Source organism: Euphorbia lathyris, chromosome 6, assembly GCF_963576675.1.
Source record: "Euphorbia lathyris chromosome 6, ddEupLath1.1, whole genome shotgun sequence".
Taxonomy (NCBI): domain Eukaryota; kingdom Viridiplantae; phylum Streptophyta; class Magnoliopsida; order Malpighiales; family Euphorbiaceae; genus Euphorbia; species Euphorbia lathyris.
In genome coordinates, this window is record NC_088915.1 from 14,001,304 (window position 1) to 14,066,569 (window position 65,266).

General features: G+C 35.6%; 2 protein-coding genes across 6 annotated transcripts; one reads left to right on the forward strand and one right to left on the reverse strand.

The window, feature by feature from the left end:
• Positions 1 to 21,324: 21,324 nt before the first annotated feature.
• On the reverse strand, positions 21,325 to 22,868 carry LOC136234084 (putative F-box protein At3g16210). Its single transcript, XM_066023847.1, has one exon. It carries the CDS (start codon positions 22,802 to 22,804, stop codon positions 21,554 to 21,556), a length of 1,251 nt encoding a protein of 416 aa, XP_065879919.1. The 5' UTR covers positions 22,805 to 22,868; the 3' UTR covers positions 21,325 to 21,553.
• A 13,857-nt stretch (positions 22,869 to 36,725) lies between these two features.
• Positions 36,726 to 60,352, forward strand: LOC136232391 (wax ester synthase/diacylglycerol acyltransferase 5-like). 5 transcript variants are annotated; one of them, XR_010690482.1, is made up of 9 exons: positions 36,726 to 36,960; positions 48,403 to 48,984; positions 50,999 to 51,065; positions 51,753 to 51,823; positions 52,069 to 52,287; positions 56,259 to 56,396; positions 56,505 to 56,777; positions 57,764 to 58,680; positions 58,798 to 60,352. XR_010690482.1 is itself a non-coding variant. In XM_066021524.1 (7 exons), exons 1-7 carry the CDS (start codon positions 36,807 to 36,809, stop codon positions 56,667 to 56,669), a joined length of 915 nt encoding a protein of 304 aa, XP_065877596.1. In that variant the 5' UTR covers positions 36,726 to 36,806; the 3' UTR covers positions 56,670 to 57,000. The 5 variants fall into 5 exon arrangements, 3 of the variants coding, with proteins under 3 accessions (XP_065877596.1, XP_065877594.1, XP_065877595.1); XR_010690481.1 differs by having other exon boundaries at positions 57,764 to 60,352; XM_066021524.1 differs by lacking the exons at positions 57,764 to 58,680; positions 58,798 to 60,352 and having other exon boundaries at positions 48,884 to 48,984; positions 56,505 to 57,000.
• The last annotated feature ends 4,914 nt before the right edge of the window (positions 60,353 to 65,266 follow it).

The following is a 65,266-nucleotide window of genomic DNA, read 5'->3' on the forward strand; positions in this document are numbered from 1 at the left end:
AAATTGAAAACATGGAAATTCAATTGATTTTAGAGAGATAAATTAAGAGAGATGATAGAGAAAAGAAAGAAAAAAATAAGAAATTAAAAAGATTGTATATTTGATTTTTATTTTTTATTTTAGGGTTTATTTGTGATAATTAGATAATAAAAAGGTTAATTTATAAAAATCTATAAATATAAGGACTAAATTAACTCTTTTTCCCTTTGACTTTTAACACCGTTAGTCAATTTGGTATGTGTTTGCTAACGGAATGAAGTACATGGTACCACTTTGCAAACTTTTAAACCACATGGGTGTTGTTCGAAAATGAGTATAACCACAAGGTTTATTTTTGTACTTTTCCCAATAAAGATTTTAGGAATGAAAAGAATAAGATAATCTTAATTTTCAAAAAATGATTCTAACAAATATGATAGTAATAAGTTGTCAAATTACAAAATCAGCAATAAAGAATTTTTTTTTTACTAAAAACCAACATTTTAAGATAATTACTAAGAGCTTCTTTAATAAATTCTTTTATTGACCTCTTAGTTGAAGATTGAGAGTTAAAAACCACTCTGACCGTTTCATTGTGGCTCTTCTAATCATTAAGAGTCACTATTCCCTCCACATTATAGAAGGGACTAAATACTCTTATTGATTCCTTAAATTATATTTTATTAATAATTTATTTTTGAACAATCTATCTCTTTCCGTTGTTGGTAAATATAACAATGCATTACTAATTTTAATAATATAAAAAAATAAGGAAAAAGTAAAAAAATAAACTCTGTGGTTTAGACTATTTTCAAATATAAACCATGTGGTTTAAAAGTTGACAGACATGTATCTTGTAATTGATTCCGTCAGTAAACACAGTCCAAACTGACTAACGATATTAAAAAAAAGTTAAATGACAGTCAAAATCAAAGGGCAAAGAGTTATTTTGATCTTTATATTTATTTATTTTATAAATCAACCTCTTATTATCTAATTATCACCAACAAACCTCAAAACAATAATCAAAATTCATACTCACCATTTTCTCCTCCTCTAACATCTATTTTCTCCTCCTCTCACATCTCTTTTCTTTCTCTCATCAACCAAGATTCTGATGTGAGTATTTGCTCTTCTAAGAATTCCCAAATTGGTAGATCTAAGCTAGGAAATTTGCTTTTTTTACTAGGGAAAAGTACAAAAATAAACATTGTGGTTACACCTGTTTTTGAACAACACCCATGTGGTTAAAAGTTTACAAAATGGTACATCGAGGTTCATTTCGTTAGCAAACACATACAAAATTGACTAACGGTGTTAAAAGTCAAAGGAAAAAGAGTTAATTTGGTCCTTATATTTATTTATTTTATAAATTAAACTCTCTTATTATCTAATTATTATAAAAAAACCCAAAATAAAAAATAAAAATCAATCACACCATCTTATACATCTCTTTTTAATTTTTAATTTTTTTTTATTTCTCTCTCCTCTTTATTAATTTTTCCTCTTCTCTTTTTCTCTCTCTTTTCTCTCATCTTTCTTAATTTCTCTCTAAAATCAATTGAATTAAAGATTAGATATAATCTAAACAAAATCCACATCTTGGCCCTTACTATGTTTTCAGATGCGCATTTTTTGCGAATAATTTCAGTGTAGAAGTGATCAGAAAGGGAAATAGGCGAGGATGTCCTAAGGGCAATCCAAGTAACACCATACTTGTTTGCTAACTCACCGGAAAACGTCAAGAAAGCAACACTTATAGTACAAGTGATCTTGATTCCGGTCTCTGTAACAACCGTTTCAACTCTGTTTGTTAGAATTTCAGGAGCAGCATTCAAGAAAAGATCAATTTGTTTAACAGAACTCCCAGTGAAACGGTCGTCTTCCACATTGTAAATGTTGATATTAGTCTTGTTAGGGAATCCGGGGAGCCTTTTTACGATTAGGGAGAAACTTTGAGCCTTGTGAATGGATATAATAATGGGCTTGACACCACACTTAACCCAAAACCCTAAGGTAGTGGGTTAATGGATCCTTCCCAATTATATATCATTCACCAATCTCACAATCTTCCAATGTGAGACTTTTTAACACCAACTAACTCACACTTGCATCTCAACAATTAGATGGTAAATGAAGATCCAGAAGCAAGGAATCACTGCAATTTTTAGTGTTGAAAAAAGAAAAAAGAATATCGGGAGCTGAATTTGACGTTTTTAGCAAAAGATTCATAAGTTTTTTAGGTTGGCTGGCAAGAACTGCAACATGTTTCTTATTGGTTTTAATTGGCATGTTTAAGATCAAATTGCAAGGAGAAATTGACAATGAAGTGTTTGAGTTGATTTTGTTAAGATTGAGATGGATTGAATTTATAGGGAGTAAAGGTGTTGAGTTTGTTGATTAGAAACTTATTTGACAGGGAGGTTGCATGTTTCTTCAACCACCGTTTTATGAGAGTTGGCAAGTAACAGTTAGCATTATGAAATTGATAATGTAGCTTTGCCACAATATCAATTGATTTTTGAGAGAGAAAAATCAAGAGAAAAAGAGATAGAAAAAAAATAAGAAATTAAAAAGATGAGAAAGATGGTATAATTGATTTTTGTTTTTTATTTTGGGATTTGTTTGTGATAATTAGATAATAAGGGGGTTTAATTTATAAAATAAATAAATATAATGACCAAATTAACTCTTTTCCCTTTGACTTTTAACACCGTTAGTCAATTTGGTATGTGTTTGCTAACGGAATGAACCTCGAGGTACCATTTTACAAACTTTTAAACCACATGTGTGTTGTTCGAAAACAAGTGTAACCACAAGGTTTATTTTTATACTTTTCCTTTTTTACTATGCCATTTTTAAATTTGATTTTAATATGAATTTTCAGTTAATAAATGCAGGATAAGATTGGATGCTCCTCAAGTCATATCGGATTTGGGAGAATATGTAACGATGATGGGAATTCCATAGTTTTAGATAGACCATTGAAAAATGCAAGGGGAAATGAACAAGAAGACGAGGAAGAAGATGATGATCATCCAAATAATCATAAAGGTCATGTAGAGTCTAGATCGACGACCATCATTCACTCGTTAAAAAGATTACAGACGCAGTTGATTGCGGATAGGGAAAACACTTGCTAAATGATTTTAGGAATTTGAAGATTGAACAAAAGTCATACTAGCTATTGATCACAATTCAACTAACTCTTGTTTACCCATTTTGTAACTATACATTTACCCATTAGTGTTTCGATCAATTAAATTAATTTTCATTTTGCTAATTCCAGTTTTAGGAAGAGAGATGTGAGAGGAGGGGAAGATATCGAGTTTGAATTTTGGTTCTTATTTTCGGATTTGTTGGTGATAATTAGATAATAAAGAGTTAATTTATAAAATAAATAAATATAAGAACCAAAATAATTCTTTACCCTTTGACTTTTACTATCGTTTGACTTTTTTTAACATAGTTAGTCAGTTTGGATTGTGCTTGCTAACGGAATCAACCACAAGGTATCTATTTGTCAACTTTTCAACCACAAAATTTATGTTTGAAAATGACCTAAATCACATGGTTTATTTTTGTACTTTTCTCAAAAATAAACAAGGAGTGAGTATGATGAGTATTGTTGGAGATGACATGTATTAATCACTCCTCAAACCACTAAGAGTCAATTGTTTAATTATTTTTGTAGAATAGACTAAGAGTCTCTTGAAGATGCTTTAACCAGGCTCTTAAGTTAAAATTTGAGAAGAGAGAGTTAGAGCATCTCCAAAAGCCTTTTAGTTTGACTCTTAAGTTAAAATTTGAGGAGTAAGAGTTTAAAATCAGCTCCAGCAGCCTCTTAGTGCCTCCTCAAATCACTAATAGTCTCTCTATCATCTTTATTAATATAGAGTCTCTCTCCACCTCTTAGTGCCTCCTAGTTCATTTTTCATTAATAATTTATTATTGAATAGTCTCTCTCCTCTCACTGTTGGTAAGTATAACAATAATTAATAGGTTTAATGATAAAATAATAAATAAGAAATCAATATAATGAGTATTATTAGAGATGATATATCTTAGTCACTCTTAAATCACGAAGCGTCAATTATTTATATTATTTTTAGAAAGTGCATTAAGAGTCTCTTGTAGATACTCTTAAAAACCAACTCTAACAACCTCTTAGTGACACCTCAAATAACTAAGAGTCTCCTCATCCTCTTTATTATCGAGGAATCTCTCTCCACTCATAGTCCACTCCTTATTTCAAGAAATTCTTTTATTGACCTCTTAAGTTAAAATTTAAAGACTGAGAGTTAAAAACCAACTCTAACGGTCTCATAGTGGCTCCTCTAATCATTAAGAATCACTCTTCTCTCCACATTATAGAAAGGACTGGATGCTCTTTAAGCAATCCCTTTCCTCCCACTGTTGGTAAATATAATAATGCATTATTAATTGTTAGGGTTAATTTTAAATAACTACACTATGGTTTGGTCAATTGCAAACATTTACCTGTGGTATTTTTTTTTGCAAACACAACCATATGATTGCAAAATTTTACATGTTTTTCTACTTTGCCAAATTTGATCGGTAACAACTTCAAAATGAAAATTTTCAAGAGTTAAATGATATTTTAAGCAACTTTAATTCTTCAACCTTTTATGTTTGCGATCATTTAGGTGTTGTTTTTTATGAGGGAGAAAGATAATGTTTAGAGAGAAAAAACTTCAAAAATGATGATTTTGAAAAATTAAGAATATGGTTCCATAGTAAATATGATATCAAACAAGTTTAATTCTTGAAAATTTTCATTTTGAGGTCGTTATTGCCCAAATTTGGCAAAGTAAAAAAACATGTAAAATTTTGCAACCATAGAGTTGTGTTTGCAAAAAAAAAAATACCACAGGTACCACATCGCAAATCGGTCAAATTACAGGGTAGTTATTTGTAATTAACCCTAATTTTAATGATAAAAAAATAAGGGAAAAGTACAAAAAAAAAAAAAACTTTGTGGTTTAGATAATTTTCAAATATAAACTATGTGGTTTAAAAGTTGACAAACATGTACATTATGATTGATTCCGTTAGCAAACACAGTTCAAACTGGCTAACAGTGTTAGAAAAAGTCAAATGACAGTCAAAGTCTAAAGGCAAAGAGTTATTTTGATCCTTATATTTATTTATTTTGTAAATTAACCTCTTATTATCTAATTATCACCAACAAACCCCAAAATATTAACCAAAATTCAAAGGGAAAAGTACAAAAATAAACCTTGTGGTTACACCTATTTTCGAACACACCCATGTGGTTTAAAAATTTGCAAAATGATACCTTGAGGTTCATTCCGTTAGCAAACACATACCAAATTGACTAACGGTGTTAAAAGTCAAAGGGAAAGAGTTAATTTGGTCCTCATATTTATTTATTTTATAAATTAACCACCCTTATTATCTAATTATTATAAACAAACCCCCAAAATAAAAAATAAAAATCAATTACACCATCTTTTTCATCTTTCTTTAATTTCTTTTTTTTTTCTTCTTCCTTCTCTCTCCTCTTTGTTAATTTCTCTCACTAAAATCAATTAAGTTTCCATCTATTAGGAACCTCACACGCTCGAACGCAAAAGCAGAGCTATTCACAGATTGATCTTCTTCATCCTTCATTGTCTCCCAAAGGCTACACATCAATTATTTCCCATGTTCTACATCACGATTCCTCAAAAACCCATGAATTAACATGCTGTAATTAACATGCTATAAGTGAACGAATTGTGAGCCTCACCATACTCACGCATTTCATCGAACACCTTGTGCGCAGAAGCCACATCACAGACCTGACTGTACCCACTAATCAAAGTGGTAAACGTAACAATATTTGGGTAATGCCCTCTGCTAATCAAATCATACAACAATCTATGGGCAATCAATGGTTGCGAAACCTGGCAAAACTGATAAATTAAACGGTTGTAACTAATTATAGAATACACAAACTCAGGTTTAACATCAAACAATCGACAAATAACACGAAATGTGGAAATTGGGGATTGAGAATGAAGCAAACGAGCAAGGATGACATTACAAGTGCGTTCATCAGGGATGCAATTTGAAGAAATTGAGAGGAAGAAGCGGCGTGGGCTTCATGGAAGCGTTTAGCATCACAAAGAGCGTGAATTATGCTGCTGAGATTGAGGAAATCGGGGCGAAAGCCATGGAGGCGGAGGTGGTCGAGGAGGGCAACTTCTTCGTCGACTTTGTGGTGTTGGGTGCAGAGATTGTGGATTTTTTGAGTCCAGTAAGACCTGTTGGAATCGGCAATGGCGACTTGTTCTTGGTCTCGGTGTTGGGATAGTGGTTCGTAATTTGGTAGATTGTGAGTGGAAAAGGAAGCAAAAATGGGTTTGAGAAGAATTGAATCTCTGATATTGACATTAGACTTGCTTCCTTGAGAATTTTAAGATTTCCATTTCACTATCACAAGACTGTTCGTCATTGCTGTTGGATTAAAGTGAGGAAGATAGTATAATTGATTTTAATTTTTTATTTTGGGATTGTTTGTTATAATTAGATAATAAGGAGAGTTAATTTATAAAATAAATAAATATAAGGAACAAATTAACTCTTTTCCCTTTGACTTTTAACACCGTTAGTCAATTTCGTATGTGTTTGCTAACGAAATGAACCTCATGGTACCATTTTGCAAACTTTTAAACCACATGGGTATTGTTCGAAAATAGGTGTAACCACAAGATTTATTTTTGTACTTTTCCCAAATTCAAACTCACCATCTTTTCCTCCTCTCACATCTCTCTTCTTTCTCTCATCAACCGAGATTCTGATGTGAGTATTTTCTCTTCTAAGAATTCCTAAATTGGTAGATCTAAGATATGAAATTCGTTTTTTACTCTGCAATTTTTCAATTTGATTTTAATGTGAAATTTCAATTAATAAATGCAGGATGAGATTGGATGCTCCTTGAGTCATATCGAAATTGGGATAATAAGTAACGATGATGGGAATTCCATAGCTTTAGATAGATCATTGAAAAAAGTAAGGAGAGGTGAACAAGAAGACGTAGAAGAAGATGACGATCATCCAAATAATCGTGAAGGTCATGCAGAGTCTAGATCGACGACCATCATTCACTCGTTAAAAAGGTTACAGACGCAGTTGGTTATAGATAGAGAAAATGCTTGTCAAACAATTTTAGGAATTTTAGATTGAACACAAGTCATAGCAGTCGTTGTTTACAATTCAACTAACTCTTGTTTACCCATTTCGTAACTATACATTAACATGTTAGTGTTTCAATCATTTAAATTAATTTTCATGTAGCTAATTCCAGTTCTAGGAAGAGAGATGTGAGAGGAGGGGAAGATAGTAAGTTTGAATTTTGGTTCTTGTTTTGGGGTTTGTTGGTGATAAAGGTACATGTTTATCAACTTTTAAACTACATAGTTTATGTTTGAAAATGACCTAAATCATAGGGTTTATTTTTGTACTTTTCTCAAAAAATAAATAAGGAGTGAGTATGATGAGTATTGTTGGGAATGACATGTATTAGTCACTCCTCAAATCACTAAGAGTCAATTGTTTATAGGGACAGTTACAAAACTAGCACCTTTTAAGGTGTTAGTTTTCTTTTCTAACTCCTTTTGAAAAACTAACCAAAACTAACATATTTCATTAAATAAATTACAAGCTTGCCCTCGTCACTAACACTCCGCTCTCTAACACTTCGATCTTCCATCTCTCTAACCTAACACCCCATTATCCCTCTCTCCAACTTTCCGGCGATTCATTGTGCGAATCTGTACATTTCATCCGGCGAATCTCTCTAACTTCGAGTGGACATGGTGAGAACACGAAACTCAGACAATGAATCGAATTCAGAAGGAAGGACGAAAAAGAGGGTAAATAACTTGACTTTACATTTGTGATTCTCTTTTGTATTTACATTTGCTGGGTATCTTTCGTTTCGTTTACTTCTTCTGGTGTTAGGGTTTATCTGGGTTCATCTGGTGTTAGAAAATCGTTCGGTTTGGTTAAAATGCATCGATATGTATGTTCTATCGACAACCTAATTATAGATAATACATAGATATAGACAGTCTAATTGTTGATGGAACATAGATTTCCACACCCTAATTGTCGATAGAACATAGATATCGATGACCTAATTATCGATAGAACATAGATATCGATGACCTAATTATCGATAGAACATAGATATCAACGACCTAATTGTCGATATCTCTCTTATTTTAGCCTATGTTAGCTCATTCTAGGTCAACATTTTCATTAGCTTAATTGTATGTTAGCTGATGATATATCTACCATAAATTTCAGCATGATCGTGGACACAAGAGGAAGAGAGATGAGCATGTATCTTCTTCCAAGAAAGCCAATGAGGGTTCTGAATATAAATACAAAAAAGCATTTGGAACAGAAAGCGTCACCACAACTAGGTGCAACCTAGAAGCAGCAAAACATATAATGTGCAGTTTAACACCAAACCAAGTAAAGCTATTTAGGCAGAGTTGCTTCGGGCAGTATTGTGAGATGACCAATACATTATTTGCAAGAGTCCTCTGTCATACCCTTTTAACAAGGGAGATCAGATGTGAAGACCTCAAACCCAGGGAGCTTTGCTTCAAAGTTAGAGGTGTTGAGTTGAGATTTGGGGATTGGGAGTTTGGACTCCTAAGTGGGTTACGGTTTGGAGAAATGGAACCATTTACCGAAAGGTTTAGTGCGCTAAATAAGCTGGATAGATTTAGAAAGAAGTTTTTTTCACACTACCCTACACCAACCTTTAGAGACGTGGACACAATTATGAAGCAAACTAATTGGAAGAATGAATCTGATCAGGATGCAGTTTCATTTGCCATGTTGTACTTTGTCATTGGCTGTGTATTGGATAACACTGCTACGAAACAAGCACTTCCTTGGGTTTTGGAACTTGCTGAATTTCAAAAGAGGTTATGTGCATTGCCATTTGTATGTCAAAAGAGGTTGCATCAACATTCAACGAAGTGTGAATTCTATCTCTCGAAGTTTGATAATCAGTTGGCGTTGAAAAATGGAGCACCTTTGATTGACCACCAACGTATATCATTGTGTCTATGGGTCAAGATATACACAATTGGAACTATAAGATCGGTCGATATTTATCGATAGAACATAGATATCGACACCTATCGACACATATCGACACATAAGACTAAATCCTATATCGATATCTGTCGATAATACATAGATATCGACAACGATCGTCATATATCGACCAATATCTCTACGATGCACTCTCATAATACCTGTCGATATTGATCATAAATCGACAGATATCGACGGAAGATCAAGAGACATTTTTTTCGAATGATCAGTTATTGAGCATTAAATGCAGTTAATGATCACTTTGACTGACACTCTTTTTCGAATATCACTCTATCAATTAAAGATGAGTCTTGGCTGTTGAGATTCCCCATGAACATTACAGTGCTTTCTCATATAAATATACGATTTGTCTGTTCATAGTTATTCATTCTAGTAAACTTAAACACTCTAGAGCCAAAAATGGAGAGAGGATCAACTTCTGGTACTCAAGCGCCACCTCCACCACCTCCTCTGTCTGAATTCGAAGCACTTATATCTTCATTCAGCAGTTCATTCTGTGACGGGGACACAGACGAAATCACCCGCTTCATGAGAGGCATGGCGAACACCATGTCTTTCGCTGCAGAATCCTTGACTGACCATCTGGAGCCAGTTGAAGAAGAAAACAAGAGGCTGGAGAAGACGGTTAAACGCCTCAAAAGGTAGTTGGAGAAGTCCAAGAGGGACTACGCTGACGCCCTTTTGGGTCCTGAGTATCTCAATGTTTAGTTTATGTATTTTTCGTTTTTAATGTTTATGTACTTTTGTTCGTATGTGTTTTGTGTTTGTGTCTCTAATGTTTATGCACTTTTTTTATTGTGTTTTGTTCATTTTTAATGTTTTATGTACTTTTTTATTATAATATAAAAAATATTGTTCTTGGTGTTTGAATCTTATGATTTAGAATAGAAAACAACATTTAACTGAGGTTGATATATGTCGATATCAAATTCAATTTCGACAAATATCGACACTTCATATCTGTCGATATTCATCAGAAATTGACATATATCGGCATTGTCGGGGAAAAATCTCAAAGTGATATTTCAAACCAAAATGCATCTTCCTACAGCAATGTCACTATTTTTAGGGATTCGCACGACCAGGAATAACATGAAAAAGCAAGAGAAACAATATACGAAGCTTTAAATATTTTCAATGGAACTAAAAACAAATGAAAAACTTACATGATTGTATAAATTTTTTAAGCATAAACTGTGGGTTGGATTGATTGTTGTTCGTAGTCGTTCTGTAAATTGATTTGTTCTTTAGAGAGAGAGAGAGAGAGAGCGAGAAAAAGAGTGAGAATGGGGGAAAGACAACGTTATAATAAGGTTAGAGACGATGGCAAACTTGGAATTTAGTTAATGAAATATATTAGTTTTGGTTAGTTTTTCAAAAGGAATTAGAAAAGAAAACTAACACCTTAAAAGGTGCTAGTTTTGTAATTCTCCCTTGTTTATATTGTTTTTGGAGAGTAGACTAAGAGTCTCTTGAAGATGCTTTAACTAGACTCTTAATTTAAAATTTGAGGAGAAAGAGTTAAGAACTAACTACAACACTCTCGTAGTGACACCTCAAATTACTAAGAGTCTTCTAATCATCTCTATTATCGAGAAATCTCTCTCGACTCATAGTCCCCTCCTTATTTCATTCTTTATTAATAATTTATTATTGAAGAATCGGTTTCCTCTAAATATTGGCAAATATAATAATACTTAATAATTTTAGGGTTGATTTTAAAAAATGATCTCACGTTTTCACAAATTGGTACCTATAGTTTTTTTTTCCAAAACAAACCTTGTGGTTTATGCCATTAGTAGAATCAAGACAAATGATTTGACACCGTTAAACGACTGATCTGGCATGAAGGTATTATTGGAAAAAAAATTGAATTCAAAAGTAAAAAAAAAAACACACTTTCTTCTTTCTTTTTTCATTTTCTAGAATTTTAGAATATAGAATTCTAGAACTCCAGATTATAAACAGAATGAAGTTAAGAATGAAATTATAATAGTTTTGTTCTTCTAAACCCTAGGTCCAACATTTCTTTCTTTTACTTTTGTGGAGAAAATGGCGTCTCGATATATAATGTATGTTGATTATATCAGAAAGTAATACAAAATTCAAAGAAGCAAATAAGTTCACACTTATTTTATTTTTGTTACAATGGAGGGGCTAACCCCGAAGAAACAACAAAAACAAAACCAACCCCTAAAAACAGGTCATTCTAGGAAGCCCAAGCCCACAAAAATCAGAAAAAAGAATATCCTGGATGCCTGCAGGAGGTGCATCACACTCGTGAAGACCTAAACTCAAACTCATTGCATAGTTTGTCATCCAATCAGGTGTCTTGTTCCCTTCCCGTAGGATATGAGCGAGTCGTACCTCCCAATCTCTGTCATATAGATCACGACATGTCATAATAAGCTAAGAAAAATGATGTCGTTGAACCACCTCTTGACTAACAAGCTGAATTACTACCAAATAGTCCATTTCGAATACTACCTCGCGGTAATGCCTAGCTCATGCGTACTTGAGGCCAAAATACAAAACTCACAGTTCTGCCAGTACTGCAGTGCAAAAACCAGGATTCACCGCCACACCTCCTAACCACTGACCATGCTCACCACGTAGGATCCCTCCAGCCGAAGCGAGCTTCAGGTTTCCCTTACTTGCACCATCATTGTTAAATTTAACCCATCCTGCATCCGGGGAAACCCACCTAACCAACACCTCTCTAATAGACTGATCATAGTACCTATGTTCTATACGGAACGCCTTGGTAATTTCTCTTGCCTTGGCTAAAATAAAATCCAGCTTATTGGGGATTATCGGGATGCTAGGCTCAAAGATCAACGAACAGTACTGACGCCAAATCCACCAAACCGTGGTAGCAAAAAGGACTGACCACTCAGTCCCGAGCCAAGTCCCCCTCCTACTCAAACCATCGCGAATCCAATCCACAAACTCCAAGCTATTAAAAACCAACCAATCTACTGCTGGAATTAAATTTCATCAAATATCAGTAGCTTTACTGCAGTCACGAAGAATATGGATAACAGATTTCGAGTAGCCACAAACTGCACAAGAGACATTGTCGCTCAAGTGACGCACCACCCTTTTAACATTAGACAAGATACCATCATGGAATAACAACCAGATAAAGTACCGAATACGTTCAGTAATATGTCAGGTCCAACCTGTCACACCCGACACTAAACGACCTCAATCGGCATCGGGCATGAAATAGAAAGATCACAATCAACACCTAAAAGTTTCCAAAATATCCAAATATCATAAATATCACTTTTCTAGGTATTCATCTTAAAGGTATATTCTAAACAAATCCATATTCCTATTACATTAAAACCTCAACATATTTACCAACTTCATCATATTACATTTCTAACAATAAGTAACAACTTTCGATCCTCGCCTAATCGGTCGGTAATCTTCTCTATATCCTGTACTTTCACCTAAAAACATTAAAACATTTAAAACGGTGAGACAAAAATCTCAGTAAGCAATTATCAACTACATAAAGTACTTATACTCAAAATAACTATATATATATATTAATTTTCAAAATGGATCATATAAAATTCATATCCTTAAAAATAACACTTTATGGATTAAACCATAATAAAATACTCAAAGTTGTACTTTTAACCAAATATGCATTTTCAAATATCATAAGCTTGCTATCATTTCTCAAAATACCACACATAGTCAAAACGTAAATCACTGTATTAAAACACTTAATATAAAACTCATATCCAAAATAGCTATATATATTTTGTTTGTTTAAAATCTCAACTATACAAAATAAATAGGTTCGTAATTAACCATTTACTCAAATCAACCGTAAATCAATAAATACTTCATAAATCGTATTTTGATAAATATTTCATAAACTGTATATCGATAAATACTTCATAAACTGTATCTTAATAAAAGCTTCATCAACTGTATCTCAATAGATACCTCACAAATCTTATGTCAATAATTACTTCACAATTCGTATATCAATAAATATTTCGCAAATCGTATCCATCCGAGAGATAATCCCCGTATGTATCAATCCCCACAATATAATAGAATCGAGATATCTCATAATTTGTCTAGCCCGCATGGTCTTACTCAACACTTCTTTGTCATACCCGATAGGTCTTTCGACTGTGTACACCGGCCGTATTTCTCACTAAATACGGACTTTAATTAAAGCCACCTATCCGGATTACTCTTGATGGATACTAAAAATATTATAATTTCATAATATAATTTAAAAACAGAAATATATATATATCAAAATATATATATAACTCATAAACAAACATCATAAAGTTTTATCAACACCTTTACTCAATCAATTTCCAAAATATTCCATCATAAATCATTATTGTACTAAAATCATCAATAAATAATTTAAAAATATATTTTATTTCAATAAATCATAAATTCATCAAAATTGCAACTTTAACAATCTTTAATTAAAACTAAAATATACTTTAAGATATAAATTTTATATAAAATCACTTAATATATACATATACCTTTGATCATAAACCAATTATCAATAAAGTTTCTCAATATACTTTCTTTTGAATTCTACTCTTTAAAATATCAAATCTTACACAACTAGTAATCAAATATATTAAAGTTTATCAAAACAAAATCCAAATCATGTATATATAATTATATATTATAGGTTAAAATTAACATGCAATTACATATATAATTACTTTGAACTAACTTTAAATTCATGTTAAAAACTAATTCATAGAAACTCCAATTAATCAAATGCATGTCAAAAATCACCATAAAAATTCAATTTTCTGGAAAATATAGAGTTATATATACATATATATACATAAAAACTCAAAAGGGTAGTTGATAATTACTTACTTTAGCACTAATTGAGAGAAAAACACATTAAAACCTCAAATCTTCCCCTCTAATCTGCTTAGGACGAATCCATGCTAGAAATCTCCAAATCAAAATCACACCACCACATTGTGTATTAGGATGTCTAGAAGCTACTGTAAAATAATCAGCTCGATCCAACGGTTCAATTTCTAGATATCAAGGTATGATCAAAGTTTGGTGTTTTGGATTAATGGAGAGGAAGATGGAGGAAATGAAGAAATCATAATTTTGATTTTTGATTTTCTTTTTTTTCTCAACTACATTGTTATCCGAAATATATGTTTGGGAATGTGAATTTGATGTTCCCAATAAGGGAAATCTCCCTTTCGGTTCCTATAAACTTTAACTTCTTTTAAAACTTACCCTAAACTTTTAATTTTACACTTAAGGTATAAAATTAACCTCCAAACCATATCCATAATACTCAATTAATTCACTAATCAATAAATAACTATAATATAACCTAATGTTTGGGTATAATAACTAAAATAAGGGACACAGATGTGACACAACCCGCCTTCCAAACCGCAGGAGGAAGAGTGCTAGTCGCTTTAGACTTATTTGGTAGGAGTTTTGTTCATGTGAAGATATTAAACTAGAAGGTTTGGCTAGAGTTTGAATTTGTTCATCATTTCCCAAGAAACCACAGAGTTGATTCATTATTTCCTAAAAATACCCCTATGTTTTAATGGTGTCAAGTCATTTACATTGATTTTGCTGACGACATAAACCATACGGTTTATTTTGAGGCAAAAAAAAACACAGTTATCTATGTGCGAAAATGTGAAACCACATGGTTTTTTTTAACTAACCTATAATTTTAATTAAAATAATAAATAAAAAGCTAATATGAAAAGTATTGTTGAAGATGATATGCATTAAACTGCTAAACACTTCTGAAAAAGTTGGGGGAGCTAGGTAACCCCTACCTTTTAATGCAGGACTTTGCCAAAGCAATTGAGGAGTGCGGTTTGTGTGAGCTGGAGTTGAATGGTAACTCGTTTACATGTGAAAGAGGTAGAGGCTTTGCGATGTGGGTGAGAGAAAAGCTAGATAGGGGTTTCGCTTCAGCAGAGTGGCTGAACCGGTTTTGAAAATTATCACCTCAAATCTTATATGACATGTTATTCAGATCATCTTCCACTTTCACTCCATCTGGAGAGGGAGAGAAGTAGAGGTAGAGGAAACAGATTGTTCTTTGAGGAATCTTGGCTTAAAGAGCATGAGTTTCAGAATTTGGTAATAAGTCACTAGAGAGGGCAGGGGGGTAAACCAGTGGAAGAGAAATTGGAGGGTTGTGTGCAGAAAATGGCAATATGGGGGAAGGGTTTCAATACGAGATTTAAAAGCCAGATCAGAAAATGGAGAACCAAAATGGAAAGATTACATGGTAGCAGTGATAGGGACTCCATTGCCTCCTATTTTCTTGCCAAAAGGAAACTTAACGACACTCTGGAAGCTGAAGAGACTCATTGGAGACAGAGGGCTAAAGTGTTTTGGTTGACTGAAGGGGACAGAAATACACACTTCTTCCATGCTCATGTCAAAGCAAGAGGACAACAGAACCATATTGCCTCACTAATAGATGAGGATGGAGGTGTGATCGAAAACTAGGCTGATTTAAGGGACCATGCGCAGAGGTATTTCCAGGAGGTCTTCTCTGCTTCGAATTTGTCAAGAGTGGATACGGTCCAGGTAATTGATACACTTATTGATTCCCCTACAAATGACTTACTTGTTGCTCCTTTCGAACTGGAGGAATTTAAACAAGCACTATTCTCAATGCGTCCTAACAAATCACATGGCCCTGATGGGCTAAACCCTGGTTTTTTCCAAGCTTTTTGGGACACATTAGGGGTAGAAGTGGGGGCAGCCTGTGAAAAATGGCTTCAAGAAGGAGAATTCCCTAAAAGGGTAAACGACACCACAATCGTCCTTATACCTAAGATTGACAATCCTCGAATGCTTAGGGATTTTCGTCCTATCTCTTTGTGCAATGTCATCTATAAGATTATTGCCAAGGCCTTAGCTAATCGATTGAAAAAGATTCTACCTCAAATTATTGGCGAAACTCAATCTGCTTTTGTTCCAGGCAGGTCTATAATTGATAATGTTCAGATGGCTTTTGAGAGTATACACTTCATGAAGAGATTGAATAGAGGGAGGAATGGTCAGGCTGCCTTAAAAATTGACATAAGTAAGGCCTACGATAGAGTTGACTAGGAGTTTCTGAAAGCAGTTATGGTTCAGATGGGATTTCACAAGACCTGGATTGGATGGATGATGTTATGTATCACAACAGTGAAATACAAGGTGGCAGTGAATGGGGATTGATCTGATCAGGTTGTCCCAGGAAGAGGTCTGAGGCAGGGAGACCCTCTATCACCCTATCTCTTTATCCTGTGTGCCGAAGTCTTATCTAAACTAATAAGGAAAGCTGAAGATGAAGGGCTTATCTCAGGATGCAGGATTTGCAGTAGGGCGCCAGCTGTAACACATCTCTTTTTTGCTGATGACAACTTCTTATTCTTTGGAGCTACTGCAGATGAAGCTAAAAAGGTAATGGAAATCTTGACTGATTATGAAGTGGCATCAGGACAGGCAGTAAATTTGAATAAATCAAGGATCTTCTTCAGTTTAAATACGTCGGAGGAAGTGAGAAATGAGATTAAAACAATTTTGGGTGTGTCAATTCCGCTAGATACTAGTCGGTACCTAGGGTTACCTTCGCTCATCGGTCGCTCGAAGCGTCGAATTTTCACCTTCCTGGTTGATAGACTGCGCAAGAAGTTTGGTGCGTGGGGTCTTAAATTCCTTTCACGGGCGGAGAAAGAAGTGCTACTCAAATCTATGGCCCACGCCTTGCCAACCTTCTGTATGAGTACGTTCCTTTTACCCTTATCTATCTGTGATGAGCTGCAAAAATTAATGAATTCCTTTTGGTGGGGCATGAAACCTGAAGGAAGGAAAAACATACATTGGTTTGATTGGGGTAAATTGTGTAGGCCAAAAGATTCAGGAGGGATGGGTTTTAAAGAGTTGCATATGTTTAACCTGGCAATGTTAGGTAAACAGGGATGGAAATTGCTAAAATTCCCAAATACTTTAGTAAGCAGAATGTTCAAAGCTAAATATTTTCCTAGGGATGACTTATTTTTCTCTAAATTAGGCAATAATCCTAGTATGGTTTGGAGAAGTATATGGGAGGGTCTTAGCATATTGAGAAAAGGAACTAGATGGAGAGTGGAAAAGGCAGGTCTATTAGAGTTTGGGAGGATGCATGGGTACCCAATTTAGAGGGTTTTTGTATAAATTCCTTCATGGTCCCTGGAATGGAGAATTTGACTGTGGCTGATCTATTACTTAAGAATGGGAGAGGGTGGGACATGCAAAGACTAGAGGGATGCTTTAGTGAAACCGAGGTGCATGCTATTAGCAATATTATTTTGCCATATCATGCAGGAGAAGATATGAGAATCTGGCATTGGTCAAGGGATGGCCATTATAATGTGCATTCTGGCTACTTGACCGGGATGGGTGAGGTTGAAGGTAGTAAAGCTCAGGAAGGCTGGAGAAGGTTGTGGAAATTGATGATTCCTCCTAAACTGAAAAAATTTATTTGGCGCCTTTGCTCGAGATGTTTACCCACTAGAGCTCGGCTGGCTCAAAGAAGAGTTTCCATTTCCACCGAATGTCCAGTATGTGTGGAGCAGGAGGAGACAGATAACCATTTATTTATTGATTGCTGTTTTGCAGGTGACATTTGGCGTATAGCAGGGATCCCTTCCCCGCCTGTTGATAATGTGATTTTTGCTGATTGGCTCTGACAAGCCTTATGTGGCGCAAATCAAGATATGATTGTCAGATTATGCTGTGCACTAAAAGCAATTTGGGACCACAGAAACTGAGTCCTTTGGCACATGAGATGGTGGCCGGCGGATACTAGTTGGCGTAGCAGTCTGGAAACGACTCAGGACTGGAGAGCCTATCAAAAGAAGGCGTCACCCCTAGGCATCAGAAGGATGGAGTCGAGCGATCTTCAATCAGCAGCGGTAGTGGCTGCAGCCACCAGGGCGCCATCCGCACACAGCGCGGCGGGACAGCAGCATCGCTGCACTGCGCAAAACATCCCCGAGAATGCGCATAATTTTGGCTTGAGACAGCATGCGACGATTCAGAAATGGAGCACACCTAGCCCAGGCTTTGTCAAATGCAACATCGACGGGGCAATCTTTAAAGAATTAAGAAGTAGTGGTATGGGAGCAGTTATCAGAGATGAAAGATGAGCCTTTTTACTATGCAGCAGCAGTTTTATTCCAGGTATCAAAGAACCAAGTGTTATTGAAGCTCTTGCTATTCGCACGAGTTTGTTATGGCTATCTAATATGTGATTTACAGCTGTCGAATTTGAATCTGATGCTAAACTAGTGGTAGATGCTATTCACTCTAGAAAACAAGATATCTCTGAATTCGGAATGATATTAGAGGACTGTCGAGTAGTTCTAAGATCCAATCCTACTTTTAAATTAGTTTTTATTCCTCGCTTAGCGAACAGTGCATCTCATTTGGTAGCGAGGCTTGCCTGTTCCAATGCTAGCGATTTCTTTTCAACTGTGGTGCCAGAATGGCTTGTGAACACTATTGTTATGGATGCAAATCCATCATTTATTTGATCTTCACTTTCTGGTTCAAAAAAAAAAATAATTCCTCAAATAACTAAAAGTTAATTATTTATATTATTTTTAAAGAATGTACTAAACCTTTTGGAGATTGTCAAAGGCGAGGAAGCCGGTCCGAGCCTGTCCGATTATTTCAAAGGTGAAATAACCGGAGAGACTCGGGATTGGATCGGGACCCGACGGTTGGCCCGGGAACCGGTGTGATCCCGGGTCTATCTAATATCTCTAGGATCATTGTCTAGCTCTACAGATGAGAAATTCAAAAAAATAAGTACTTGCAATTGATCTACTCATATCCATTTGATTGCCGCCATCAATAAAAAAGTTTTAGACACAACTAAATGGCGTCGCCTTAACTTCTTCAAAACCACGATAATTGAACGCAACTCAAGCGGATAGGAGCAGATCTTATCAAATTGGAGTAGTTTGGTTTATAATTCTAAAACAGTTTGGTTTAGATCAAAGTTTTCAATGAGATTTTGTGAATAGAGAACTTAAGTTAGAAAAGGGATGTAGCAAAAGAAGGATCGATTTATGTACCATAAATGAGATTTTGGAAACTTCTTTTATTAAATCTTTTATGTTATGAATGCATCGACAACCTTGAACTATTCAACCCTTGAACTTAGCTCAAAAAATTGTTTAGATAGATGTTTCATTATCTTCTAAATTGGTTTAAAAATGACATAACTAACGCTTTAAGTTCACGTAACAGCACATGAAATAATTTGGACAAATTGAAATATATACCACTTTAAACAAATTTAAACGGCCAATAATTCATTGCAAGCAAGTTTAGAAGGCCAATAGACCGCTTAAAAAAAATTCAAGTAAAAAATAAATCACTTTAAACAAATTTATGAGACTAATGAGACACATGACTTTTTACATGAAAATCATAATTAGTTATAAAATTATAATTAAATTATACTACCAAAATTAATTCTTAATATCTCAATATTTTCTATATATTACAAAAAAAAAATATGTTTTTATACCCTAATTTAAAAATTATATATCCTACTTTATAAATCCTAAACCCTAATAAATGGGTAAATTACACCTATAGCAATTGAACTTTAAAATGTGACATAAAAATCACTAAGCTTTACACTTTGTTATACCCGTTACTATTAAAATTTACACTTTATTACACTTGTGGATATTAAACTTCAATCAACGCCTGAAAATTACCATTAACGGTCTTAAAAAAAAATTCCAACAATTAATGATGTTCTAAGAAACTTTAATTCTTGAAATTTTCGTTTTGAGGCCATTTAGATGTTTGGTTAGAAAAGAGAAAATGGATCTTAAAGAGAGCTCCAAAAATTATGGTTTTGAAAAATAAAAAATTATAGTTTCATAGTAAATTTCTTTCTGAACAAATTTAATTCTTGAATATTTTTATTTTGAAGTCGTTAAGAGTCATTTGAGGAGTTAGTTAAAGTTTAGTGGCCACATATATGATAAAATATAAAATTCAATGGCTTTTATGTTACATTTTGAAGTTCAGTGACCATAGTGTGAAAATTGGTAAAATTCAGTAGCCATGGGTGTAATTTACCCCCTAAAATATACCCTATATCTCTAATTTATAAATCTCACTCTTTAAAATATATTAAAAATAATGATTTACTTAGTTTAACATAATTCAAATTATCATTTGAAATAATTGTAAATAAATTTTTAAAACTGAATTTCTATCTAAATTCCCCTAAAAAGATATTGCTATTGATTGTAATTAGAGAATACTCATTAGTTAAAAGGCTCAAATCCAGTCAAATTAGGTGTGTGTCTGAAAAAAGTAATGATTTGGGCTTGGGCTTGGGCTTGGGCTTGGGCTTGGGCTTGGGCTTGGGAAGGTGTTCCTAGTATGTACGGGTAGATACCTGGACAAGTCTGACCAAACTTAGAAAAAGTTAAGACTTTTATACGACCTTTTTCTACAGAAAAATAAAATAAATAAATAAAAATCAACAATGGTATTTTATATGAGCAGAATTGGTAGCTACTAGCTAAGGGATGTTCAAAAATATCCTATTGATTTTCCAAAAAAGAGGGACTCAAGTTTCCTATAATTAAACTAAGTTAGACTTTCACACATTGTGCATGAAATCCTATAGACAGACAGGGGTGTCATCTTATCCACATATAAATGATACAAAAATAACAATCGTGTCAAACGGGTCGCTAATCGTGTCAAACGGGTCGGGAGGGGAGCGTCAAGTGGGTTGGTTGTCTCTCTAAATCAGAGGGTATAAAAGTATCCCTATAAATACAGAGTATGAAATACTTTGACAGCAAAGAGTCAAAAGGAAAGAGGTCCTGAAAATGACAATTAATAATATAATGGTAGGCTAAGCACATGGCTTTGAAAAAGAAAGCACAACCACAAATCAAAACCCATAAACTATAGGCAAGACTTAAGACTCAAGAGTCAAAACGTTTCTAGTTAAACAATACATAAACATATTAGTAAATCACACTTGTCAACATATTTAAACATAATTTGAACTTTCATATCATTCTTCAATCAAGGCTAACTAATTGCCTTTGATTAGGTAGCTAAAGCAAATACTAATTAGAAGGGCAATAAGCAAAAAACCAGACTTCCTTCCTTCCTTCCAAGTAATTAACACTATAAACATAAGTAAGCAAATGGACTTAAATTGGTTAAATTCAGTGACTAAGACTATAAACATGTAAAATAGTAGTAGTAAGATAGCTTCAACTAGTGCCTAAGCAGCCTAACAAAATAGAAATTGGAAGTATCTGAATTTCTAACATCACTAACCAAAAGTATGAGCCCAAAATCTTCAGTCTTACTCCATAGCTTCTGCCTCTGCCTCTTCTTCTTCATCTTCTTCTAAAAGTTCATCTCCTGCACTTATTACTGGCACCAAACTGTCTACATAGCTGTAAAACTCACAAGAAAACTCAGAATTGCACATTGGGACGTTTTTGTAGCTTTCATTATAAGGATCATAGAAAGTCAGAGTGACACATTGTGAATCGACCCGCTTTATAAGCAATTCAGTATCATTATAAACTCCAATTGGGATTCCTGGAAAATCCAGATCAATTGTATGGAGTTTATCCCAGTACATGCTACTCCCATTATCATTACATTTTTCCTCAAATACCCATAATTCGATTCGGTTCAAAGGTCTTCCAGATCCTGCATAAACTGCTAAACCAAGTGATTCTTTGAATTTGATAATTTTACAGCAAACTCCAGCTGAAAAATCTGGTACTGGTATCTGTCTAAATTCTTCAGTAGCAAGATCAAAAGAAACAATACATCTCCTATTCCCAAAATCACCAAACTTATTAGCAATCCAACAGAAAGAATCATTCATAGTTTTAGCATATTGTCCTTCATGAGTCACCCAAGAAGCAAGTTTTGCATCAGTCTTTTTTACATCAATCAGTCTCCATGTACCTGTAATCCAAGAGAAAACCTCCGCCCTAACAATATGCGATTCATCTAATTTAGATTGGAAATTCACAATCCTTACCAATTTGTAATCGTTCGTATCAGGATTATGCCCAAATCCAGTAGCCACCATCCAATACGCCCTCCTTGAATCATTAATTCTAGGTCTAGGTAAGAGCCTAAATTGCCGAGTGGAGATATTCCACAGCACAAAACTCCTAGCATAACACGGAGAGATATCGAGACAGAGAATCCCGTTGCAAGAACCGACAATCTTGGGAAACCTAATCACAGAATTGAGAAAAGGAACTCTTACATCACGAAGAATCGCGTTTAGACTATCGATCAAGGAGATGGTGAAATAGGAACCGGTAGGGTTATGAAAACGGTGAATCAACAGAGTAGGGCGGCGGGAAGTGCGGCGGAGATGAGCGGAGATGAAATCATCGGAGTTAATGAGAGAGTACCAGAGTTTGGAGACTGATTCGAAGCGTTTAATGTATTTGATAGGTAATCTGGAAAGGATATCCTTGATAAGATCATTGTGGTGGAAAGGAGAAGGAGTAGAATCTTCAGCCATGGATTCCATTGGGGAAGGAGATGTTTCCGGTGATGTTGATCGCCGTTTACTCTTCATAGCATTAGGATAATCTGCGCGCTTTCTTTCCCTCCGGAAAAAGAACAATTTTTTTTTTTTTTTTAACAATGAAGAGGTTTTTGTTAGGGTTCTTGGTAAATCCATATTTATTATAATTTTTTGGGAAAATTACAAAATTGGGTAAAATGTGAGACCCATTTACATATTTAGACCATTTTTCCAATCCATTACCTATCTAGACTATATTTTGTAACTTTCCTAAAATACCCCAATCTTTCATTTTCCCCTTCCCCTTCATCTTCCAAATCCACGATTTCTCTTCCCCTACCAGACCCGTTAACGATTCAATCTCGGTTTTGCCAGTATCGGCTCGATACCCATTTCGCTCCTATACGCAGCAGGTTGCACATCAGTATCAGCAAAAACAGCAGATAATTTTTCAGGCGGGATTAGTGGATCCGAAACAGAGAAAAGGAACAATACCAGGAACAACATACATCCTTGGAGTCTATTCCGTAAGGCTCGAACTTGTAGAAAGCTTCTAGTTTGAAAATGAAAGAAAGTAGAAAGCGGAGCAGTTGCAGTAATGCTTTCACCATTGTTATGATCTGAATGTTACATCTCACTTCGCATATTGTGCAATATGCGAAGCATATTGCGAATTTGCGAAGTAAAATCATTCGCATATTGTGCAATATGCGAAGCATATTGCGAATTTGCGAAGTAAAATCATTCGCATATTGTGCAATATGCGAAGCATATTGCGAATTTGCGAAGTAAAATTATTCTTCTAATTAGCATATTGCGAATTTGCGAAGTAAAATCGATTTTGCTAATTAGCATATTGCGAATTCGCGAAGTAAAAGTCATATATGCGAAGTCAGACGGAATGGAAAATGAAAAAGACTAAAAATTTTCTAAGTGTCATATATACATGAAGGGTATTTTTGGAAAGTTACAAAATATAGTCTAGATAGGTAATGGATTGAAAAAATGGTCTAAATATGTAAATGGATCTCCCATTTTACCCAATTTTGTAATTTTCCCTAATTTTTTTTTTGAAATACACATTTATTATAATTAATTATTAATTACGCCACAAATTTAATGACTCAATTAATGTAAATGTACTTTTTTTTTCTAATTAGGTAACAAAAATAAAAGTGAAAGATTTTTTGTTAGAGTTCTTTTAAAGCATAATAAAGGAAAAAATTGCAAAAATATCATGCTTTTAAGAACAATTTTCTTAAATGGGAGTATAATTTTATTCTTAATATTGATATTGTCAATAAAGTATTGACAAGTTGAGTCAAATTTAAACAGTATAATAATTCTCAGTCATAAATCTTATTACCTTTTAGATTTAAAAGTCAATTTTCGAACTCAACCATGTAAATCCACCTAAAAAAAATATACATAATTTGTAATTATAAAAAATAAAACTCATATTTTTAATTTAATATATAAATTCATTAATTAATATTAATAGGGCGAATTGAGCTGGACCGGTTATCTTTTATCAGTCCTAAGACCGCTCAAAAAATAAACAAATTTTAGCATGTCTGGCCGGCCTGGTCCTAAGATCAATCTTCATTACCTAAGTCCAGACATGCCGAGTGGATATTTGGCCACGTGGACATTTCTACTCGTGAGTAATAGTTTACAAATATAAATATACACGTGGGGAAAAAATAGAAATTGTATTTTCTTTTGTGTGCGTTGAACAAAACTTAAACATCCAAATACATCTTCAAATTTAAAAATATTTCATATTCAAATTTATACTGAAATTACGAAAAACACAAAAGTCTTTTTTATTAGAACCACTAATATGAAATTGATGCATAATACATATGGGTTTTAGAAATATGTATGTTATTTGGGGTTATTAGTACCGGTGGTAACAAAAGTTTAGACAATGTTCCCAAAAGGTTATAAAAGGTTAATTTGTCTTACGTTTGTTTTTTATCCCAGTAAAGTCATTTTGGATGTTTTTCGATCATATTTCGTTGGAGTTGATTACGTGGCATCAAATCACACGTCTCAACGCTATGTGACATAATAAAAAAAAATTAACCATAAATTAACTCAAGTAAATAAGAATTGTCAATTAAAATTTTAACCATAAATTAACCTACATGGTATATCGATTATCAATTAAAATATCCAATTATATTTTTTAATATGTTAGGTGGCGTTGATGTGATGTTGAAATGCCCCATGAACAATTTTGACGAAACAGATGAATGAAAAACGTTAAAAGTAACTTTATTGGAATAAAAACAAACTTAAATGATTTTATTGAGACAAATTAAACTTGTATGACCTTTTGTGGACATTATCCAAACTTTTATGACCATCGATGCTAATTACCCATATTATTTGTTTTATTTGCAAACACATAATATGGTTTAAAAATTTGTAAAAAAAATTTAAAGTATATTTTGTTTGCAAATATTAATTTTTAAAATAACAATGTTAATTTATGATAATTTTTATTGATTTTTATATATTTATTCTTTTATTAAAATAAATATGCTCTTAATTACACGTCATTATAAATTAATAGTGTTATTTGAACATTGTTATTTATTAACGAGACATACTTTATATATTTATTTGTAAAAGTTTAACTATATGGTTATATTTGCAAATAAGACAAACTACAATTATTTTTTATATTTCACTCTAAAAAATATTATTAACTTTTTTATGATAAAAAAAATATATATTTGGATTTTATAAATTAGGTGTCCATTTAGTTAATTTTATTTGTTTTTTTTATCATTTCAAACTGTAAATAGAAAAGTGTTTGTTTGAAATTAGGAAATAATTGTTAATAACTATTTTAGTAACAAAATCAACTAACATGACAAATAATTAATAATGACAAATAAAAAGTGATATTCATGTGATGAATGAATGATTAAAGCTGGATCTGGAGAAAGCTTATGACCGTTTAAACTGGAGTTTTCTTCTGGATAGTTTGAAGAAAGCTGGTATCCCGGAGAGCTGGAGGAAATTGATTGAGGATTGCATTTCCTCTCCTGTTTTCCAGGTTATGATCAATGGAGATATGTCTGATGAGTTCTCTCCCTCCAGGGGAATCCGTCAAGGAGATCCCATGAGCCTCTTCCTTTTTGTTATTGCTATGGAAAGATTGTCGCACTTGATCCAAGAGGCTGTGAGCGAGGGGATTCTCCATCCTATGTCCATCAACAAATTTTTCCCTCCTATTACCCATCTATTCTTCGCTGATGATGTGATGCTCTTCGTGGAAGGGAATGAGGAGCAAATTAGTGTGGTAATGGATATCCTTAATTGTTTCTGTGCTGCTTCTGGCCAGAAGATTAATATCCAAAAGTCTCGGATGCTTTGCTCTAAAAACATGGACAGAGGCATTTGTAGAAGGCTGAGTGATCTTTCCGGCATTCCCCTTACTCACTCTTTTGGTAAGTATCTTGGGGTCCCTCTCCATAGCGACAGAGTCTCCAAAACCTCCTTTAAAGAAACTTTGGACAAAACCAATGGTTTGTGTGCTAGTTGGAAAGCTAATTCTCTTTCCCTAGCAGGCCGTCTAACTTTAATCCAATCTGTGAATTGCGCGGCTCCTAATCATATCATGCAAGCCTGTAGACTGTCTGAGCCGGTCCTCAACGAGCTTGACAAAATCAACCGGCGTTTCCTTTGGAGAGAGTCTGGAGAAGGGAAAAAGATTCACCTTGTCCCTTGGAAGGAGGTCTGCCAACCGAAAAGCAGGAGGGGTCTTGGTATAAGACAAGCTAAGGACAATAATAAAGTCCTTTTAATGAAGCTTCTCTGGAGAATGTGGCAATGCCCATCCTCTCTTTGGGTTCGTCTTCTCTGTGGCAAGTATCGGAAAGACAAAATCTTTGGTGGCCCTAAGGAGAGAGTTGTCAGTTGTTCCTTCCTCTAGAAAGGGCTTAGCGCTGTGTTTGCAGAGTTCTGCTCGGGGGTTGGTCTGGAGGTGGGTAATGGTAAGTCCATCAGCTTCTGGTATGATACATGGATTGGTGACAAACCGCTTGTTGAGGTGTGTAGATCCCCCCCGCCTAGTAACATCCGTAACTGGAGAATTGCCGATGTGGTGGACTCTGAGGGAGACTGGATCTGGTCAAAGTTTGATACATTCTTTAGCCTGGAGACTCTCCTTAGAATTAGAGGAGTTAAGATTAGTAATCATGAGGAAGATAAGGATAGGCATTGCTGGGCCCTGACTACCAATGGTGCTTATTCTTGCAAGTCAGCCTTTGAAGCTTTTACCCCTAACAGGGCCGATCCTCTTTCGGATACGTGGAAATCCATTTGGGCACTTAAAATCCCTTACCGTATTAGGAGTTTCCTATGGCTGGGAGTCAGGAACAGGTTGCTTACTAATTCGGATCGACACAGACGGCACTTGGCGGATTCAGGAGCTTGCAGTAGATGCAGAGGCCATGATGAAACTTTGTGTCATGCTCTGAGGGATTGCTCTAAGAGTAAAGAGGTGTGGAAGAAAATTATCCCTCACCACATTCTTCCTTCCTTCATGGCCCACTCTGAGTATAACTGGTTCTCTGATGGTGTTAGTGGGAATTTATTGGCTAACATGGAGCATGGTGACATTTTCTTTGCTATCATCTGTCACCAAATTTGGAAGTGGAGGAACGAGGAGATTTTTGCTGATAAAACTGTCTTTATTCCTGACTTACTTGATTTCTTCTCGAAAAAACTCCCTATTATTACTGAGAGCTTCAAAGGGGATCCCCTTGCCAGGTCTACCCAGAAAAGAGAGGTCCACCTCGTTGGATGGAGCAGGCCAGGAGAAGGGGTGGTGAAGCTGAATACGGATGGCTCCTGCCTTAGCAATGACAAGATTGCTGCCGGAGGAGTTCTTCGTGATGCGGGTGGCGCCTGGCTGTCTGGGTTTACCCAGAACCTGGGGATGGGTTCTTCCTTTTCGGCGGAACTGTGGGGTATTCTTTCGGGTATCAAGCTTGCCATTAGCCTGGGTGTAAAGAGGTTATCTGTGGAGTCTGATAACATAGAGGCAATCAACAGGATTTCAGATGACCAGGCCATTTGTCTTAACAGCCAAAATCTTATCAAAGCTATTTTAAGGCTTCGCCCTTCCTTTGAGTTCTTAAAGTTCAGCCACATTTACAGGGAACAGAACCGGGTTGCGGATCGCTTGGCGGCAGCTGGGCATGAGGGGATGTTAGGTGTCTCTACCCTTTCTGATCCTCCCATCTTTCTTTCGTCTCTTCTTTTAGAGGATAGAATTGGGGTTAGCCTTCTTAGACTGATCCCGGGTTAGTTTTCTTTGTTTGTTCGTTTTCTTTTCCTGTTCCTACCAAAAAAAAAGATTAGATTAAATCAAAGATTTATTAAATTTAAATTTTAAAATTATTTGGAACTTGTGTTATAACTATAAATTGTCTTTTTAGTTTTTTTTTTCTTTTCTTATATTAAAATAAATATGCTTTTGATTAGACATCATTATAAATTAATGGTGTTATTTGAAAATTGTTATTTTATTAACAGGACATATTTCATATGTTTATTTGTAAATTTTTAAACTACACAAATTACAATTATTTTTTATATTTCACACTAAAAAATATTATTAATTTTTTTATACTAAAAAAGATATATATTTGGATTTTATAAATTAGGTGTCTATTTAGTTAGTTTTATTGTTTTTTTTCATTTCAAACTATAAATAAAAAAGTGTTTGTTTGGAATTAGGAAACCATTATTCATAACTGTTTTAGTATCAAAATCAACTAACAAGACAATGACTAATAATAGCAAATAAAAAGTGGTATTCACGTGATGAGTGAATGATTAAATAACTTTGATCAGATTAAATCGAGACTTATTAATTTTAAACTTTAAAATTATTTAGAACTTATGTTATAACTATAAACTGTATTTTCTTATCCCGTTGACAAGTTTTTATCTTTTCTTGTCCTTCTGACAAGTGTGTCTTTTCTTATCTTGTCGACAAGTTTTTCCTTTTTTTTTTGTTCCTTTAAGGTTGTCTCTTTTCAATCAAATCTATTCTCCAAAATGATTTGAAAACCTACGTTCTGTTTTGTGATGACGTCCTCAAGTGAATCGAATATGGAATTATCATATGCGAATATGAGTTTGGAAGATGAGGTAGGAGGAGGAATAATGGTGATGGAGGATGATCTGAGATCTAATCAGATGAATTTCAAGTGGTGCTTGGTGCGGCGTTTTCTTGGTGGAAAATCAGTTGAATTTCAAGCCATAAGAGATCTTTTGGCTGCAATATGGAGGCATGGGAAGAGGGTTTATATAAAATCTATCAATTCAAACTTATTTTTGTTTTAATTCGTTCACGAAGTCAACGTAAGAAGGATTTATGAGTGTGGCCCTTGGTCTTTCGACAACAAAATTCTTTTATTTAAGAGATTGGCCCAAAATGATATCCCAACTAAAGTTCCTCTGTTTCATATTGAGCTTTATGTACAAGTTTACAATCCGCCAAACGGGTTTATGTTTGAAAGAGTAGCGGTTGCAGTTGGGAATTATATGGGTACTTTTATTAGTTTTGATCGCAACAATTTTCAAGGACTCTGGAGGAAATATACGTGCTTGAGAGTTTCAATGGATGTCTGCAAACCATTGAAGAGAAGGATGATGTTGAAGAAAGTCTCAAAGGACTGGTTTTAAGTTGTTTTTAAATAGAACGCATCAAAAGTTTTTGCTTCATTTGTGGTTTCCTTGATCATACTGAAATTTCATGTCCAACAGTTTATGATGCTAATGATGGCGTAGTGGTAATACCTTATGGTACTTTTATGTTGGTTCAATATGGGGGAAAGCTCCAACTAGAGGAGCAAAGTGGCTGGTGACGGAGGCCAACCTTAATACCGGTGGTGGCCTAATTTTAGTAGGGATAGAGCAAGAAGTTATGACGGGGCAAGTGCAAAAGGAAAGTGGCGGGTCTAATGACAATGAAGATAAAAACCAGGGAAGGAATGGAGGAAGTAATGACATGGTAATTGACAAAATACTGAGAAATGTGAGAGTGAAAAGGCGGGTTCACAAATTCAAAATGAGGTGGTTGAAGTCACTGATCCAAAGAGGAGAAGAAGAAGAGATGGGTAAGGAGATGATGAGCTCATTAACGTTACCACAAACTCAGGCTAAAAAAACAGGCCTTCTACGAGACCCATTGGATAAGCCCATCAATTATTATAAGTCTCTTACATGTAACTATCGTGGGCTAAGCAACCCACGGATAGTTAATGTGTCACTAAACCTAACTTAATCTTTATTAGTGAAACTAAAATTACTAGAACTGGCATATACACTTGAAAATATTTACGGAATTAAATGGATGTGCAAATTAAATATTATCTTTAAAACATTTTTTAGCAAATATAATAAAAATGGTCATAATTAAATATTTGCATGTAGGATATAAATACAATAATTAAAAGAGTAAGGGTAGTGAAGTTCAGCTACACAATTTATACAAGCTCAGCAACTACGGCCTACATCCTGTTCCCAAGGGAGCCTCTCAAGATTTTACCGGACAAGAATCAAGCATGCAGAGCTTTTGCAACCTAAAAGTTATCCAAGTAAATATCTCCCCGATATTCATTTCTATCAAACTTCTCAAGTGTTTGAGAAACTATCTCTCAATTTTTCTACAAGTTATATTGAGAAACTTACAACCTTAAGTTTTCAGATGCTTAACAACCTATACATTTAAGAAACTAGTGAAAACCTAAGACTCAAGCTACTAGAGGTGTGCATCGGTTCAAAACTGAACCGAAAAAACCGAATACCAAAATTTTCAAAATAATCGTCACCGAAACGAATAACATGTAAAACTGAAATATTCGGTTCGGTTCAGTTTTAAATCGAAAAACTGAATTTAGTTAAAAGAAATAAAAATCACCATATTTCCTCGTTAAATTTACCTCGACAACAAAAAAATTTGAAATACTTTCAAAATATTTTTATATTAACCTATTATCTCAACAACAATATAAAAAAATTAAACTTGCACAATCAAATATACGTGTATATGTATAATATGTCGAACCGAGGTATCAAAAAAACCAAACCGAAAAACCAAATTTGATCGGTTCGATTCAGTATGCGGTTTAAACCGAACCAATGCACACCCCTCCAAGTTACACATTTGATCTTTCTTACAAAAAAATAGAATTGGTGTTCATACGCCTCACCACAGGTGATAACGTGATGTTCATGCGTCCGATGTCGCGATTCCGAATTTTTCAAATCAACAAATTCAGTCGAAAATACGTATAAAAAGCATCCAAATGAGTCGAAATTACGTACCATTAATCCATTTCCTTTGCCGCCCCTCCCTCAATCCATAGTTTTTGTCCGGATTTGAGTTTAGAGTTTGAGAGGATTTAAGATTTTGAGTCAAGGGTATTTCCATCTTTGTTAGAGGCTAAAGGTAGAAAATTAGGGCTATGAATAGTAATCCACTTATGATAACTTGCCGGATCCGATTTGATATTCTCTGCCAGAGTTACCTGCAAAACAGAACCGGAGACAGGATCTCCGGAAAAACTCTCCGACGATCAAGTCAGTTTTTGTAAGAAGGTTGGTAATTTGACAATAGTATTGCGGGGAAAATTATGAACGTACCTTTTTCCTTCGTTCTTAAGGCCTTTTATAGGTGTTTTTTAGGTAACCGCCGAGGGCGGTTACTCCTTAGTGGGCCACGTTCTGAGGGCGGTTCCCCCTTTTTAGGCCATGTCCCTTTCGTGGCTTTCATGGCAACGAACGTGGTTCTGAGTGGGAGTCTTGATGCTCCGTTTAGGAATTCGGGGCGGTTACTCGCTTCACCCGTTTCCGCTTATTCGGGTCCCATTCGGGGCGGTTACTCGCTGCGCCCGCTTCCTTTATTCGGGTCTCATCCGATCTTAGACCATAGGTCTAAGTATGGGCTGGGCCTGCGAAATGAGTATGACCCGGTTTAGCCTCGCGGGTCATCACATGCCTCCCCTTTAGTTTGATACAAGAGCCCTTTAGGGTCTGTTCATAGGGGACGCTTCGTTTTCGCTTGCAAGGACATTGTCTCTTCTATATGCAATATCCTCGGGCGGCTTCCCTCTGCTTCCCGTGTACGCGAACAAGTACCACTCCCTACCGCTGTGGAGGGGATCGAGAAGCATTCTGTAGAGGTATATTGTTGCTTGTCATTCTCTTTCAAGGATCTTGTGTCCATTGTAACCTCCTATTTCTATTCGCCCTTTTTTATTCGTGAGCCGTCTTATATGTAGATTATCAATTTTGCTGAGGGCATTCTCCGAAGGGATGCCGAGCGAGCCAAGGAGTTGGAAGGTCTTGGTACTGAATTGGCGACTCAGAAGTCGCTTTATGATGATGTCCAAGGGAAGGTGAAGGTCCTAGAAGGCGCCCTTTAGAAGGCTGTGAGCGAGAAGGAGGAGGCTCTTAAATCTCTTCAGGCTAAGTCCGATGAGCTGCGAAAGGCCCTCGATGATCTAGCTGATTCCAAGGAGACACAAAAGAAGAGGGCTGAGGAAATTCTGGCTGAAGACGGTGCCCGCATCTACTGGTATGGGGAGCGGATTCATGCCGCTTATGAACATGGACATCAGGGTCTCGTACTTAACCGCCCCAAGGTTCCCATCCCTGAAAAGGATTTAACTGAGAAGTGGGACAAGCTGGAAGCCGAGGATGCTGATATGGATGAGGTACTCCTCTTAGATTGGAAGAGTTTTCAGGAATCTCCAATTATCGGCGAGATCCCTACCCAGAATGCGGAAGAAGGGGCACCGCAGGACATCTCTCAGCCTGAGCAAGAGGTACCGCCCTCTGAAGCAGTTATTGATTCGAGGGTTGAGGATTCGCTTGAAGTAGATCCGCCCACTGGAGGAGATGAGGGAGTCGCTAGAGGCGAGGAAAGCAATATGGGTGAAGGAGAGGAAGCCGTAGCATAGTTTAATTTATATTTGGACTTTTTGTATGTAACAAACTGCCCGTATATATTAATTTTCTTTCACTTGCCGCTTTGCCCTGCCAATACGTGCGATTATTGTCACTTTATTTTCATGTATGATCCTTGCCTTTTGCCGACTTCATACTTGTAATTCTTCATAGTAATTTTTGCTTTCGCTAGGGTGGCCAAACCCTTTTTGCAATTTTTGAGTACTCGTTTATTCGCTTAATTTTATGCCTTACTCTATTATTTTTCTTTCGAAAATAATATAATCATAAGGTTAATCATAAGGTTTTGCGAGTGATGCGTAATCATGCATCCGCCTTTCTTTAATAGGCAACACATTTATGTGTTTTTTGAGTTTAACCCTAAGGGTTTTGCGAGTGATGCGTAATCATGCATCCGCCTTTCTTTAATAGGCAACACATTTATGTGTTTTTTGAGTTTAACCCTAAGGGTTTTGCGAGTGATGCGTAATCATGCATCCGCCTTTCTTTAATAGGCAACACATTTATGTGTTTTTTGAGTACACCAACTGTGTGGGATCAAAGCCTCATTAAAACCTTTTATCAGAAAACCCAATGGGAAAAACTCATAAAAGGAAAAAGAGTACTCGTCATTTCCTCGAACTACTCGGCCTTTTTATATAGGCGTAGATTCTCTAGATTCCAGGTGCGCGGGAGCTTCTTTCCGCTCATTTCTTCTATTTCAAAAGTGGCTGGTCCCAGCTTCTTGGATACTTTGTATGGTCCGATCCAGTTGACGCCCAGCTTGCCTTTGCCATCTCTGGATTGTATTTTATCCGCTTTTTTCAAGACCAGGTCGTTCTCGTTGATTATTACTTTTCGCATTCTTCTGTCATGATATTTTTTGATTCTATTGCGGTATACTGCCATTCGCATGTAAGCTTTTTCTCTTCGTTCCTCCACAGAATCCAAAGCATCTCTAATGTTGATAGGATTTTGTGTGTCGCAATAATAAATATCCGATCTGTGGGCGACTTGATTTCAACAGGTAGGACTGCTTCGGCTCCATAAACTAGCGAGAAAGGTGTTTCGCCTGTTGCTGCCTTTACAGAGGTTCTGTATGCCCACAACATATGGGGTATCTCATCCGCCCAACCTGTTTTTTTGTCTCCTAGCCGCTTCTTGATGCCTTGAATCATGGCCCTGTTGGTAACCTCCGTCATACCATTCGATTGGGGATGGTTTACGGAAGAAAAATGATTTTTGATCCCCATGCTTTCGCAGTATGCTTTGAACTTAGCGCAGTTGAACTGGGTGCCATTGTCGGTTATAAGCTTTTGCGGGATTCCAAATCGCATGATAATGTTCTCTCGTAAGAACTCGATCATTCGCTCAGGTGTTTGTGCGGTTACTGCCTCCGCTTCTACCCATTTGCTGAAGTGGTCAACTGCGACTATCAAGTACTTCCGTTTCTGCGAATGGACCCACTATATCGATTTCCCATGTTGCGAATGGCCACGCCGTCATTATAGCGATTTGTTCGGCTCCGGGAACATGCTTTTCATTCGCATGTATTTGACAATTGTGACATTTCGCAACCATCTTCTGGGAATCTTCCACCACCTTGGGCCAGTAGTATCCCATCAGTTTGATCTTTCTTGCCAACGCCGCCGAAGCTTCGTGCGCGCCACAAATTCCTTCATGTAATTCTCGCAGCACGTAGTCTCCTTCGTTGCGACTAATGCATTTCAACCATGGACATGTGTACGATTTCCGATACAAAGTTCCATCATGCTTCGTAATTGATCTTCTAAGTCAATATCGGGTATTCGCCGGACTTCTTCCATCCGCTGCTGGTGAATTCTGGGTGGCATCCATCCGCCCATCGGTGTTGAGACGTGTGCCTGTTGGGGGACTAACCGCTGTCCCGTTATAGGATCAAAGTTCCATGTGTGCTCTCGCCCAGGAGTCATCAACTCCGAATGTCTGTGAGGGAAAGGTTCCACTTGCTGTAGCGGAAGAGTGCCTTGCACTCCTGGCAACGGTTGGGATGGCTGCCAGGTCGGATGTATCATCGTAATGAGATCTGGGTGCGAGTAGTTGCTCGGGTGGTTGTGTGGGTTTGTGCGACTACTCTGGCCCACTTGATTTGGCGCCTGAGATGGCTGCGGAAGGACAGGTATGACAGGAATAGTCGGTGATTGTGTTGAGATAACCACAGGTTCCTGAGGGGCAGGCGCCATGGCGGTATCGCGTTTGGCGAGGGCGGTTAATAAATTAATCATTCGATCGCCAGCCGCCTGGCTCATATTCGAAGCCAAGACCTGTCCTGCCATCTGCACGAAATCGCTATTGGACATCTCCATTTCATTTTGCACCTGCACTTCTAATAAGGGACCCAATTGTCCCGAGGGGCTTGACGAGCTAGGCACCACAGGCTGAGTACCTGCAGGCTGCGAATTTGCAATCCGTGAACCTCGTGAGTTTATGCTAGTGGATCTGGTCGTAACACCGGTCGTTCGTGATGGTTCTGACATGTTCTTCGTGTACCTTTAACCAAGTGTTGGTAAAAAAGGTCCACGCTCACCGCACCAATGATAACTTGCCGGATCCGATTTGATATTCTCTGTCAGAGTTACCTGCAAAACAGAACCGGAGACAGGATCTCCGGGAAAACTCTCCGACGATCAAGTCAGTTTTTGTAAGAAGGTTGGTAATTTGACAATAGTATTGCGGGGAAAATTATGAACGTACCTTTTTCCTTCGTTCTTAAGGCCTTTTATAGGTGTTTTTTAGGTAACCGCCGAGGGCGGTTACTCCTTAGTGGGCCACGTTCTGAGGGCGGTTCCCCCTTTTTAGGCCATGTCCCTTTCGTGGCTTTCATGGCAACGAACGTGGTTCTGAGTGGGAGTCTTGATGCTCCGTTTAGGAATTCGAGGCGGTTACTCGCTTCACCCGTTTCCGCTTATTCGGGTCCCATTCGGGGCGGTTACTCGCTGCGCCCGCTTCCTTTATTCGGGTCTCATCCGATCTTAGACCATAGGTCTAAGTATGGGCTGGGCCTGCGAAATGAGTATGACCCGGTTTAGCCTCGCGGGTCATCAACTTAATTTAAGTGAATAGCAGCAAAATTCAATTAACATAAATTAAGAGAATATCAGCAAGGATCAATTACAGAAAAAAAAACGTATTCAACCTTCTTCTTCGTTCGATTCTTGAATATCAAAATATAAAGGAAAGAGAAGAGCAGGAACGGAATGAACGGAGGAGGACGGCCGAACGATGGACGAGAAAGAGAAGGAAAAGAGAAGAGCAGCCGGAGAAGAGGATATTAGGGTGAGATTTGATGGAATTGGGGATTTTGGGGAGAGATACAGGAGATCGATTGATGAAATTGGGGATTTTAGGATTGAGATGCAGAATTACTACAAGAAGAAGAGGACTAAAATGTCCTTTTCTTTATCTTTCAATTAGACAAACGGTGGAACGACATCGTTTTGTCTTATGGAACGACAAAAAAAAAAGGACATTTGAGTCCTCTTCTTCCTCCTCTCGAAAAAGAGGAATTTTAGCTAGTATCAATGGCAGATGTGAGGAAGCAAAATTCCAGGTTTCAAAATCAAATTACCTGATATTTTTTTTTTCCTAGATCTCAATGAGGGCAAATGCCTCCATTGTAGACCTGTTTCTGCTGACGTGGCGCGTTGACTTCACGTTAATCGGTCATAATTACCGGTTATACACTTTAGTGGGAAGTCATCAAAATATTGTACAGTTTTTATATGTAAAATTCTAGGTTGTATAAAAAAAAAAGAGTGAAAAATGACAAATGTTGTACACCACGTGAAATTTACTTATATTAATCGGAGTAAAGTTGAGTGGCCATATATGTAATTTAACTAAAAACAAGTAAGACGAAAATTGAAAGGGTATAAGTGTAATTTACTCCGTAGCGTAACACAACCACTAAAATTGGAAAAAAGAATAAAAGTTGAAGAGAAGCCATGGATTAATCAAGCAAGCATATTAAGAAAGAAAAAAAAGTCAAAAGAAAGAAGGAAGGGATGGAAGAAAGCTCAAACAGTGGAGGAGAATGGCTAAGTCCGGCAGCTCGTTTATTTCACGCGCCGAGCTTCAACTGTCATATAATAGCGATTATCGGCTGCCGGACAACCATGGATCCAAACTCTATAAAGCTCGGATTAAACCAGTCTTTGATTCATCATCCTCGTTTCTCTTCCAAATTGGTATGTTTTTCTTTTTTACTTTTAATAGATCCAATCCAATTAATTACTCGGTTATACTAGATTAGATCAGAATAAATACTTTTTTGGGTGATTTCTTTGCTAATTATGGTTTTGCTAATTAAGTTTTTCTGCATAGAATATTAATTGAACTCCAAATTTAGCTTTGAGGAGCAAGACTCTTACGGAGTGTTTGTTAGGGAGATAGAAGAGTAAGATGGATGAGGGATAAGCTTTTTATCCCTCAAATCCTATATCCAGGAGGGCTGGGATAAGCTCCTGTGATTTTAATAAGATGGAAAAGTCCATCTTATCCCTCAAATTAATGTTATGTAGTTTAAATAGGGTTAAAATAGTAAAATGTATTATTTTATCTCTATCCCTATCCCACGTACCAAACATTGAATAATAATTATCGACTATCATATTTTTATCCCTATCCCAACCATTTATCCTTATCCCTATCCCAACCTTTATCCCTATCCATATCCCAATAGAATACCAAACGATCCGTTACTACTTGATTGAGACTATCTTACTTGATTTTTATTGGCTAACTCATCATAATCGAGTCCTTAAGCTTTTAAGGATTGAGCTTATGATTTTATTTTTTTTCGGATTAATATGCGTTTGTTTCAGCTGGTTTTATTTGCTATTACATATAGATAATAGTTGTTTTTATTTTTTAGCAAATAGTTTTCAGTTTCATGTCAATTCGGCTATTCATGTAATTGCTTAATGAAGCAAGGCTTTAAGGTTTTTCTTATTAAAAATGGTAAATTTATTACTGTAAAAAAATGGTAAATTTTTTTTTTTTTTGTTGTTGAAAGGAATCAATCAATTAATCAGAATGAGAATCAAAACAAATAGTGTTCTGCAGTTAAAGCGGAGTAGAAAAAGCGACAAATTCGTTAGCATTGGAAAGGACATGACGTGCAACGTCATGAGCACCCCTATTCGCTAGACGCGGAACAAAAGACACTTTAAAATCGTGCTTTGTACATAAAAGAGTTTTACAATCTAGAATAACTGAACCAAATACCGAACGGTCGACCTTAACCGAATGAATATTATTCACTACCGAGAGAGAGTCACTTTCAAATAGGACGTTTACACAAATGAGGGGGAGTTAATAAGATCTTAAACTGATTTTAGACAAAATAAGTATACATTGAACAATGCTAAATTTAATAATTAAGCTACATTTAATTGGTTATTTTAGATTTTCTAGTTTTTTTTTTTTTTTAACTTAGATTTTCTAGTTGTTCTCCCCAAGTTTCATTTATAATTCAATTAAAATCAATTAATTTATTTTTCTAATTTTAATATTTTATTTGTGATATATATTTACATATTTTTTTTAAACTAAAGATGTAAAAAAAGTCCAATTTTTATTTATGGCGTGCGGCCCTCTACTTTTATTAGGTGTTATCTGTTTCAATAATGCATTGATTACAAAAAAAAAAAAAGTCCATAGTGTTACTAATACAATTAGGCTCTGTTCTTTATCGCTGAAAAAAACTGAACTGAATTGAACTGAACTGAATTGAATTGAACTGAACTGAATACTGCTGAATACTGTTGAATACTGAACTGAATTTAACTGAATACTACTGAATACTGAACTTAACTGAATGCTACCGAACTTAACAATAATGATGATATTAGACTTTAAAATAATTTTCATGATAATATTGGACATTAATGAACTTATAATAATAATAATGGTTCTAATAAATTTAATAATATCAATAATAAATAAATATATTATTAAAGATAAAACTAAATTGAATATCAAATAAAAGTCCGGGATGATAAAATCTTGGCTCGATAAAAGCCTATGAAATTAAATAAAAATAAGTCTAATTTAAATTAAAAATACAAATTACATACAAACACAAATTTATATATAATTTAAAGCCTATGAAATTAAATACAAATCTTCATATGAATACAAACTCTTAACTTTTTATTTTAATTAAGGGTTAAAGTGCAAAAATAACGTTTTGGGTCAGAAGTAATTTTACCTCTAACGTCTAAAATGGTGGAATTTTATCCCTAACATTGATAAATTGGATAAATTTGAGAAATAATTCATAATATGGATGCAATTCCTAATTTTTAAATATGGATGCATACTTTAGTTTTATTTTTTTATTAAACCATATATACTTTAATAAACTATCATTTCTTGACTTTTATCTAATTTATAGATAATGATAAACTATAAATAATAATAATAATAAATAATAATAATTAATGATAAATTATAGATAAATAATAATAATTATTATAATAAATTATATATAAATAATGATAAATTACTGAATACTGAAACTGAATGCTGAAATTGGATGCTGAAACTGAATGCTGAAACTGAATGCTGAACTGAATGCTGAACTGAACTGAACTGAACTGAATTGAACTGAACTGAACTGAACTGATTGTTACTGAAATTAAGTGATAAAGAACAGCGACTTTTCAAAAATATACCAACTTGTTTCAATTTATCGTCCCAAATACACGTCCGGCTCATATCCGTTAGACTGGGCTTGTATAATGAAAATTGATCATAGGTACAGGTTCGCTAAAGCTCGTCTATTTTTTGGACAGGCTTAGGATTGATAAAAATAGCACGGACCGGTTCAATCCGGTCCGCCTATTAATATTAATTACTAAAGTATATATTTATATATTTAATTTTAAGTATAAATTTTATTTTTTATAATTAAAAATTAAGTATATATTTTTAGGTGAGTGTATATGGGTTGGGTTTGGGATTTGCCCAGCCCGATTCGAGCCTGCCTATATTAATGGTTGGGTTGGACTGGTCTTGGACTGAACATTTTACATGAAAAGTCGGGCCCGACCCATGGACAGATCTAGTTTATCGATAAATTTATTTAGAAAGTTATACAGTAAAACCTCTATAAATTAATAATGTTGGGACCATGAAATTTTATTAATTTTTATAGAGATATTAATTAATGAATAAATTATTAATTATTAATTTATAGAGTGATTTTAAATTTTTTTAAAAATAAATTTGAAATTACTAATTTAAATAAAGTTTTTTTCCAAAATTAATGAACAAATAATTTTTTTTATCTAAAATCAATGAACTATATTCATCATATTTTTACGTAATAAAATTAAATGTACATTATATAAGTTAATTGAACTCGAAAGTTCATTGTACTTATGTTAAAAATATTCAATGTATCATAATTAATGGATTACTATATAAAGTTCTATAGAGTCATATTTTGATAAATTATCCTAACTATATATCTATATATACTTGGCATATGTATTTGAGAAATTATTAATTTATAAAGATAATAAAATAATATATTTGTAAAGGGTTGTTCTAAAAAATTATTATCTTATTAATTTATTAAAATTAATCATTTTTTTAAATTAACCCAAGTCGGGATCAACAGAAATTATTATTTTAAAAAGATTATTAATTTATTGAATATTAATTTATGAATATTTTACTGTATATGAAAATCATAAAATAGTTAAATCAGTTCATTCAATTTTTTCACTTGGTAGGAGTAACATTGAATTGGAAACTTCAGTGTAAACCAAACCTACACTTTCCTAAAAAGGATATGGGAAAATTTGGTGCTACCTTTTTTTACAGCCGCTCTAATAATGGTTAATATTAATACTTCATATCGTGTTATTTCTATATTACAAAGTAATTAAATTAGTTTGAGATGTATGCTTAAATATAAGAGTCATGAGTTTTTTTTTTTTTTTTGGTAGAAAAGGAAAAGAAAAACGAACAACAAAAAACTACCCAGGAATTAGCCTAGGAAAGCTAACCCCAATCCTATCTTCTAAGAGAAGATGAGAGATGAAACTAGGGGAAACAGGAAGGATAGTAACGCCTAACGTCCCTTCATGGCCCGCCGCCGCCAAGCGATCAGCAACACGATTCTGCTCTCTAAAAATGTGTCTGAACTCTACGAACTCAAAGGAGGAGCAAAGCCTTATAATAGCTTTGATGAGGTTGCGACTGTTAAGACCCATAGAATGATTCTCAGAAATCATTTTGATTGCTTCCAAATTATCAGACTCCACAGAGAGCCTCTTAACACCCAGCCTTTTAGCAAGATTGATTCCAGTAAGAATAGCCCAGAGCTCCGCAGAAAAGGAAGAACCCAACCCTAAATTCTGGGAGAACCCAGAAAGCCAGACGCCCCCTACATCTCTAAGCACACCTCCAGCCGCAATCTTACCGTTACTGAGGCAGGAACCATCAGTATTCAGCTTCACAACCCCCTCTCTTGGCATGCTCCATCCCACGAGATGGACATCACAACACTGAGAGGCTCTGGCAAGGGACTCTCCTTTGAAACTATCGATAATAGAGAAAAGATTTTTCGAGAAGAAATCAGCTAAGTTTGTCATAAAAACAGTTTTATCTCCAAAAATCTCCTCGTTTCTCCATTTCCAAACTTGGTGACAGATAATAGCAAAGAAAATGTCACCATGCTCCATGTATGGAAGCAACTTTCCTCTAACACCATCAGAGAACCAGTCGACCTCAGAATGTGCCATGAAGGAAGAGAAAATATGGTGTGGGAGAATTTTCCTCCAAACCTCTTTACTATTAGAGCAATCTCTAAGAGCATGGCACAAAGTCTCAACATGGCCTCTGCATCTACTGCAAGCTCCAGAATCAGCCAAGTGCCTTCTGTGCCTATCCGAATTAGTAAGAAGCCTGTCCTTAACGCCCAGCCACAGGAAACTCCTAATACGGAAAGGAACTTTAAGGGTCCAAATCGACTTCCACACATCCGAGGGAGGATCAGATCTAAAGAGAGAGAAAGCTTCAAAGGCCGATTTGCAAGAATAAACTCCATTGTTAGTCAGCGCCCAACAGTGCCTATCCAAGTCTTCCTCTTGATTACTCACCTTCACTCCCCGCATTCTAAGGAGAGTCTCAAGGCTAAAGAAAGTATCAAACTTTGACCAGATCCAGTCCCCTTCCGAGTCAACCACATCGGCAATCCTCCAGTTGCGTATATCACTAGGCGGGGGGGAAGAACACACCTCAATTAACGGTTTATCCCCAATCCAGTTATCAAACCAGAAACTAATGGACTTACCATTCCCCACCTCCAGGCCAACTCCCGAGCAGAACTCATCAAACACAGCACTAAGTCCTTTCCAGAGGAAGGAACAATTAGCAACTCTCTCTTTCGGGCCCCCGAAGATTTTGTCTTTCCGATACTTACCACAAAGGAGGCGAACCCAAAGAGAGGAGGGGTTTTGCCACATACGCCAAAGGAGTTTCATTAATAAAACTTTATTATTGTCATTTGCTTTCCTAATACCCAGACCCCCAGAATCTTTAGGCTGGCAAACCTCACTCCAAGGCACAAGATGGATCTTCCTGCCCTCCGCAGCTTCCCCCCACAGGAACCTACGGTTAATCTTGTCAAGATCATTAAGCACAGGATCCGGAAGCTTACAAGCCTGCATGATGTGATTGGGAGCAGCACAATTAACAGATTGAATTAACGTGAGGCGGCCAGCGAGAGACAGAGTCTTGGCTTTCCAAGTGGCACACTTCGAATTAGCTTTATCCAAAGTCTCTTTGAAGGAGCCTTTAGACACACGCTCACTATGGAGGGGAACGCCCAGATACTTCCCAAGAGAATCAGTAAGAGGAATACCTGAGAGATCACTTAATCTCTTACAGACTCTCTGATTCATATTCTTAGAGCACATCATCCTAGATTTCTGGATATTAAGCTTCTGCCCAGAGGCCGAACAAAAACAATCCAGAATATCCATAATGACTCTCAACTGCTCCTCATTACCCTCAAGAAAGATAAGGACATCATCTGCAAAGAATAAGTGAGTCACCTGGGGACAGAAGCTGTTGATCGCCACAGGGTGGAAACTCCCATTATCAATCGCATCCTGAATCAGGTGAGAGAGCCTCTCCATAGCAATAACAAAAAGGAAAGGGCTCATAGGATCCCCCTGACGGATTCCTCTGCCCGGGGAAAATTCCTCCGACATATCCCCATTGACCATAACTTGAAACACAGGAGAAGAAATACATACCTTAATTAAACTTCTCCAGCTGTCCGGGATTCTAGCTCTCTCAAGGCTCTCCATCAAGAAATCCCAATTAATTCGATCATAGGCCTTCTCTAAATCCAGCTTCAGAGCCACAATGCCTTTCCTCCCCTTCCTAATCTTCATCGTGTGGACCATCTCTTGGGCGATCACCACATTATCCATCATTTGTCTACCAGGCACAAAGCTACCCTGATTCTGACAAATGATCGCAGGAAGAATGCCACGGATTCTATTAGCCACAATCTTTGTAACAGTTTTGTAAAGAACATTACAAAGACTGATAGGTCTCATATGCAAAAAGGAAGAAGGCTTATCAATCTTAGGAATCAGAACCAGGAGGGTTCTATTAACCAGCTCAATATCCTTCGAACCACTGAACACCCCCAAGACAAAATTATAGATGCCTTCCTTCACTACATCCCAATGCTTATGGTAAAAGCCCGCCGGAAGACCATCAATCCCAGGAGCTTTAGAAGCCCCAATGCTGAAGATAGCTTGGTCAATCTCTTTTCGGGAAATAGGTTGAAAGGCCTCTTGACTACAATCCTCACTGATTAAAGGAAATGTAGCAATAGAGTGAGCCCTCTCCAAAAGAACAGGTTCCTCTTTGAACAGCTCTCTGTAGAAATCCAGGGCTAAGTTCCGAATAACCTCATCTTCATAAACCCAATCACCATTAGAATCCTTAATGGCCTCAATTCTATTTCTCTGCCTTCTGATCAGGGTAGAGAGATGGAAGTATTTGGTATTACGATCCCCATCTCTAATCCAGGACTTCCGAGACTTCTGGAACCAAAGGAACTCCTCCTGCCTAAGCACAGCCTCCAGCTCCGTCTGAAGGGTTCTGAGGAGGCCCTCAAGGCTATGATCAAACCTCCCCTCCAACCTGCGTTGAATGCCCTCCATCCTCTTTAATAACTTGTTCTTCCTTCTGATAATATGCCCAAACACATTCCTATTCCACCCCTGCACCTTATTCCTGAACCCTTCAGCAGCTTGCAGTACATACGAATGAGGTCTCCAACTCTCATGAACGAACTCTTTAAACTTAGGATGGGACTCCCAAGCCAACTGATACCGGAACGGTCTCTTACCCCTAGGATGCTTACCTCTCAAAAGTCTAAACAAAATAGGACAATGATCCGAATGACGGAACGGGAGGTTCAACACAGAGCACTCGGGGAAGGAAGTTAGAGCTAAAACATTAGCGTAGACTTTGTCCAATCGAACAAAAGTATTATTACGCTTCCAAGTGAATTTATGACCAGAAGCCCCCAGATCGGAAAGCCCACATAAATCCATACTATTCTTGTGATGCAGACAGCGATTAACATAATGATTGGATCCCCCTCTCTGATCACTCATAAAGGCGATATCATTGAAGTCACCCGCCACAAACCAGGGCTCCGAAATGATGACACTCATAGAATAGAGAACCTCCCAGAGCCGTTTTCGATTAGACAAGATAGGGTCAGCATACACAAGGGTAATAAAAAAGGGAGTATTGCCGGAAATACTCACTTTACAATGAATGAACTGCTTATCCATGCTAAGAATATCAAAATGAATCCGATCTGGCCTCCAAAAAAGCCAAATCCCCCCAGCCCGGCCAGTTGCCTCCGATCTAACACAGTGCCAGTTCTTAAACTTCTTAACCACCTCATCTGCTTTCTCACCACTAATCTTAGTTTCCAAAAGAGCAAAACAAGATGGATTAAACTGCTTAATAAGATCATTAATATGGATACGGGTAGCCTTGCTAGCCGCACCCCTAACATTCCAAAATAACAAATCCATAGAAAGGAGGACAACTGACCACACCCCTACCCTAAGCTAGGTATTTACTAGGGGCTCCTGAGAGCCTTACCGAGGTACCCCCGGGCCCCCTCTTATCTGGAAACGCCAAAGTGTTAAGGCCACTTTTTTGTTTTCCTTTAAGCTTTTTCATATTAGTTTTGTTAACTCCCATAGATTTCCCAATCCCAGGATCAATACCAGGAACAGGAATACTAACCTCATTTGAATTCTTCATCCTTCTAGCTGCAAGGGTCAGGGTCCCCCCCTGGGCTTCATCCTTAGAGACAAAAAGCGGGTTCACAGATTCAACCACCTTCTCGACTGGATCTACAGACTCTAATCCTGGAATACTCTCATCCATATGATTCTCATCTTGGTCTGACTCTTGAACTTCCTCAATCATCAGGGCCCCAAATCTGGACCCAGGCAAGGCTACTGAAGAAACCCCAGCCTCCTTTCTAGCTTTGAGGACAGGCTTCTCCTTGACATTTGGAATAACAGTAGCTTTAGGAGAAAGGGACTTAGAATTTGTGTTGATATCAGGAGGACGGTTGTGAACCACTGCAGGTTGATTCCTACGTCTAACGGGCCTCTTTGCCACCATCCAGGGACCAAAGTTCCCTTCATACCCCTGGTTCCCTCCAGTAATCCGCACACTACTCTCAACCCTCTCTATAACAACCCTCTCCCTTTTAGGGCAACCCTCCTGAGAATGACCATACATGCCACAATCATAACAGATGTTATGTAAACCTTCATACTCAATAAAGAACACTTTATCCTGAACACAGAACTTAGAAAGTAAAGGTTTAGCCAGATCAACATCTATACATACCCTAGCAAACTTACCCCTAATGGCCCCAATTGTAGTCTTGTCCACATGGTGGACCTTACCAACCAAACCTCCTATTTTACTCAGAAAGTTTTCACTGTAGTACTCAATGGGAAGGCCCGGGAATCTTACCCAAGTCAAGATCCTGTTAACCGAACAGTCGTGAGGATTAAAATTAGGAACCCAAGGCCTTAAGGCCAAAACATGATTGGAAATGATATATGGGCCTCCCTTGATAACCGAATTATAATCCTCAACCCTAGTAAATTTAATGACATAGTAGTCATTTTCCAGGTCAGTAATACTGACTTTACCTTTCCTTGCCCACTGCGCTTGTATTCTTTGGGCAAAATAGTTAAAACTAATTCGCTTACCCAGGACAGTAACAATCAAAGACACCTTCCACTTCTCTCTAAGCTCACGCTTCTCTGCAGCGGAAAGTCTAATGACCGGACAGAGAGGATCCTCCTGGCCATTATCTTCCTCATCAGAATCCGAGAACATATCATCAGAATCTCCCACCATTAAAACTTCCTCTAAAACCGGCTCTTCCTCAGCCACCCCCATGACCGTGTCCTTCCAAGAGTTTTTACCAATCTCGCTCATCTGAACCCTAGGTCTGGGGGAGACCGTCTTCCCATGAGCTACTCCTACAACACCCACCCTTCCCGAATTATTAGAAACATCCAGACCCGAGGCAGCCTGCCTCCCCGTCGTAGCCCCTGCCTGCCCCTCACAGCCCGGAGGAGAGGATCCCGCGCAAGGCACTGCGCCGACAGCCCCAGCCCACTGCCCGACCGAGGAGCCGGCAGCGCCTGGGCAGTGCCCGGCACTATCGGCGCATAGCCCTGCGCCAGGCACCCCCCTCCCCACTTCTCCCCTCGAGATTGGGGGAGCCTTACCCCCGGCATCAGAAAACCCAGCCGCCCGTATCTCCCATTGATCCGCACCCAGCCGCGACAACCTTGTCGAATCTGCCGCCTGTGGATCACAAAGATCCGTCCCCAGTTGCACGGGCGGCACCCGCGAGAACCCTGCTGACGCACCATCCATGCCCACGAGATCCCTACCGACGCCCCTGGATTCCCCTGCCTCCACCCCGCCAAGCGCCCCGCCCCGATCTACACTAGGTGCACGCTCGCCGCCAACAAAACTTGCCTCACCCTTCTCGCCCCAAACCACCAGGCCACCGCCCCCTTCCTTGCCGCAAATCCCCTCCAGATCCGACCCCCCCTCGCCGGCCACAGCCCCCCTCTCCCTAGATCTATCCCTAACACGCTTTACCATGAACCCTAGCCGAGAGAGAGAGAGGAGATAGATCTAACATCTTTTTTTTTTTTTTTTTTTTTTCCAGAACATCTTTGGAAAATTATTCTCCAACTATAGAGTTAAACTTCGCCTCCTCAAGTATGGATTTCTGGCTCCGCCAATAACCACCTGTATACCATATCATAGAACCATTTGAACCAATAGTTTAAACTGATAACTAAAAATGTGCAAGAATAATTTTGATTATTATTTCCGACACTATTATTTATATGGGAAAATTACAAATATAACTCACGTGGTTTCATCGATTTGAGATTCGTGTCTGTGGGTTCTTTTTTTGTTGCTAAAAGACGGATGAGGTCCTTACTGTTAGCAAAACCAATAACTTTTAGGTTGAAACTGTCAATTTGAGTATTGATGACTTAAAAATAAAAAACTTCAAGAATTAAATTTGTTTGATACCACAATCACCATGGAACCACTTTTTCTATTTTCCAAAATCATTGTTTTCGAAGCTTTCTCTTTCTAAGTACTCATTTTCTCTCTCCTAACCAAACAATAAAAGGGCGGCCCGGTCGCATTATTGGGTCCGGGGAGGGGTCCCACCACAAGGGTGTATTGGGGGCAAGCCTTCCCTTGCCAATTTAATTGGCAAGAGGCCGCTCCTAAGACTCGAACCCGTGACCTCTGGTCACACGGCAACAACGTTTTACCGTTGCGCCAAGGCTCGCCCTCCTCCTAACCAAACAATACTTAAATAATTTTAAAACTAAAAAGTTGAAGAACTAAAGCTGCTTACAGTATCATCCAATGTGCTACTATGGAATGAATCTGAACTATATAAGAGGCAGTGTCAATCTTAAAAGTTACTATTAGCCTTTGTTTGGGAGTTTGGAGGTTAATGGAGGGGAGAGTTAAAGGAGGTAATGGAAAGGGAAGGGAAGTGATGGAATGGAAAGTTAACAATTAACCTTGTTTGGGAGTTTATAGGATGTAAATGAGGTTAAATGTTTAACCTTGTTTGGGAGTTTAAATATGGAGGGGAAGGAAGGTTAAATTTACTCTGCAGAGACAAGAAATTTTAAAAAAGTTTACGTTACTCTCATTAACCCCCAATTTGGAGGTTAGAGGAAGTAAACATTTAACCCCATTAACCTCCATTTACTCTCAAAAAATAACTCCCAAACAAGGTTAACTCAATACTTAACCTTCCGTTACTTCCATTTACTCCCATTAACCTCCTCCCAAACAAGGGCTTAGTTTTGCTAAGAGCTAGAACATGTCCTCTCTTTTTGAGACAAATCCACAAACACTGTGTATAAATTGAAAAAACTAAATAAATTTCCCCTATTTACATTAGACCATTTTTTTTTTTTGATAAAATTTACATTAGATTTTAATACCAATATGTTTGTGTTTTTTTTTTTTTCTCCCAATAGGTGGAAAATGGGAGGAAAATGAAATGGATTCCAACTCCAGTAAATCTAGAAAATCACATAATAACCCCAAATCTAGACCAACAAATGGAATCCCCAACCCAATTCATAGAAAATTACATATCTCATCTCACAACAATACCAATGGACATGTCAAAACCACTATGGGAACTCCACATCCTAAATCTGAAAACAACAGAATCAGAATCAATTGGAATCTTCAAGATTCACCATTCAATGGGAGATGGAGCATCTTTGATGTCTCTTCTTTTGGCTTGTACTAGAAAAACATGTGATCCTCAATCACTTCCTACTGTCCCTGTCCAAAAAAGAGCAAGTGATTCTGGTTTTTCTGGTGGTGGATTTTGGTGGGTGTTTTTGGTGATTTGGAGAATGTTGAGATTGGTTTTGAATACTTTGGTGGATTTGGTTTTGTTTGTTTCAACTATTGTTTTTTTGAGGGATTCTGAGACTTGTTTGAAAGGTGGATATGGTAAAAAAGTTGAGATGAAGAAGGGTAAGAGATTTGTTTATTGCTCTGTTTCTTTGGATGATGTCAAGCTTATCAAGACTCATATGGATATTGTAAGTCCCTTTCTCTCTTTATTTTGATAGTTTTCTTTTGGTAAAAAACATCATTAGACCCCTGATCTTTCATTTTTTGGTTCATTAAGCTTTTAATCTTTTATTTGGATACATTAAGCCCCTGATCATTTATTTTTGGTCTTATTAAGCCATTGATGACAAAAAATGGTAAAATTGACTATAAAATTCGGTTAACAGACTGTTATTCATTGCATCTGGATTCAAAATTTGCATTTTTTCAGTGTTTGAAAGCAGTTTTGGATGTGTAAAGTGACTATAGGAAAACTGTAAAAACCTTAATTCAAACTGTACAAAATATATTTTTTAATAATTTCAAATACAGATGAAGTTAATAACGTCATTTTAATAGAATTACATGTTCAGAACTTACTAATTTGGTCATCAAGGACTTAATGAGACCAAAAATAAATGATCAGAGACTTAATATATTCAAATAAAAGATCAATGGCTTAATGAACCAAAAAAATAAAAGATTAGGGGCCTAATGATGCTTTTTGCCTTTTCTTTTAATTATATCACATTTTAAGTAAGTTTATCGGTCCAATAGCTCACTGTAAGCAAGCTCAGTGAGGCAATAGATCAATTTAAATAAATTAAGGTGATCAATAGGTCATTTTATATAAGTTTAGGAGACTAACGATACATTTAATAAATTTAGGGAGCCAATCAGTCTTTTGGGTCAAATTCGGGGGCTCATGATGTATTAAGTCTTAAATTTAGGATTAAAGCGCTATTTGGTCCATGATCTATCCAAAATGTTGATTTTTGGCCTTGGTCTATTATTTGGTAACATTTGACTTCTGATCTATCCAAAATGTTAGTCTTTACCTCCTAACTTATTATTTGAGGTTTCAACAATTTTGGATAGATCAGGGGTAAATGTAACCAAATAATAGATAAAGAAACAAAAATAAACATTTTGGATAGATCAGGACCAAATGTTATCAAATAATAGATTAGGAGTCAAAAACTAAAATTTTGGATAGGTCGGGAGCCACATAGTGTTTTAAGCCTGAAATTTATCATTAACTTCAAAGAGTATGATGGTATCTACCATGCATGTAGATATTCTCCATTTTATTCCAATCTATTCTTTGTCCCTCGTGCATTTAAAAATACATCTACAATATATTTGAAATAGACCTTACTAATATAGTTCAGTGATTTCTTGTTCCGATGTGGATTAGTTCATTACTCTAATGTAAATGAGTTTGCTGGGATCCTTCTGGTGTTTGATGTAAGACAGAAAAATGATGAAGGAGGGGTTGGAACCAGTACTCCGATGTTTAAGTCAGCAAAGCTAAAAGAGAAAGAGAATGAAAAGTATGTAGTTTAAATGAGCAGGAAGAACGATACCTTTAGTGTATAGTGTACCTTTTTATTTATCAGAGGATTAGACTGTACGTCCTAAATGAGTTGGAGCTCACATGACATCCGTTTAATGGTGAAAGTTTGTTGTCAACCTAGAACGATTGTACCAGTTATAATTGTGGCTCCCCAAATCAAAGCGCAAAACTTGTGTAGAATGTGCATGACTTGGCTGTTTAAGTGGCATCAGAAGTTACTCTTTAGGAAGGGATTATCTCGTTAGGCCACGTATAACACGATTACTTGTGTTTGATATCACCTCCTTTAGAATTGTTCTTTGCTCAGATCTTCCATCTCGGGACCACCCTCTCTTAGAATCATGTTGTTATGTTGCAATTTCAACGGTTTCTGGACATGATATCATATTTGATCTAGTGGTCGAATTTCAAATTTTAGAAATTCCATTTGTGAGTGAAATTCCAACACATGTTAAGATGAGTTCATATTATACATATTCCAAACTTAATTAAGGAGTTTACGTTGCGATGATTTGTCAGAAATAATAATAAAATTAGTTTTTATCAACTTGAATTGACATCATAATCAACTTTAAAGGACTAGATTTCTTATTATTCCTTTTTACTATTCACTTATGCTCTATTTGAATGTGATTAATTTATAGTAGACAATAAACGACGTCATTCTGGGAGTAACACAAGCTGGTCTTTCGCGATACCTCAATCGAGAATCTGGTAACTTCATTTTTCTTTTGCCTTTCATTATTTATTTATTTATCACCTATGTATAATGAAATTTAACGAGCATTAAAAGTTTTTTTCATAGGAAATAAATCAGCATAAAATACTCCATCCGTTTTATATTACATGTCTTTTTAAAGATTTGTATAGAAATTAAGGATATTATAAAAAAAGACATTATTGCCCTTATTTCTTGATTCCAATATTTATTTATTCTATAATAAGTTCATTGTTCTAATTAATTTCCGTAAACTTGCGTTTTATAGCAGTAAAAAAGATGACTTAACATGTACTGATCATATAAAATGACATGTAATATGAAACAAAAAAGAATCTCTAGAAAGATATGTAATATGAAACGGAGGTAGTACTGAAAATTAAGTGGTAGGACTGACTACATATGGAATTTTTTTAAATAAAATAATTAACATGTATTTTATCTATTTAATATATATCTTGTACTGTAAGCAATGATACAATCAATCAAAAAGAATTATAAGATTCAAGAATGCTTGTATTGTGTAATCTTTATTTTGTTTTTTCAGGAAAATTCTTTACTTTGTTGAAAATAAACATTAAGCAATGAGAAATTATTTAATATACCAAAATATGTTCATATCCAGATTAATTGAATTATATTATATATATATATATATATATATATATATATATATATTACAGGTGAAAATAATAAGAAAAAGAGAGTAAGGGCAACTGTTCTTGTTAATCTACGACCAGCTCCAGGGATTCAGGTCAGACTAAATGTATTATTTATTTATTTATTTTCATTTAAATCTGATTAATTAGTTCGAAGTTGTTTAAACCATTTTAAGTGATTGTTTTTGGTAGTTAAATCAGACCATCTTAAGTGACTTTTTTTGTAATTAAATATTTTTTTTTTGTATAAATTAATATTCGAACTTGAAATTTCTAATTTAATTAGAATCTAATTAAATAAATATTTAATTTTAATTAATTAATTAATTTATGTGTGCAGAAATTAGCAGAATTGATGGATAAGAAGGAGAAGAAGGGGAAATGGGGATGGGGAAATAGGATAGCATATGTAGTTGTGCCTTTTAATGTTGAATTACAAAAAGACCCCTTAGACTATATTCGGAAGGCGAAAGTTAGCATTGACAGAAAGAAGCTATCCTTGGAACCCTTTTGCACTTTTGCTCTTGCAGAATTCCTCATTTTCACTTTTGGTGTCAAGGTACGTTATAGCGTTCACATGGACTTCGAATGATTTGATTATTAACCGTTAGATTTATCTAATTATAAATCTAACGGTTAATGATTAAATTCATTTGGTCATTCAGAGTTTCATGTGAACATTACTTACATTATTTATTAGGTCTCATACACAAATAACCCTCTGAACTTGTCCAAATGTTGCAACTGCCCCCTCCAACTTTCAATTGTAACAACTTACCCCTTAAACTTGTCCAATTGTAAAACATAATCCCAAATTGGGAATTTCTTTACCCCGTACTTGAAGCAACCATAGAAACGTTTCCCCGGATTCGTATTACGCCAAAGATCTGATTATCACACTCCACGGGCGTTGCAGATTTTGTATTTCACGTATTTCTTCAATTGCAGTCCATGTCAGCAATATGAGGTTATGTTTTACAATTGGATAAGTTTGAGGGGTTATGTTTTACAATTGGACAAGTTTGAGGGGTAAGTTCTTACAATTGAAAGTTCGGGAGGGGGGGAGGGCAGTTGTAACATTTGAACAAGTTCAGAGGTTATTTGTGTATTAGGCCTATTTATTATTGTTTTCCAGAATTACAAATATATCTATTAGATATATAATTATCTTATTTAGGAAATATATTATTTGATTGATTTGTAATTATCACATTAGCATAATTATAGGGCTTGTTTTTTTTTTTGTAAACTCTTGGGTATTTATACTCTCATTGATTAATAGAAATCCTCAAGGGTTCTACTTCTGTTATGGTATCAGAGCTTAAACCCTCACTGCTGCACTCACCTTCTCTTTCTCTTATGCTACTCTTTTTCATCCAAAACCAACCATGACCAAAAAAAACAAGCCCCATAATTATGCTAATGTGATAATTACAAATCAATCAAATAATATATTTTCTAAACAAGATAATTACATATCTAACAATATCAACATAAACGGTAAAATTTTATTTTTCATTTTTCAAAATTGAAGCAATCTTGAATGTGAATAACGGTACATATAGCAACTTTGGGTTTAAATAACAAAATTCACAAAATGAGACTTTTATCCGAACTTAGAAACAGAGGTAGAAGGGTATGAGAGTGGTTCCGCCTCTATCCACTCCCTTCATTTGTGGAGTACAATGAAGGGATATGCTTTGTTTGCCCTAGATAAAATGACGGGGTTTTGGCCAAGGTAGGGAAAAAATAAAAGAAGGTCAATTTGACTCTTATCATATTTGAAGAGAAGTGCAGATTTACTCATAAAACATGTGAAATGGGTGCATAAGGATGTTGTGCTCAGCCTGGAATACAATCATAAAGTTGAAAGTACCAGTTGAAAATGTATGGATTCTAATCTTTTTCCTTTGTTTACTCTTTCTTATACTTAGCATGGATGAATCCACTCGGCAACGCCGGCCGACCCCTTTTCGCCTTGCTTTCTGCTTTCTTAGCCCGACTTTAGGCCTTCTTTCATTTACCGGTGCTTCTGTAAATGACTTCTCAGCCTGCCTATTATGCTTTTGATCTGGCTAATCTGCTTTTGCTAATCGGCTTTTAGCACCCGGCTCCCGATCCCTAAAGTTCTCCCAAATACCAAAAATTTGTGGTTAGAATTCATTTTTTGTTTAGAAAAACAAAAACTATCTAAAACTATCTATAAAAATAATTAGATAGAATAGCTTCGACTCTGTCAATTGATAATGAAAAAACGAAATCCGGATAAATACCTCGTAGCCCACCTAAAAAGGAATATTTATTATTTGATCCATATCCTGACATAAGAAGTCCAATGGGAGCAATACTTGAAATGGCAATCCATAAAAAAACACCAATATTTAGATCAGTTAAAACAAAGTGATAACCAAAAGGAATTACTGAATAGCTTAATAGAGTTGATATGACTGCTATAGATGGTCCAATACTGAATAAATGAGTATCCCCCTAGATGGAAAAAGATTCTCTTTGAAAAGTAGTTTTGTACCATCCGCTAGAGCTTGAAGAACTCCTAATTGTATTTTGATTGATGACTAAGTTATTAATATGTTATTGATATAAAAATTGATCAAAAAGAAAGTAAGGTAGACCAAAGAATCCTTCTTTATTTTTATTCAAATTCAATTTTTATTAAATTTATTGTTATTAAACTCACCCAATAAAAAATCCTTCAATTCTCAATTCTCAAATCAAAAAAAAAATAGAGGAAATCATATTTTTATACAATATCTTAATTGAATTTTATATTATGATCAATAAATTCAGTTTAATTCTATATCTACACACATGAAAATCCGAACAAGACGATAATATATTTCCTAGAAAGTCACATAACATAGAAGGGAATGACGAAATAGAAGATGAAAGAAAATAAACACAAAGAAATGAAAGAGGATCGGATTCTATTTATACTCTATCTAAGATGAATCTTGGAGTGTTGTCTTTTTATCCCGACGGGGGCATAGCTAGCTTCTTTTTGGTTAGCGGAGGGATGGCTATTCAAGGATTCGAAGCTTTATCCGGTTTCTACCCGCAGGCTGCGGAGGAACCCTTAGGTTTTCGGGGCATTGGATTCTCACCAATGTTTGCGTTACTCAAGCCGAGAGGCAATCAAGAAGGCCGCATAAGTGAAGATATAACCTACGGAAAAGTGGGCTAATCCAACCAATCTTGCTTGCACGATGGAAAGAGCTACTGGTTCTGCTCGACCACAAATGGTTTCACTCTCACTCTTTCAGGAAATTTGCTCATGGAAACTCATGTAGCTAGCACACGATCATACGGGGTGAACAAGAATTGGGGATCGGATGCGGGCGAAATTCCCGCCAATGGCTGAGATGTTCAGTCGACTCCCTCCCCCTTTGTGGGGGTCCCGAACCCCTACGAGTGAGCAGAAAAGGGAGGAGGAAAGAGTCCCTGGCGAACCGTCATAATTAGTGAACAAGTGTAAGCTTCGTATAATTTTTTTATAATTTTACTTTTAACGTTTTCAAACAATATCAATTTTACTCATACTTAGTAAAAAAGTTAAACAGATCGGTTTATTATTATTTGAATCGTTACTTAATTATCACATTAGATATTTCAAATATTAATTATGTCTGAAATATTTGTTATATTATTAACATAGTTACAATCTGTCAAAATATCAATATTTAAGTGTGTTAGATATAGGTTAATCACCAAAAAAAATTGCTTGAAATTTTTACTATGTTATTAAAACAGTTGTTGATAAAGTTGTTTGGAAAGATTATAGCAGTCGAATAATTGTCAAATTAGTCCATTTTAATTTTCTATTAAATAAGGATAAACTTGGTATTGTTTGGTAACTTTAGTAGTAAAATTGCACTATTTCATATATTAAAGTAAACTTGCACTTTCTAACAAACGCTTGAGACAAATTTGGACATTATCCAAAAAAAATCAAACTCAGTCCATATTGGCATGAGTTTATTTTTTATGCTCCAAGTAGTCAAAGATCTATTTCACCACTATGTGGGTCCAAATTGTTAACCCTCCGAATATTGGAGATAAAATTTTATCATTTTTTATATAAAGGTTAAGGGGATGTTTGGTTGCTCATTTTCATATTTTTGTTTGTCTTTTCACTTCAAAATGAAGAATTTTAGGTATTTGGTTAGTGACATTCGGTTTGTCTTTTACATCTGAAAATTATGCTTTTATAAAAACAGGAAATTCTTGCTTTTTAGAGAAGTACATTTTTCCAACAACAAATAGCAAACAACAACAAACAGTAGGTAAAACAAACGGGCCCTAAGTATCTGTTTGGTTCACATGTTTGTTGTTTGTTGTTTACTGTTGCTGATAGGCAGCAGATATTAGTTTATTTTTCTACCAAGAGCACCTGTTTCAAATTTTTACACCATATTTTTTTTCTTGTTTAGAATTAAAAGATAAAACACAGTTCCGAAAAATGGAAATAAACGGATACTAAATATATATAATTAATTAAATGGTTATTTTATGCAGGTAGCTTCTATTATAGCAAACAGATTTCTTTCAAATACAACATTAGCATTTTCAAATGTGGTTGGTCCTATTGAAAAAATTAGCTTTTATGGTCATCCCATTTCCTTCCTTGCTCCCAGTGTTTATGGTCACCCACATGTATGTAATTTTTATATTTTTATTTTCCTAAAAATTAATTTTATTTTTAAAAATTAATATGTTAATATCTTTATTAATTAGTTTTTATATTTATTTTTATATTTTCAGGCACTGACAATTCATTTCCAGAGCTATGCAAAGAAGATGACAATTGTTGTAGCTGTGGATCCAGATATAATTCTCCATCCTCACAAGCTTTTAGAAGATTTTGAAGAATCTCTTTTACTTATTAGAGATTCTATTAAATATAAAGAACCACTTGATGCTGCCTAATCCATCCTTATTTATTTATCTAAGGCTGTCTGTGACGATTCGGTACAGAGTAGGTGGTGCTGGAATAGAAAGACTGTGCAAGAAGCAGTCCTAAAAAATGGTGATGAGGTATGAATAAATTGAATTTCATTTTGGAATTGAAAAGGATGTGATCAGTGGAGAATATAGGATTGTGGGGCATTTCACACGTACACGTGTAAAGAAAATTGTTAAATCGAACTTGTACAATTTTTTTTTGTATGTGTATATATACATGTTATCATTTTAATGTTATGTAGCAGTGTAAAACTTATCAAAATTAAGCTAGATTAGAACTGCAAAAGTAAGATTTGGTCATTTTAAACAAACTTCTCAAAAAATTTACGTACCACTTTAAAATCAAGTTGGATTTTGTAATTAAATATAAATTCAATGATTTAATTAACCATCCTAAACTTTAATTTGTCAAAAACAGGGGGTTGAAATCGTACATATTATAGTAGGGGTGGTTTCAATGACCGAGGGTAGTTCCAAAGACTGGAGGGTCGAAACCATCTATGGTAGGGGTGGTTCCCACGGCTAGGAGGCCTGACCCCTCCAGGTCCCTCTCTGTCTCCGCCCTTGGGAGTGATTATGGTATATTTATAAGGTGTGTTCCAAATACATGTAGACGGAGTTTGAAGTAGTGAGAAATCCCAGAGTTGGATTTGGATGAAAGTGGATAAAATCTACATGTTATTGGATCAAACTGTTACACAAGCTAGATAGGTAAATGAGAAATTATCAAAGAAAGGGATTTGAAGTATTAAATTAGAAGGAAGTGCGGTGAATTGTAAACTTTTTTCTCTTTAATAATGTTCGTTATATTATATGCGATTAATCCAAAAATAAAATCGGATACAGAAATATGCAATAGTATTAAAACTAGACTGATGGAAATTAAGTGGATGTACGTGAAATAAAGTGAAAGTATACAAAAGTGTATGAAACTTATAAACCGTTCGGAAGAACAGGTGTAGAGAAAATCTGAAGCTGGTATTAACAGCCTCATGATATAGAATATGTTAACGTATTTCAAGTAATTCTAAACTCTTTTTATTTATTTTTTTTGGTAGGAAAAGGAAAGAAAGAAAAACAAAGCAACAAAAGCTAACCCGAGATTAGCCTGGGAAAGCTAACCCCAGTACGATCATCAGGAAGCATAGAAAAGAGGAAGTCCGGGGGCGATGAGAAATTGGAGACACCTAACATCCTCGCATGGCCTTCAGCAGCAAGGCGGTCAGTAACCCTGTTCTGCTCCCTAAAGACAGGACCAAAGTTGATGGTGTCGAAGGAAGGACATAATCTTTTGATCTCTTTTACTAAATTTTGGCTGCTCAAACAATGAGCTTTATTATCAGAGATAACCTTGACTGCTTCAAGGTTATCAGTTTCCACGAGAAGAATCTTAACACCCAGACTCTTGGCGAGTTTAAGCCCAGAGAAGATTCCCCAGAGCTCAGCGGTAAAGGCGGAACCAATACCTAGGTTTTGAGCAAAGCCAGACACCCAAGCACCACCAACGTCTCTCAAGACCCCACCAGCCGCAATCCTCCCATCCGATAAACAGGACCCATCAGTGTTTAGCTTTACAGTCCCTTAACCAGGTCTATTCCAACCAACTAAATGGACCTCCTTCCTCGATGGAGAAGATTCTAAACTCTTTTTATCCGTTGTATATTAAAGCTTGATAACCCGCGAAGCCCAAAACGGGTTATATTCATTTCGCAAGCCCAGCCCATATTAAAGCCCCATGGACTAAGATTGGACGGGACCCGAATGAAGGAAGCGGGCGCAGCGAGTAAACCACCCCGAATTCCTAAACGGAGCGTCAAGACTCCCACTCAGAACCACGTTCGTTGCCATGAAAGCCACGAAAGGGACATGGCCTAAAAAGGGGTAACCGCCCTCAGAACGTGGCCCACTAAGGAGTAACCGCCCTCGTCGGTTACCCAAAAAACACCTATAAAAGGCCTGAAGAATAAGAGGGGAGGTACGTTCACATTTTTTCCCACAAAGCTATTGCTAAATTATAGACTCATTTTTACAAAAACTGACTTGATCGTCGGAGAGATTTCCCGGAGATCCTGTCTCCGTTTTTGTTTTGCAGGTAACTCCGGCAAAGAATATCAAAGCGGATCCAGCAAGTTATCATTGGTGCGGTGAAGGTGGACCTTTTTTTACCAACACTTGGTTAAAGGTACACGAAGAACATGTGATGCGCGTTTTACGTATACGTGCATGTGAAGGCAAGTGTACCTTAGTCGTGTATCAAGTAATAAAGTGAAAGTAGAGTATCGTTCCCACGAGGATGGTGATTATAAGTACTAATCTCTTTGCTTACTATCTATTATTTAAACAACCGAAATGTAGAGTTTGTTGGACAACCAAGCTAAGACTTAAGCAAGAAATGAAATAAAAATTACACAAATTAAGTGGGAGATTACTTATAATAAAAGAAACTAAGGCTTCTAGCTTCACTTAACCTCTTTGCTTGGTAATAACACGTAACCTCTTTTAAGTTGTTTTATCCTTTTTAAGATGGCGATTTTTCTTATTAACTAATAGTTCTCGAGATCGGTTCTAAACTCTCGACTAATTACTTTCCCTTGGTCCGGCTCAAATAATTAATCAAGAGAAGCATTAAGTTTTCTTATTTCCAAACCTTCGATTTATTACTTTCCCTTGGTCCGGCTTAAGTAATAAATCTAAGATTTGTAACAAGATTAAATCTAAACCTTTTTAACCTACTTTACCTTGGTCCGGCTAAAGTGATTACTTAAGATTCAAGAAAAACCGCTCAAGTAATTAGTTCTAAACTTTCGATTAATTACTTTTCCTTGGTCCGGCTCAAGTAATTAATCCAAAGAAGCATTAAGTTTTCTTATTTTCAAACCTTCGATTTATTACTTTCCCTTGGTCCGGCTCAAGTAATAAATTAAAGATTTGTAATAAGATTTATGAAAAACCTTGGAAAACCAATAAGCCACACTAAATGATCATTAGGTCCAACTTATGAATTTCGATTAATCAATTTAATCACGGTCAATATAAATGATTAATTATATCCAAGTAGAGAGTTGGCCCATCTCCTACAAGCATTAAGAATCATAAGTTAGTTCTCCAAAAGGATAAAGATAACTTAAATAGGTTAAACGTAATTACCACATAATTAAGGTTAAGATCCACTTTTAGCCTTAGTTAAGAGGGGTTTAGCCCATCATTAGATTAAAACACATTTTAGAAAGATAGATAATAGAGTTCATATTAATAAAAGAGATTAAAGTTTAGAAGAAACCGTAGTGACGATTACCGAACGAACTTCTTCGGTAACTTGAAACTTACTTTTATTAGATGAACTTTTGCACAAACAACACTCTAACAACAATAAGAACAACACAAACAACTGATTCTTAAGGATAAGAATCAACAAAATAACATTATAGAGGGAAGAATTAAGCCTAAGCTTGGTGTGTCTTCAAATGGCACCCAATGCCTCCTTTTATAGTAAAATGGTACACAAAATTCCAAAGACCAAGTCATCCTTATGGTCTCCCACTCCTTATCATCTGAATTTAGCATTTAAGAGAGCATGGGGGGAAGATTTTAATAATTTAGGAGTTGAAATGTCAAAGGAATCTTAGGCTTCAACATATTCATCAACTTTGGATAATTTTCTGGGCCTGATGCACTTCGAATTTGGAGATGATTATTATTAAACATTTGTTCATCTTTCTCTTAGCTTTCCAACGCATTTTGAATCGCCTCAATCCGAGTCCGTATGAGGGAGAAAAGTTGAAAATACGAAAATGTGTCAAATCTGTCCTAGTGTGAACAATTAGACTCTTATCTTGCAGCACCTATCCGCGACGAAGTGCACGCTGGGTGTCACTAAAGATCCTCTTTTCTTGTCTCTTTTACTCCCGAGCTGCCGCCTTAAGCCCCGACTTGGTTATTTATACCGAAAACCTTGCGAAAATGCCTAGAAAACACATAAAGTGGCTTAGATACATAAAATGAAGAAAAATACAAAAACCATCATTAAAATTTATTAAAATGGTACAAAATAGCTAGTAATTAAATACTAAAAATGCTATAAATTATGACGATAACAACACCCCCAAACTTAAGCTTTGCTTGTCCTCAAGCAAAGAAAAGCGGAAAACAATTTTATCGTCGAATAAGTTAACGTAAAGACAGGAATTATTTCAATCGAAAATGAGCAAAAATTCTATATTCAAATCTCGGACTATTTCTCTGGATAAAGTTATTTGCTTTTACACTCTTATTTTTCAAACCGACATTTTTCATTATGCTGAATAAAATTGAACCAATTTAAACACCTCGCATGGAAGTCACTCTTACGCTCAAGTGTTTAGGGCATTAAATGTTCGCTCAAATCCAATAAAAACACTAACTATTAAAAATGTGCATGGTCATCCAAATCTTTACCAAACGCGACCGACTATAAACACGATCAAAAGGTCTTTAATGGGTTGTAACGTTGGTTGAAGGTAAAGGTATGGAGAAGAGGAGATTTTTGGGTAAATAAATTCATGGGTAATTATTTGATAGATTCACAAGAGGAATTTTGTCTTTCGGAAATTCAGAATTTTTTGTAACGGAAATCTTTCTTTTATTTTTATTTATAAATATATATGATACTATATATTTTTATTTTTATTTTTATATATATATATTTTTTTTATTTTTGACTTTATATATATATATAAATATCAATATGAATTTTATTTATATATATATATATATATATATGGAAAGTATAAAATATATGAAAATAGAGAGATATAACCGTTATATATCTCAAGCATATTGGTTACTATTACCCATAAATTTAGGGGGAACAAAAATGGTATTTATGAAGGGAATGCGGCTTGTAACGTGGTGAAATGAATGAAATGTCTAGGCTCGAAGGGGTGAACGACGGAGAATGTGTTTAAGGTGGGCTATCATTTTGAGTATGAAATGTGGGGGTAAAACAAGGAAGGCCTTAATCATATCGCGTTTTGAGCTAGACGTGTGAGGTTTTGACCGGTATTTGATGCAAATTCTCAAGTTTCGTGTAATTATGGAACACTCGTGAGAAAAAAAAAATGAAGCATTAGTGAATGCTTTTTAAATTAGGCTCAAAAACTCACTTTGGAATGGTAATGTGTGCTAATTAACTCAATTTTTATTCCTCAAAATGTAAATGTCGATTTGTTAAATACTGAGTGTAATAACAAAATAAAATTACGTATTCAAAATAGTTCAAAATTCGTTTACAGAATTTAAGATTTTCAAATAAAATTTCATCCTATCAAAATTTAACATTTATTCTAGATAAAATTTTGTTTGATTTTCTTGTTTGATAAAAGCAAAACTTTAGAGTGGGGTTTTTATTCAAAATTATTTAACAATAACATTTATTTAAAAGCTAAATAAAGATAGTAAAAATAAAGAGAAAAATAAAGGTAGTAAAAATAAGGTGCAAAACAACACAAATGTAAAAATAAAGTGCAGAATACCATAAAATTAAAATTAAACGTACGAAAATAACAATTGCTGAAAATAAAGATAACGTTCTATCCTTTACTCTCATCCCCCATTAGTGTAGCGTTTAGTCCCGAAATGCGAAATAACACTGAAACAAAAAGTAAAGGATAGAAGGACTCCCTGTGTATTGGTGAGATTGGGATGGATTTGTGGTAGAAATGAGGTGTTTTGGTGGAGCGGATTGGAGATAAAATCGATGAATTCCGTCGAGGGAGTTACCGGAAAATGGTCTAAGAAGTTGAGTAGCGGAGCTGGTTACTGCAGAAAATAAAACAAAAAAATCAGTATTGGATTAAATGGGTAATTAACCCCTTAATGACCCACCTCGGCGAGGTTGGTATATACCTCGTCGAGGTGAGAAGTTCCAGGAGGTTAGAAACCTCCTGGAACTTATGCATCTCGTCGAAGCAGTGGTGTTTGGACGAGGTGCACTGTAACCTCACAAAAAAAAAAGATATATTTGTATGCTCAACTTTCTCCTATGCTCAACTTTGGTTTTAATTTTTTATTATTTTTGGTTTTTGATTTTTTTTTCTTTTATTAAATATATTTATGTATACATATGTAAACAATAAGTCTTACAAAAATCAAAACAATAAGTCTTACATTTCTTTTCCTTTTTTTTGTTATCTTATTTATTTATTTATTTTATTTTTGTTTTATTTTTCTTAATTTTTTTAATTATATATATATATATATATATATATATATATATATATATAAAGAAAAGAAATTAAACGAAAAGTTAGAAATATCGGGTTGCCTCCCGACAAGCGCTAAATTTAAAGTCGTTTAGCTTGACTTATACTTCTCTTTTTATGTGAACGCATGAAGTCGTATGAGGAATCCAAATTCTTTGATAAAAATCCTGTAAATACACATTGGATTGTCAGATTGAAGATAACTTAATAAAATCCACGATATAAATTTAAAAAAATTATGTACGAGTTTCGATTTCTCCCTTTTTGACTCGTGTGGCAAGTCGTATAATACATAGAATTCTTGAGTCGGGGTTATCTCGAACTCCTCCATCGTAGATTTTTTTACCAAAATTTTCAACTCCTCACTTTTGGTCGGACGGTCACTATTCTCCACTGATATTGGCTCCAAAGATTTATTGAGAAAATTATCATGTTGAGGCTCATCTAAGACAAATACTTCAATCCGATCATTTGAATCAAACTCTCTAGTTGATTTATCTGCAGTCAAATCAATTAGTAGATCGCGTTCAATGCAAACATCTCTTATTAAAGTATAAGAACTATCATATTGATTTTCTTTTGAAGAAATAAAATCAATCATTAGTTCCTCAATAGTCTTTTCTTCATCGATGATATGTCGTGGTGAATTTGGACCATCATATTCATATTTGAACCATGAATTTTCAGGTTCGTCCTCCCAATTTGAGTAGAATGAGTTGAAGACTTTTTCGGTAGACGAATGTATTTTCCATGAAAAATCATTCATCGTCATCTCTCTACAAAAGAATCATAAAAAATGGTGAAGAAAAAAAAATCAAAATATTTACAAAAACGTTTAAATTAATAGAAGTTCGACTAGATTAATATTACAATTCTACCATCCCCGGCAACGGCGCCAAAAACTTGATGCGCGTTTTACGTATACGTGCATGTGAAGGCAAGTGTACCTTAGTCGTGTATCAAGTAATAAAGTGAAAGTAGAGTATCGTTCCCACGAGGATGGTGATTATAAGTACTAATCTCTTTGCTTACTATCTATTATTTAAACAACCGAAATGTAGAGTTTGTTAGACAACCAAGCTAAGACTTAAGCAAGAAATGAAATAAAAATTACACAAATTAAGTGGGAGATTACTTATAATAAAAGAAACTAAGGCTTCTAGCTTCACTTAACCTCTTTGCTTGGTAATAACACGTAACCTCTTTTAAGTTGTTTTATCCTTTTTAAGATGGCGATTTTTCTTATTAACTAATAGTTCTCGAGATCGGTTCTAAACTCTCGACTAATTACTTTCCCTTGGTCCGGCTCAAGTAATTAATCAAGAGAAGCATTAAGTTTTCTTATTTCCAAACCTTCGATTTATTACTTTCCCTTGGTCCGGCTTAAGTAATAAATCTAAGATTTGTAACAAGATTAAATCTAAACCTTTTTAACCTACTTTACCTTGGTCCGGCTAAAGTGATTACTTAAGATTCAAGAAAAACCGCTCAAGTAATTAGTTCTAAACTTTCGATTAATTACTTTTCCTTGGTCCGGCTCAAGTAATTAATCCAAAGAAGCATTAAGTTTTCTTATTTCCAAACCTTCGATTTATTACTTTCCCTTGGTCCGGCTCAAGTAATAAATTAAAGATTTGTAATAAGATTTATGAAAAACCTTGGAAAACCAATAAGCCACACTAAATGATCATTAGGTCCAACTTATGAATTTCGATTAATCAATTTAATCACGGTCAATATAAATGATTAATTATATCCAAGTAGAGAGTTGGCCCATCTCCTACAAGCATTAAGAATCATAAGTTAGTTCTCCAAAAGGATAAAGATAACTTAAATAGGTTAAACGTAATTACCACATAATTAAGGTTAAGATCCACTTTTAGCCTTAGTTAAGAGGGATTTAGCCCATCATTAGATTAAAACACATTTTAGAAAGATAGATAATAGAGTTCATATTAATAAAAGAGATTAAAGTTTAGAAGAAACCGTAGTGACGATTACCGAACGAACTTCTTCGGTAACTTGAAACTTACTTTTATTAGATGAACTTTTGCACAAAAAACACTCTAACAACAATAAGAACAACACAAACAACTGATTCTTAAGGATAAGAATCAACAAAATAACATTATAGAGGGAAGAATTAAGCCTAAGCTTGGTGTGTCTTCAAATGGCACCCAATGCCTCCTTTTATAGTAAAATGGTACACAAAATTCCAAAGACCAAGTCATCCTTATGGCCTCCCACTCCTTATCATCTGAATTTAGCATTTAAGAGAGCATGGGGGGAAGATTTTAATAATTTAGGAGTTGAAATGTCAAA

Excerpts from the sequence above, each read along its gene's own strand:
- LOC136234084 (XM_066023847.1), bottom strand. The coding sequence starts at position 22,804 with ATGAAGAGTAAACGGCGATCAACATCACCGGAAACATCTCCTTCCCCA.
- LOC136232391 (XM_066021522.1), top strand. The coding sequence starts at position 36,778 with ATGGAAGAAAGCTCAAACAGTGGAGGAGAATGGCTAAGTCCGGCAGCT. Across the intron at positions 36,961-48,402 it reads CTCGTTTCTCTTCCAAATTG|GTGGAAAATGGGAGGAAAAT; the intron begins GTATGTTTTTCT and ends TTCTCCCAATAG. Across the intron at positions 56,397-56,504 it reads GTGTTTATGGTCACCCACAT|GCACTGACAATTCATTTCCA; the intron begins GTATGTAATTTT and ends TTATATTTTCAG.